At 36.1% G+C, this 72,089-nt stretch overlaps 1 protein-coding gene, 1 long non-coding RNA gene and 1 pseudogene across 8 annotated transcripts; all 3 read right to left on the bottom strand.

Annotated features, from left to right (window-relative positions):
* Positions 1-17,163: 17,163 nt before the first annotated feature.
* Positions 17,164-21,764, bottom strand: LOC111879906 (pentatricopeptide repeat-containing protein At1g71210, mitochondrial). Of its 6 annotated transcripts, none has more exons than XM_023876333.2 (5): positions 21,555-21,764; positions 21,301-21,375; positions 18,219-21,030; positions 17,780-17,969; positions 17,164-17,421 (listed from the first exon to the last, which is right to left on the bottom strand). In XM_023876333.2, exon 3 carries the CDS (start codon positions 20,936-20,938, stop codon positions 18,269-18,271), a length of 2,670 nt encoding a protein of 889 aa, XP_023732101.1. In that variant the 5' UTR covers positions 20,939-21,030; positions 21,301-21,375; positions 21,555-21,764; the 3' UTR covers positions 17,164-17,421; positions 17,780-17,969; positions 18,219-18,268. The 6 variants fall into 6 exon arrangements, with proteins under 6 accessions (XP_023732101.1, XP_023732106.1, XP_023732102.1 ...); XM_023876338.2 differs by having other exon boundaries at positions 21,601-21,764; XM_023876334.2 differs by lacking the exon at positions 21,301-21,375 and having other exon boundaries at positions 21,526-21,764.
* A 17,930-nt stretch (positions 21,765-39,694) lies between these two features.
* Positions 39,695-46,811, bottom strand: LOC111879913 (uncharacterized). Of its 2 annotated transcripts, XR_006190911.2 has the most exons (4): positions 46,392-46,811; positions 46,203-46,280; positions 45,268-45,439; positions 39,695-39,854 (listed from the first exon to the last, which is right to left on the bottom strand). It is a non-coding gene; the product is annotated as an uncharacterized LOC111879913 (long non-coding RNA). The 2 variants fall into 2 exon arrangements; XR_002846263.3 differs by lacking the exon at positions 39,695-39,854 and having other exon boundaries at positions 44,677-45,439; positions 46,392-46,809.
* A 482-nt stretch (positions 46,812-47,293) lies between these two features.
* Positions 47,294-48,746, bottom strand: LOC111879911 (CENP-B homolog protein 2-like; annotated as a pseudogene).
* Between the last annotated feature and the right edge of the window lie 23,343 nt (positions 48,747-72,089).

The following is a 72,089-nucleotide window of genomic DNA, read 5'->3' as shown; positions in this document are numbered from 1 at the left end:
GGCAAGGTCAGAGTTCGACAGAATCTTTTGAGAGCTACGATTGCCAGTCGGTTCTTGAAGTCATACGCAATAATAGTTTTAGACTTATCCAAGTGGGAGACTGTTGGATTAATGTCTAAGTCCATAACTATAATTGGTAAGACTTGACCTGACCCGACATGGTCCATTTGGGTTGCATGGCATCGGGACAATTGGATAGACAAGATGAGGAAAAAGGATACTAGTGATTTTATATTAATATATTATAAGTTCTAATATATTAATAGATAATCATATTATTTAATTAGTATTGATCAAGAATTAATTTATAATTAATAAAGTGATCAAAAGGAACTAATTAAATATGGACTCTTAGATATATATATATATATATATATATATATATATATATATATATATATGTGTGATGGGCCAAGTTCATTTAAGTTGGGCTAAGCTTCCATGGATAGTCCATGGAGTGTTTAACCCATGGATCATAAGAAATGAAAGGTCATGGGTATTAGGGTTTAACCCTAATCTCCACACTATATAAAGAGGTCCTTGGTTGGTGAAATAGACACTAGTGTGGGTACACTAAGAAGGGATAGCCGATTTCAGTAGAGAGAATCAAAGTATCCTTATTCTCAAGGTTATTCCAAGAGTTCATGGTGTTGTGTGAACTATTTGAGGTGTCACACTTGGGGCACTAGGCACTCAAGCTTCATGAAGACAAGCTACATCAAACAAAGGTATGTATTCTATCCATTTGATTACCCGAGTATCAAGTATTGTATGCTAGATAGGGTAATACCTTGGAAAGTTCATAATTGCATGTATAATAGAGAAAACATAGATCCAAGGTATTTAGGGTTGCATGTACACTTAGGAGTGTTAGAATGCTCAAAACCCAACAGAAACAACCCACGCCCTCTCTCAACGAATAGCAAACCAATCATAACCCTTCCAACTTTGATCATACAAAGGCCTGTCCCAATCTACTAAAACCATAATTAGGATAATCCTTCACACCCGGTGAAGAACGAATCCTCCATATTTGAATAAAACCTATTCCTATCTCGCCTAAGTTCCGAAACCCACAATCTGAATGGTCTGACTCCCTGTGAGACCTCTCACACCGAACCGACACCAAGCCAACCCCATAGAGTTTCATACCAAACGAAACGCTTCAATGGGAAACAAAATCACTGACCATAAACAGTTACAGAATACTTATACTCAACAGAAGGAAAATATAATCATTCAAGTAGAAGATTCATCCCTGCAATGGTTAGACTCAAACGAGAGCTGCACAACAGGGTTAAATCAATTACTTTGAGATTATTTAATCCGTTTTGAGTGACTTAGCATCATCCAAACACCTAGATACTTCTCATACACGTGAAAACCCAAATCACAAACACTGCTCGAAACACATAAACTATTGGAATAGTGTCCAAGGTCATTATCTATTGGTAATATTTCTAATAATAGAAGGGTCCTTTTGGGTTGCCCTCAAGACCCAAACTGGGTAGAATAAATAAAGGATAAATTGGTTTATTAATTATTATGGTTAATAATTAATTAGAAACTAATTGGAAATATATTTTTGAAATATATTTTGGGAATTAATTATCAGTTTAATTAATTAAAGGGTTTAATGTTCATTAATCGATAGTTGTTTAATAAAGAATGTTCCAGAACCCTTATGGGATTAGGGTTGGATGAAAATCACTCCATCCCACATGGGAAAGGAGTGAAATTTCATGGTTATGCCTCCATCCCACATGGGAAGGAGTACTAAACCTAAGGAGGCATCCAAGTCTATAAATAGGGCCTTAGGGATTTCATTCCTCCTTGCACCTTGGCTTGAAGTATTCGCCAACCCTTCTTCCTCCCCCTCTTAGGGACAATTTCTAACCCTTTTGGGTTTGTGAAATTGACCATTCTCCTAGTTATTTTATTCCACTCTTTGGTGTCATTGGGTGTGATACCATTAGAGGGATTCTGGTTTAGGTCCTTTCTGTTGGATTAATGTCTAACTCCATAACTATAATTGGTAAGACTTGACCAGACCCGGCATGGTCCATTTGGGTTGCATGGCATCATGCACTTGGATAGACTAAAAGAGAGAAATAAGACACTTATGGTTACTAATATATTATAAGCTCTTGTATATTAATGATAAGAATAATAAGATTATTTAATTAGTATTGATCAAGAATTAATCTAGGATTAATTAAGTGATCAAAAGAAGACTAATTAAATATATGGGTTGATTGTGCAAATCATCCATACTTATATAGTGGGCTAATGCTCCATGGATTATCTAGTTGGGCTAAAACCCATATGATGCTCCATGGATGCTCCATGGTGTATTTGTACCCATGGATCATGGAAATGAAAGGCCATGTCAATTAGGGTTTACATGGTGTAACCCTAACTATATATGCATCTTATTCTTGACCAAAATGGCCACTAGTGTGTGTAATAGGAGGGCTAGCCGATTTTCAAGAAGTGTAGAATTCTCTCAAGTTATTCCAAGTGTATTTGGTGTTGTGTGAACCATTTGAGGTATCATACTTGAGGCACTAGGCACTCAAGCTTCATGAAGACATTCTACATCAAAGAGGTATGTATTCTATCTTGTTATATTCATTGTTTTGTATACTAGAATAGGATAATACCTTGGATGCTCATAATTGCATGTATAATAGAGAAAACATAGATCCAAGGTATTTAGGGTTGCATGTACACTTAGGAGTGTTAGAATGCTCAAAACCCAACAGTTTCATCCAAGCAACTTCATGGAGGTTCAAGATCTCAAGCATGGAGATCAAGGGAAACATAAGAGGTATGTTGACATCGCAATTAATTAGAATTAATAATAGACAACTAAATTTAAATAGTTTTAAATTTACTGCTTGTATTTAAATATATTAGAATTGTGTTTATTATATGTATAAGAAAGTTACAACATGCGCCCTCGGGTGTTTAAATGTTGACATTGTCAGTCTTACCTCGACTAGGCTCATCTGTTCTAATGTAGGGGTTTAAGGAGGTCTCTTTGATTCCTAATGAGGTCGGTTTTCAATATGCTTCGTGCTTACTACCCTCACCGCCCTATTGCATTTTAAGAATGGAGCTACCGAAAGGGTTTGATAGTGATAATGGTCAATCTAAAAGTATTATAAATACAAGTATAAAACAAAATCCCATTTTATTAATAGAATGTGAGTTTATATTATCCATGAAAATTGCACATTCTCTTTATATTCTGTTGGTGGAGCTCGTGTGGTTAACCGACACATCAATCTAAAGTATAGTTGAGAATGATATGTAACTCGCGAATCTCAAGCATAACTTGAGACGGGGACCATGCGATTTTGTATGGTTAATTCTCAATCTATTCAATGTGAATCTTATGTTATCCATAAAAATTTCACATTCTCTTTATAAGTTGTTGATGGAGCTCGCGTGGTTAACCAACACGTCAATTTGAGAGTATAGGTTGAGAATGATGTGGAACTCGTGAATCTCAGGCGTAACTTGAGTCGGGGACCATGCGATTTTGTATGGTCGATTCACCATCTGTTTCGTGATCCGCAGCTACCCCGTCATTGAATTTGAGATGAACATAATCTGAGATTAACATGCCATTGATAGTAAGTGAATCTGAAAGTTCTAGGAATTTCGTGGTGATCGAAATTGGCAAAGGGATTTGCCTACCAAAATAACTTTATGGTGTGTTTACGGCATCCCTTTACACATCATGAAGCCAAATATGGATCCTAGCCTTCTAAAATAATTTAGGGTGATTATTTTCTAAGGATAAGTAAAACAAACTATAATGGAATCTTATTGAATGATGTCGAAAACCTTATCCACTAAAATCTACTGATATAAAACCTTTGAAAGGATTAGCTATGAGGGTGATCAATCTTGTCAATTTCGTAGTTTGGGAATAGTTCTCATAAACAAAAGGAAAGATCACGTCTTTGTTAAAGATCTTCCTAGGTTACTTCAAACATTGGATTATAAATTGTTAGAAAGATCAATTATCAAATGTACATTGTAAATTGACATATTGAAGTAAAATGGAATTTCCTTTAATTAGGAGTTGGCTATGGTTATTCGACTAGCTAACATGTACATATGATCAGTTCATTCTAATTTTGATGTGAACAACTTGGAATGTCCATTAAGGAGTTGGGTAGCATGTTGAGGTTTCCTTTTGGAACTAGCATGGCCAATCATAGAAACTCATACTTTAAAACACTCCCATATTTTACTATCATGAATAGAAGTGGAAAGAAGAAGAAAGCCAATTGCCCATGGTTTAAAAGGTGATTGGTATACCTAATCTAGGCCCAAATGCCTAAGACAAAGGAAGGATTATTCTGAGACATGTTCTAATAGCAATTCGTTTCCATAAAATGAAAAGGACTAAGAAAGAAAACTTGCCCAAATGTATATTTGAGGTGAAAGGACTGGAACATGAAGAAGTTAAATTTGATTGTGGATCACGAGCCCGTGCTACTTTCCAGAGGATCAAAAGATAACTAGTTTTCCCATGTCTGGTGTTCAATCAAATATATGGATTTATAATGCCATCAAAACATTACTTCTAAACCTTGAGTGTTTTGCTAAGGATTAGTGCTGACATTTTCAAGAATGTGTAGTCACTAAAATGAAGTAAGAAGACTAAAACATGGAGAAGATAACTTGATCATGAATACCAAACCCTTGCTACATTCATAGGATCAAAAGACAACTCTTTTCAAAATGTTTAGTCTATGGTATTATAATTGAAAGTCTTTATACTATGATTCATGAGATAATTCTGACTTATTTAAATGTGGAGCATTCTAACATGTTAAAAGAAAGTCATGAAATCTATGAAGCTAGTATAGTAGCAATAGTTCAAAATTGATTCGAACATTTGAATAAGTTGTATTATTGTGAATATCTGTTGATGTTAGTTCAACTAATGGATCGTTTAGATTGACCATAATAAGTACTTATTCAAATACATCCAAATGTTTGGATGAAATGTATTTTTGGAATCATAGTATTCGATACATAAATGAGAAATGCATTACCAAGTATCTAGCTGGAACAAATTTTGGATATCATTTTGGATATCATTTGACCTTGTGTATCAAGATAGATGTTGAATGCATCACTGGGTGATATGAGTATCTGTTGGAATTAGTTCACACTAATGGACTGTTCGGATTAACCACGATAAATATTGAGACCAACTTCGTATGAATGTGAGTCTGGAACCTCTCAGGTGTTCATAACTCTCATATAGCGAAGTTAAGAATCAACTAGGCAATAGGATGAGACACTCATAGTGACAATCTCAGTCCAAACTTTATCCATCATCTAAGTGATCGTGAAAGAGTTTCATGATCTATCTCTGCCCAGAACACTGCCACTAGGAAGCGTTTGTTGGTTAGAGAAACAAATCATTCATTGATTTTGTACTAGATGAGTCACACTGTGTTTGGTAACAATTCATGGATTGTACCATGAATAATGTTACAAGAAGTCCTTTGGTCTTGTGCCAACTAAGTAGGTTCTTGAAACACTCTATGGTATGTGAAGTGGGATTCTACCCTCACTGCCATATATGGAAGTCTACGATTATGAGGCTTACGCTTGTCGTGAAGCGCTCGACAATCTAGGACTTTGAATAGAGATGTGTTATCTCGTTGGTGAGCCCATCAAGAATTTTGGATAATTGTTTAACAATTCTTATGAGAACAAAGTGTATGTTGCTCGAAGGGCAGTCTTCCGAGAGAGAGAGAGAAAGAGAGAGAGAGAGAGATAGTTGATTTCCAAAAGGGCTAGTGGGAGCGACATTGATCTTGATAAGATTTGAGATTCAACCAAAAAAGAGCCTAAAGTTGGACATAGCATTCAATTTGGAATTGAACGAGCTATTAAGGAAACTGACATATTTCTACTTTTTCCTTATAGATCTGATAGAGGACGTCATACACCTTGTTATATAAGAGTTTATATTACTAAGGTATATGCGTCACTAGTAGGTTGCAATCATAGTATACCAACTATCGGAAGCTATGGTAGGCCCTAAAGGCTACAACATGGAAGGAAGACATGGAAAGCGAGATTCAGTCCATGTATGTTGAAACTTGGTAGACTAAGAACTTGACCTTATCCATTAGGTATAAGTGGATATTCAAGAAGAGACAAGCATGGGTAGGAACAGACAGGTTATTAAGGATGTGTAAGCTTAATAAGTTCATTTATGGACCAGAATAAGCATATCGCAAGTGGGATCAATATTTCAATGAGAAAGTTCAAGGAGTTTGAATTTCGAGAAATAAAGATAAGCCATATATATGTCGAAGCTAGTAGGAGTAATTGGAATCTTTTTTTCAATGAGAAAAGTTGAAGGAGTTTGAATTTTGAGAAACACAGATAAGCCATATATATGTCGGTGCTAATGGGAGCACTGTGGTCACCCTTGTATTGTACATAGACAATGTACGATTTATATGAAACTATATTCAAACTTAGTAGGTGTAAAAGCTTGGTTTGGTATGAGAACTGTTTCCTATGATATACATGGAAGATACAAGACACGTGCATAATAAGGATCTATGGAGATAGATCAAAGTGATTCATTTTGATTAAGCCAAAGTACATGGAATGTTGAGGAAACTCAAAAGGAGTTTAAGCTTATTACAATATGGCATGACATTGAGCAATGCTAATGTCTTAGTTCTACTATCGAGCTAAAGTAAATGATCTGTGTCCCACATGCTTCTGCTATGGGATCGATCATACATGCCATCACATGTACCACATCTAATGACTTGTATGCCTCGTGCAACACAAGTTGGATTAGTTCAATTTTGGAAAGAATCAACGAATCAAGATCAAGAACATTCTTAAGTGTCCTTGGAGGATAGAAGATATGATCTTGATAGTATGGAGGAGATCATTGTAAGAGTTACATTGATGCTAAGTTCCATACTAATAAAGACGTTTCCGTTTGCAGTTGGATTTCGTGCTTCTCTGAATAGTGAAGTTTTATCTTGGAAGAGTACCAAGTATTACACCATAGTGGATTTTGCAAACTTAGAGTATGTTGCGGTTGGCTAAATTGCAAAGAAGACAATGTGGCTGAAAGAGATTCATTAGTGACATCTTTGTTGAAATTCAATCATTGATGGTCCTTATGAAGTCTCTTTGTGACTTTAAGGGTGTACTTACCTCGAGTATGGATCCTAATTCACACAAGCTCACATGACATATACTCAGCATGTACCATCACATTTGATAGTGATTCAAGTGTAAAGACGTCATAGTCAATATGTCGTATCGAAACATAATCTTTTCGATCCATTCCAGATGCCAATGTCGTTGACCAAGTCTGATAGTCAGACAAAGTCGAGTGGCAATAGATTTGCAAGTGAATTGGTTTAAAAACTTTTAGTTTGGTTTGTTTTAAAACCCGAGAACTTTAAGCAGTATAAGTTTTAATTTGATTTGGCGATTATTTGGTGGTGATCTTAATATATGATGGAGTTCGATCATTTCAATTAGCCTATCACTGCGTTCTCACTTTTGCATGTTTGGATCCCACTTCTCGAGTATTAATTTACTCAAATGTCCACAGTCGGTCATACTATTGGAAGTAAGTAGTGATTCAAGACTGTCATGAGTATTAGTGGATTGTCCATATTGATTGGACATAGCATAGAGATTGCGCTAACACTCAGCTTTTATAAACTTTATGTAAATCATTATGCCTAGTGACTTATCCACATATAAGTTAGGACTGAGATCTATTCACATACCATAGTTAAGGTCTTTATAGTGAGACATTATTCATTAAATAAGTCTAAACACTTAGCATACCCGCACTAGTATAATCGTGAATCTTCAGAGTGAGATATGTATGTATAGATCTATATGGGGTTCACATCCTCACCTACGGTCTCTAGCTAAAACCTCGACCGATCAATCGAAGTGGGTGATAAGTATCTACTATTATTACTACAATGTACAATGAAGCATTGTAGGGGGTACATTCAGTGACATAGCTCGCTTATAGGACTAACTATAAACATTAACTATAATCTATCTCTCTCACTACAAACCACGGGCTTGGTTTCTCTCAAAACAATTTTAATTATAGATTTACTTATGAAAGACACCTTTTGGTTTTCAAAGTTTATTCAAAGACTCTTTACAAACACAATTTTAAGTACGGATTTACTTATGGTTTCTCTCGCTACAAAACAGTTTTAAGTATGGTTTTACTTATGGAATAATACCTTTTGATTTGAAAATTCTTTAAAGGTGCTTTACAAACTCATTTTCAAGAATGGTTTTACTTACAAACACAAATACTTTTTGATCATTTTAAAAGTATCACTGTTGTTAGCAGAAATTCTATGAATCTCACCAACCTTGTGTTGACCCTCAAACTACATGTATTCTCAGGGAATCAGTAATCAAACAATTTAAATGATAGTTTAATAATGGATTTCAGGCTATCTAGATTACTAGTTTTTGTTATGTCTACCTACCTTTTTAAGGTAACTTATATACTATACTATTATCTGTAAGAACCATGTATTCAAACATCAAGATGGAATACAAATGATGTTTTGTTTATTGTTGTACTTGTGCTATATATTTAGCTTACTTGTATTCCGTGAACTAAGTCGCACTGCCCGACATGTTAAACCGCCTCGGTCGGGGGTGCGACAAATTGGTATTAGAGCTAAATTGGCTATACAGAACTTGTATCCTCGAAAGAGGAATACAACTATAGCAACAATATATTAATAAAAGTATTATTATTAATTACCCTACTTCTTTACTATTTATGAGAGTGGTAACTGGTTTAAAGGGTCGTTTGGGTTGCTAGATTTCAAAACAACTATATGCTAAAATGATCTTGCCCTCCGATGCTTCTTGTCTAGCCCTCATCCACACTTGATAGTCTTGGAGTACAAAACAAAACTAATAATACTACAAACCTCGCCAATAATATATATCTATATATATATATATATATATATATATATATATATATATATATATATATATATATATATATATATATATATATATATATATATATATTCACTTTGACTCGCGATGAGAAAATTTAATAAAATTCTAACATACCTCTAACTAAAACTACCACCTCAACCCTTTACGTCAAACACCTCAACTAAGGTTAGTATCATACATAAACCATACCCCAAATAAACCTGTAACATACGCTTATGTTATTTATGGCCGTGCCGGTGCACAACCAACCTTGAGTAAAGAGTTTGACAAACTATAATGGTTGAAAGTTTTAGAGATTGAAGGATGTTCTCAAGGTTCATTGTAGAAACCTAGTACCTTAGAATCCTTATAAATAACACATACAATTTAAAAATCATAAAATACTTAAAAATTTAGGATAACGTTCAGATTTTCCTAGTTCTCCTAAACCCGAAGAAGAACAAAGAACCAATAACTCCGCTACCATCGTAGTAGAGAAACCCATAGTTCCCAATCGATCATTTAGTAATCTCCAAACTTCTCTCTCTATCATTTGAAATCAGTAGGATTTCAATTATCAATCTATAATTTAGAAATGTGTATCTGGAATCGATCACTCTCCATAATTTGGAAATTTGTAGGATTTCAGGAACTAGTTACACTAATACACTATCTTATACATACTTGTTTATGACTACATAGTGTAAAGTAACCTAGCGTATCCGTCTAAGCATATTAGGACGGTGCCTCTGCGAAAGAGTCCACAAGTTCATCCATGACCAACTCGCCGAGTCATTCCGAGAGCTGCACCACTGGTAATCCAAACTTTAGGAAAACTCAAATTCATGAGCAACTCCAGTTGGAACCATTGAAACCCCACCAATTATCAATGCCTCAAACCCAACATTTCAAATAGATCTCACATTAATGCAAACCCTACTCGCACAAGGGATTGCTAGAACCTTAGATGCATATGACGTTGCCCAGAATGAAAACTCCGAGAACAATAGAAATGGCGGCGGCACTCCAGTTATTAACCAAAAAAATTGTAGACCTTATACAAGTATATCATGGGTTGCAAATCCCAATCCTTCTTAGAAACGGAAGGAGATATTGGTCTATCCTACTGGATAGAGAAAATGGAGGCAGTATTCCACATCAGTTGTTGCCCCGGTGACTACTGAAACAGATGATGATCAAGGAGTATTGTCCTTAACAGGGAAGTCTAGTCTCTGGAGCAGGAGCTCTGGAATCTTACCATGAAAGGATTAAAGGTGACTACCTATACCTCTCGATTTAACGATCTTGCAAATCTTTTTTTTGGAATGGTGACCCCGAAAGATAAGAAGACTGAAAGATACATATGAGGACTAGCTTCATCAGTTCAAGATCTGCATACTACATCCAGACCCTCTAATTTTGACAGTGCTAAGCAATTGGCTTATCAATTGATTGAGTAGTGTATCTATCAGGGTACCATGAACCCACAAACAGAAAAGAACCATGTTGGAGTACAAAATTGAAGGTTCATGGAAATGGGAAGTCTAAGCATCGCAAACCCAATCTAGAACCTATGGTTATTTATGTTGCAATCGCACACACTCCCGCCCCATAAAAATCCCTACTCTGGAACTTTACCCCTCTATACCAAGTGCAATTTCCACCATGTCGGAAATTGCACGGTCTACATCATCTGTAACTTGAGAGGTCACATCTCTAAGTACTACAGAAAGACCCCAAACAAGGCAACCTCAACCCATGTTGTAGTAGGAAGCCGAAATTGCTTCGAATGCACTCAACCACGGCATTTGAAGAAGGACTGCCCGAAACTGAAGAATCATGGTGGCCAACGGAGAGCATTCATGATAGGTGTTGGAAATGCTCACCAGGAACCAACAGTGGTTACTGGTACGTTTCCTATCAATAATATTTATGTTTCCGTATTATTTGATACTGGTACCTATAGAAGCTTTATTTCTCATAAGTTTAGAAGCATGCTTAAACATAAACCATGCAAACTTAATGAAGCTTATATGGTAGAAGTAGAAAGCGGCCAGTTAGAAAACACATTAGAACTACTCACTAATTCCCTTCTCACCCTAAATAACCACGTATTTCATGTCTACCTAATACCTTCGGTCATTGGAAGTTTCGATGTAATCATCTAAATGGATTGGTTATTGCTACATCGAGCAGAGATCTTATGTTACGAAAAAGTTGTTCGACTACCTTTACCCAACAAAAAATCTCTTGTCATTTATGGAGATAAATCAAGAAAGAATCTAAGAGTCATCTCTTACATGAAGGCAAGAGAGTGTTTGCAGAAGAGATGCTTCGCTTTCTTGGCCCATGTGGTGGATATGCAAGGCAAGGGTAAGGAAATCAAAGACGTTTCGTAAGTGTGCGACTACCCAGACGTATTTCTACCTGGATTACCTCCAGTCAGACAGTTCGAATTTCGAATCGACATGATCCCGGGTGCAACACTAGTCGCAAGATCTCCTTATCATCTGGCTCCATCGGAAATGCAAGAACTTTCCAATCAGAATTAGTTAAAAATCCATTACCAACTTTTTTCACAAATGAGAATGTAAACAATACCTTTATGTGAAAATGATTTGTCGTGCCAACTATTTTCGAATAGTAACCATGTGTTTTAGACCACCCGAATTCAGACCAAATCCACCATCAACTTACTAAATAGCTTGAACAACCTTCACCCATAAGGCTATGAGGAGTGGTCTCAGCAACCACTCGAGATTTGCCTAGTTGGCATTTGGCACACCGCGTCATTGCCTCAACATGGCAAAAATAGTAAGTGTTTCAGCAATAAGCTACTGAGTATTCTCCTCCATTTTCTCTCATTTGACTTTTTTACCAACCAATCACAATTTTTTTATTTTATTTTTATTCAATTTTTAACATGGAAAAAATGGCAAACCACACTCACTAAATAACATAATTTTGAAGCAGTGTGGCAAATCCTAGGTGGCGTCTACGTGGACCGTGACAAACTTGGCACGACTCCTTCCATCCTAAGGGGCTTAAATACATATCAAATATACAATGTTATTTTTTCAATAAGCCATTATTACAAGCCAATAGATGTCCAAAATCAATACCACATTATCTTTTGAAGTAAACAATATTTCTGATGTTATCCAACAAATTTTTTTCCTCACCCCCTCTGTCCTCAGAAAAACCAACTCCTCAAGCTTTCCAAAAGTCTAATCACTTTGTTTGGGACTTTAAAAACATGCATATATAATAAATCCCCAAAACCACCCAATATAATCCTTAAATAGAGTAGTACAACCACCAATGGAAATCATATTTTCAATTAGAAAGCTTCTTCTTGAATCTATCCATAAAAACAACGATCCTTCACCCGTGTCATATTATTGTGAACTGAGAACCCAATATAACTAAAAGGAAATATGGTCAGGCAAGGACTTGTGACCTCATCCAGCAAGTCAACTTCGGTCAGATACTCCAATCAAAATTATTTTCAAACTCGGTGACATATAAAAAGCATTGCAAGACGTTTAACATATCCCTCACATTCTCTTGGGATCGCTTTCCATGAACCAACACATCATCTATGTAAATTTGAGAAATATAAAAATTATCATTACCAAGGGAAGCATATCAAAATCTACCTTAAACACCATGAGTAGTATTTTTTTTCTTCTTGTACTACTGCACCTTACCATTAAAGGACCCTCAAGAATCTAACGACCCTTGACAAAATTTTACTCCTTAATACTAAGAATGTTTTCAATAACCTTTTCTAGTTTGTCAGCCAAGATCTTAGATAAAAATTATGTTTCATGCCAATAAGACTAATAGTTACAAAGGCTTTCACGGATATATGATTAGGCACCTTCAGAATATGTGTAATAAAATAGGAATTACACCTATTCGAAATCACAAAAGAATCATAAAACCAAAAGAACACAATCAAGAATATTCTTCTCTATATGTTTATTAAATTGTTTCACAAAGCTAAAAGAGAAATCATATGGATATGGATCATTTTCACTAACTCAAGACCAAACTGCGTATTTGATTTCTTCAGTTGTGGACTTCGAATCAAGCATTTGGCAGTGATTTGAAGACTATAAATTGAACCGGTGCATCCTTTGTTTTAAATAAATACCATCAAACACTACAAAATTATATTCAAATAATGAAAAGAAAGTATTTTTAACCTAAGTATGATCATAATCCAATCTCCATCCACAATAACACCATGAATTTCCATTACCTTACGGTTCTTATTAAACATCCCATCGAAAAACTTCATGTTTACATCCCCTTCTACTCCACACTTTACCTTTACCTTTTGAGCAATGTCTAGTTCTTCCAAATACTCATGTCATCCAACTTTTTAAAAAAACTAAGACGATCTTAGATTTTTGAATCACTAGAAAATATCCAAAATATTTTAGTATCAATATCAATAATCTTCTTTTTAAGTGCCTTTTCACTGTCTCTATTTGAATCCACGTGTCTGAAAGCCAACGCTGAATTTTGTCTTTGATGACTTTAAGTAAGGGTGACAAATCGAACCATCGTATCGTGTTTTTGTCTGACACGACATACACGACAAGGTTTTAAGTAACACGAACACGACACGACACGATGTTGTGTTTTTTTTTAACTAACACGAAAACGAACCGATTAAAAAACGACAAATATGACATGACACTACAAAGATAAAATAAAATAAAAATTAGTTTATTTTATTAATACTTAAATCATATATAACACGACAAACACGAAAAACAGGAAATACACGACAGACAAAAATGCTAAATCATGTCAATTTCGTTTCGAATTTTGAACACGAACACAACACGACAAGACATCGTGTTTTTTACACTTGACACAAACACGAATTCGAATTTCAGTTTCGTCCCAATTTCGTTTCGTGTCGTGTATTTTTTCATGTCGTGTCATCAGTCGTCACCCCTAACTTTAAGGATGTTACTAAGAAAATCATATTGTCACCCAAGCTCACTTCCATATTTTTGGTTCAAGAATGGTGCACGAGATCTTCAAAACCTTCCATATTCATTCAAGAGTCAAACAATTTGAAATAAGTCGATCCATATTAATGTAACGAACCCTTTTTAATGATAATTGGACTATGATCCGACCATTTCCTTTCTAAAACTAAGGTGACAAAGTTGGGAAAAAAATCAACTACCTCTTATGAAACAAGGAACCGATCGAGTTTACTTATCTAAGTTCCTTGTTTTTATATCTAAGTAAACTACTGGCCTCTAATTGCATCATGAATAAAATAACTAAAAATAATCCAAAGAATCCTTGGAAAACACTAAACCAAACCTTCCAATTTATCAAAGATACCATTAAAGTCACCAAACTTAATACATTCACATTGTCTCTAATCGATAAAAGAATCAATAGACCACCAAAGGTCACTAACTGCATTTTGCAATGAGAAGTGATACTTCAACTTAATAATTTGATCTATCCACATAAGGTACAACACAATTGCACTTATCGTACAAATTAATAAAACATATATTTCAAGTAGATGAATCAATTTATTAAGTTTACAAGTTAATTTAAAAAAAAAAAAAAAAAAAACATAGAATTGCAATTAACCATTCTTTTCTACCCCTACATAATTTTGAACACATGACACTTTTATTTGCAAAACCCATCGGACCCCAAAATGAAATAATACCACCCCGAACTCCCCCTTGCACTACTTCATGAGAAATCAATCACATTGAAAACTATCCCACAACGAATTGATTTTAATTAACTCTTATACTTGCGATCAAATATTATTAACTACACAAACATTTACCCCATTTGTATCACATAAATGTTTTATCCATCCCTTCTTTCGATTACTACCAACACCACAAGAATTTAAAGACATAATATTCATCAATTAACTTCAATTTCACCGATCATATTCATCAAAAACTTCAAGTCTTTTCTACACCAACTCATACCATACCCCACAACTTTTCCAATCTCAACTAAAAAGGTATTCTATTAACTAAAATAAAAAAAAACATTATTCTCTTTAATTTTATATTTGGAAGAACTTTTATTGCACCTTTTAGTTCTATTACTTATGCCCTTGCCACCTTATTTAAATACGCATACATATTCAAATAGCCTTAATGTACAACTTATTGCAAAAAGCATGATCCATGCGACTTTTGTTACAAACCAAGCCTTACATTCACGAGGACATTTAAACATTGTGATTTTAATTCCCTACACGGCTAATATAATTATTATATTATAACTACAGTATTAAAAGTTTTTTTTTTATGTCATACTTGTTTATCAAATTATATTAAATATTGACATTATGAGTTGTTTTTTATGTGTGTAGAATGTGATTAGAATGCCATCACTTTAAATAGCAATAATTAACTTCTTTTCGAATGTCATTTTAAAATTGAAGCTTATAAGATTTGAATATAAGACAACTCTTTTTATAATTAATTTAAATGTATGAATAATTTATACATATTTTCTAATTAATTGATGTAAAATAATCATAGTCTCCATGATAGGAGGTAGAGCATAAATGGTGGTCTTGAGTTCTTAACTTGCGACATACTGATTTGATTATTAGTGCTCTGTGATTTAATTCTATCAACACGGGTATGATGTGAGATTTTATACAACTTCTTTTACCTTTAAATGATCTTACTTAAAAAAAAGTAGGAAACTAGTTGGTTACTGAAATTTGTGGTTTGGAAAATCAAAATTTTCATTGCAACCAAAGAAAATTGCAATTTGAGTGTTAAAACTGTTTTTTAAAGACAAAATATTTATAAAATAAAAACTACAAAAAGTTTGTATATTTGAACCGAGATAACTTGTACACCAACTAACTAAAGCCAATTTGACACAAAATAGAAAACACCACAAAAAGTTCCTCTTCACAAGCAACATCAACAAAATGAAATGAAACTTGAAAACCCAAAAACAAATTTCACGGAGAAGAGCATTAAAAGATGTTTGAATAACCTATATGTTAACCTTGGGTACTATTTGATAGACCTGACAATAGGGCGGGTTTGGATCAAACACATTTTGCGTAAATCTCAAAATAACATTTATTAAATAAAACAAATGTTATTTAAATAACACATTACGTACTCGAGGACTTTCGAATGAAATTAAAATCATTTTTGTAGTAACTTCATATTGGTTTTTGACCGTCGATTGCATTGATAGAGAATAACAACTGCAAACTTTCTTCTGATTGATAAATGACTATTTGGTTGATGAAATATAAATGAAATGACATCATGTTTCTTGGTAGAATACTGAAAGTCTAGAAGTCGAGTCATCGATCCTATGTAAAAACAGTTTAGTCTTTGGCTTTTTTTCTTTGGACTTTTGATTAGAATTAGAAGTAAACTTTAGGTTGTATAAATATAAATTTATAATTCTAAAATTTATATGGGATGAGTTATAAACGGAACGGATCGGTGATGATTCATACCTGACCATTTTAATAAAAGGGTTAGCAGGTACAAGTTGTTAACGGATAAACGGATCAAAAATTATGCTCCAAACTCATAAAATTATTAAGGGTTTGGATCGGATGAGGGTCAAAAACCGCTCCATTGTCAAACTTACTATTTGATGATGTTGTACTACCTTTTACCCTCACATAACTAAATTCTAGTGAAAAAAAATGAAACATGTTACAGTATTAAACTAAAAATCGAAACTTCAAGATATGATGATAGAACATGGTTATTATTTTAACAGAACTATTACAAAACTGGAATATAAAATGACATAAAAAGTAGGCTGAATGGGACACTAGCTAAGACGAATAGGTGAAGTGGTGTACTGGATGTGCTTTTTAATCTCAACCACTACGAGATCCTTTCCAAATTTCAAGCCCTATATTTATTGAGAATGCATGTACATGGTAACAATATTTTTGTATCCATGTGTAACATAAATAAATAAAATAATTAAAAGTAAACTATTAGCAAAATGTTGTAATAATATACTCGTAGATCAAGATTTATTGTTTTGTGTGAATGTTTAACTTTCCAATTAGAAATTACTCGAAGTGTTTGAGATAATACTACTATTTTATAGTGTTTTTACATGATGTTTTAAACCATAAACTTCAAAACTCGTTTTTATTAAAATGATGTTCCAAAACATAAAGCATTAGAACAAATTATAATAATTACATAGCAACATTAGCAAAGCCGAAGATTAGTATTTGAATATTGAAATTTAACAACACTTTCTTTTGAGATTATATCACAACCTAAATACATGATGCCACAAAAGGCTTCCATCAAAATTTATGAGATCCACTCAATTTGGTATCTTTGGGTTGAACTTTAAGCCCAACAACAGCAACTGCAATCATTACAGATAAATCAACTAATAAATTTCATTATCCAAACAAACTCAGAAGTAAGTACATAGTGTCATTAATAATTTTGTAAGGTTAAGAGGGTATTTGAGATTTCATTTTGATCCTTAAAAGAACTTTTTATAAAAATGACTTATTGACTTATGGTGGTAGGAAAAAAAGTTTTCAAAAAAAGTGTTTTGATTAGTTTTTGTGGTGGGAAAAAGTCAAATAAGTCAATAAGTTGTTTTTAAAAAAAACAATGTTTGCCTTGGGTATTTTAAACTAATACCGACTTTTACAACTCAAAAAAAAAAAAAAAAAATTAAAACAAGAGTTTAAAATGAGTTGCAATCCATGTACCTTGTTCAAATTTGTGGCTATCTTGACTCTTGAGTAATGAAATCAAAGAAAATGGAGAAGATAGAAGATGAAGAGTGATGTCATTCAAATTTGTGGCTGAGTTTTCAATCAATGCTCATGAAATCCAAAAAACCACCAAACAATACTGCAAGTCTGCAACACCCTTGTCTAACTTTCCACCCTCTCCTATCTGATGTGAATAAATCAAAGGTGCCAAATTTCAGATAAATCAATTATTTTATAGTCTCTTTGTGTAAAATTTAGTAAATGATTGAAACATCAGACTTTTCCATACAAAAAAACTAAAAACAGTAGGACTAAATGCAACAGAAAGCAACCTACTTTCATTTCTTCCTCTTATAACAAATAAACCAATGATCATATATTGCTATTTCTAGCATTTAACCCTAAATACTACAAAAGCTGATAGTTTACATACCTTTGATATATTTCACATGTTTTTGGAAGTATGCAAGTTTATGAAAATCTTTAAAGCAAAACTGTTGTAGCCTCACTTGGAGTAAACCCTAACTTCTGCATCTCCTCCAGCCATACTTTACCTTCAGCCGCCCTACCATGTCTGTAAAACCCATGCACCAAAGTCTCATAAGTCCACTGATTCGGCTTATACCCTTTCTCACAAATCTTCCGGAACAATCTAGAAGCATCGTCCACCTGTTTCTTTATTAGTTTCCTCAAAAGCATGTTGTATGTGTATATATCAAGTGGAAAACACTTCCCCACTACTTCCTCCAACTCATTAATATCTATATCGTCTCTAAACCGATCAGAAAACAACCCGACCAACTCGCCGAGTTTCCACATAGGTGACGACTGAGTCGACTCGGTTGACTCAGTGGGTAGTGAGTCAACCCAAGTGCTGTATAGGTTTTGATCTTTTAAAGAATATAGAAGCAAACTGTTACCGATAAAAGACGATAAAGGACACCCAACTTGAATCATGTCATTGATAACATCCATGACTTTGTCATATCTTTTGTATTTGCATAAAACGTAAATTAACTCTTCGTAACATTCGATACTTGGTTTGACCATTTTACCCTTCTCTCTAATTTCCAAAAATATACTCAACGCAACATCCGGTTTATTTGCTTTGCATAGACCAACAACCATCGTGTTACATATTTTTCTCCCGATTTTTCGTCTTTTCAAAATATCGTAAAATAACATCAACGCATCCGATGTTTTCCCACTTTTTAAATAACTTTTCAACATTAAAACATCCGAACCCAAATTCGGAGAAATCCCACTTCTTTTCATCATTTCATACACTTCTTTTGCTAAATCAGGTCTTTTAGCAAGACCAGCTCCTTCTATAAAATAATTAAAAAACGTACAATTGGGTTCATGTAAAGACAATTGCATTTCCAACAATTTTTCAAATTGTTTTTCAGGATTTTCCATTTCACATACACTTTGAACCACACCTCGAAACAATTCCCTCCCAGGAGTACGACCTTTTTCTTTCATTTCTATCAATAATCTTGTTGCAATATCGCCTCTATTGTGTTTTATAAACCCGTTTATCAAAGTATTGTAAGCACATCCGGTTGTTACTTTATCAAGAAGGGTGAGTTCCCCATGTATGATATACCCGTCTTCTAACTTTCCCTTACTACAAAGGGCGTTTATGTACTTTTCGTAAAACTTATTGCTTAACAAAATCCCATGCTCTAATGCTACATGAAAAAACTCCTTCATCATCTCGAGATTTTCCACATTGCATAAAGCATCTGCCAAGATAGAAAACGGGATTTTTCCCGGGAAATACCCTTGGTCGATTGAGTTGTTTAAAATACGATATGCATCAATGACGCTTCCGTCCCTACAAAGGGTATTCATTAAATAATTAACAGCCATTGAACTCAAAGATAATCCAATCTCTGTTCTTGAATCGTATAATCTTAAAGCAACATCCACCATTCCTGCTTTACAAAAGAAGCATAGAACAATGTTCATTGTTAACTCATCTGGAGGGATATTGTTTTTCATCATTTCAATCACTAAATCACATACTTCTTCGAGTCTGTTTTCTCTTAGAAGTCTTAAAATCAAGGAGTTGTAACGGAAAACATCCGGAACATAAACAGCCGTCTTTTGGTTCCTAGTTTTTTGCAAAAACTCCATAGCTCCATCCAGCTTTCTAGCACGAACGAGTTCCCGAATCCATATATCATAAACATGAAATTCCCCAAATTCATCGACTAATTTCCCAGCTTTTTCAAATTCATCATTCTTACATAATGCATCAACAAGAGCACCAACTATATAACCACTACTCTTTATTTTAATCCCACTATTAATCACCCCACGAAGATAACTTTCTGCTTTATCAAACTCCCTTTTTCTACAAAAACCCTTGACCAAAATTGAATGAGTGATTTCTGATTCAAACCCACGAATCTTGATCTGTCTAGCAACTGATTCAACTTCATCAAAATAACCCTCTTCCACTAAAGCATTTAAAAGCACATGATAAGCAAAATCGTCTAAATCAATACCTTGGTATCGCATTCGGCCGAATAATTGAAGGGCAATTTCGGGTTTTCCTGCAACAGCATAACCCATGACCAAAATGTTGTGAAAATTAGGCATGTGACCTCCTCGATGTTTGTTATACCTTTCTAATAAATCAAACATTTTTGACATCAGTTTTGCTCTTGAAAGAATCTTGAAAATTGCATTGAATGTGGCACGTGTATGGTGAAACCCTTGTTGTCTCCCGGCCCAATCAAAGAACTTTGTGCAAGATAAAACGTCTTTTACGTATGACAAAACATCAAGAACAAGTGACTCTGTGAGGCGTAGATTTAGAGAAGATAAAGCTGCATCTATGGCTTCATGTTGCACTACAAAATCCTCATTTTCACTGATGCTGCCATTAGAAGATAGGATTTGATGTATTTGGTCAAGAAAAGGGTTCCCACTTGACTTGAACCATTCGCGAAATGTTAGAGCCAAATCTTCTGCTTGTAATTTATGCAGGGGTGATGAATAAGATGGAAATAATGGGTTTAAACTGAGAGCGTTCGATGTGGTGGATGATGTTATTGTTGAATAGTTGAAGGGATTGTTGTTATTGAGAGGAGAAATGAGGGATCTGATGGAATTTTGCTTTAGGTATCTTAGTCTCACCATAATTTGTGAAGTGGATTTGTTGTAAGCTACTGCATTAACACTGCCTTAGGGGCAAACTTTTATTTCTTGATGTCTGCATCCCACCTATGAACCTATAAATCAACCAAAAACAAATACATTAATTAATATTCAGGAAATTAACTCAAGTGGACATGAAATTGCTATCCAAGTTCAATTGGGATTTGGGAATGGTCATGCATTCATCCGAATAGTGTAAACGTCTTAAAGAATCATATTTAATCCAAAACTCATCTCAACAGCTGTGATTGGGCATAAACCATGGTATCAAGCAAGTAATTATGCAACAATCAGAAATTCAATAGCATATAGATCTTATAAGAGTTTGATTGAAGCTAGTTAACCTCGCTTATCCACCAAGCTATGTAAAGTTAACGTCTTGGTATTACTTGAAGTCTACATTGGCATTGAACATAGAACTGGGTAAACACAAATAAAATCCATGGATTAGAAATAGAGATGCCCTAAGTTCGTACAGTTTTTCTACTAGTTATCAGACAGTATATCTTTTTTATGATATGCAGTGCTTCATTTCTAAATCCTAGATAAGCGAAAAGATATTAAACGACCTAAATCAGTAGTTCCTTTATATACATACTAGCTTCATTCAATTGGAATCGGAAGCAAAACGCTGAATCAAATACATTTACTGGTAATGTCGTAAAGCAGGATGGAGCAGCAATCCGGCGATGGGAGAAGCAGCATGCCGGAGATGAAAGGAGACGGCGACTGTCGGGGGGCTGACGTCAAGGCGAGGAGAGATGGGACGAGAGAGAAGAAAACGCTACCCAAACTACCAATCGTTTGATTTACTTTCTTTTCAGGGAAAATAATATAATTAAAATAAAAGATACTCCCTCCTTCCCAATATTATAGTCCATCTTTCCTTTTTGGTTTGTCCCAAAATAATAGTCCACTTCTAAAAATAAATAACATTTTTACCAAAATACCTCCTCATTATTACTTAACCAACTAAACATTTAATTGAACATTAAATGCAAAGTAAGAACAAAACTGTCATTTTATTATATAAAGTTAGTGGTAATTAATGCTTTTCTTAATCTGTGTGTTTTTTGTCCGTGGACAATAATATTGGGACGAAGGGAGTATATCCTAATATTTTGGTTAGTTTACGTTTTAGTTACAAATTAAATTTTGTTTGAAAAAAAATATATTAAAGGCTAAATCTTCGAAATAACCCTAGGCAGCTGGTTTCACAGATTTAAACGGTATCTAGTCTTTTTTTGTTAATTGATCCAAATTTTGGTGGTTTTTTTTCATTAATTTATCAAAATTTTGGTGTTTTTTCATTATTTTTTACCAATAACCAAAATATTTGGATTTTAAAGGAACTGATATTTCCACTTAAAAAATTAATACATCCACATAAGATACAATATCATTGTAGTTATCATACAAATCAGTAAAGCATACATTTTGTGGATGAATAAATGCCTTAAGTCCAAATATCACTTCCCTTAACAAATGTATCTTATATGATCTAAGTTACTATGTACCATTCTTCGTCTTCTTTTATTACACTCTTTTTTAGGCTCACCGTGTGTTTTCATCGTCGTAGTCGAACCCAACAACAAAAAGGTCACTCACAATCATCGTTAACTCCATCGATTTTCCAAAATAATCAATTCATAACTTTGTGATCATCTTTCAATCTCCAAATGAAGAAAGGAGAAAGTCGTTGTTGATCACGTGAATGTCCTTATTACCTAACCATGACTTGAACCATGGTTCAAACACTCTGATGTTCTTATTACCTATCCATGACTCGAACCATGGTTCAAACTCATACACTAATGGCGTTAGCCATAGTGTTGTTAACAAAAGAAGAAAAATCATACATGGTTCCACCACTGATATCTTGACTCAAGTCTTACTTGACCCTCATTATTGTAATGTCCTGAATATAGTAGTAAATTTTTCATTTTCAAAACAATAAATCCGTACAACTATTTTCTTAAAATCTAATCAGAGACAATGTATTTTTCAAACATCAAAGTAATACAATAATATTATGTGCGGAAAAAGTATGGGTGAGAATTTGGACCGGACCGGACCAAACCGAACCGGACGGGCTCTTAAACTGAATCGGTTTCGGAGAATATTGTTGATTGTGGACCGGACTGGATGAGACTTATAAGGTCCAGGTCCAGGTACGGGTTTTCCGGTTCTTGGACTCGTTTGGACCGATATAACTTTATATGCATACAGTACAACTTGTTAAAATGCGTTTTTGGGGTTTGATACAAATCGTTAAAATTAATATGTTGTTGGGTTTGATACATTACAACTCGTTAAAGTGAATATTTTTTTGGGTTTGATATGGTACAACTCGTAAAAATGGATATGTTTCCGTTTCTTGTGCCCTTTGGACGAGTTAAACTTTGTTTGTTTATACTTTATACTATTTGTTTGAAAAATTGTAACTTATTGAATGTAACACCAAAACAACAAAATTATAGTCTAAAACCATCTAAAAACTCTAAATTACATGTTGGAAAAAACCGAAAGTAAATCCGACTTAGAACAAATGAGATATGCTTGTTTAAAGAATTTTACAGAATACAAAGGTTTAAATTCCTTGTTGAAAAGTTGAAATATTCCAGTTTTGATATCTCGTCTTTGAATGATTGTAACTCATTGCATATAATACCAAAAACAACAAAATTATTGTTTAAAATCATCTATAAACTCTAAATTACACGTTGGTAAAAAGTGCATGTCAATCCAACTTAAAACGAATGAGATGTGTTTGTTTAAAGAATTTCACAGAATACAAAAGTTTAAATTTTTTGTTGAAAAACAGAAATATTCGAGTTTTGATATCTCATCTTTGAATGATTGTAACTCATTGAATATAACACGAAAAACACAAAATTATAGTCTAAAATCATCTAAAAGCTCTAAATTACATGTTGGAGAAACACATTGTAAATCCGACCTAAATGAATGAGATATACTTGTTTAAAGAATTTAATAGAATACAAAAGTTTAATTTTTTTGCTAAAAGCTGAAATATTTCAGCTTTGATATCTCATCTTTGAAGGATTGTAACGCATTGAATATAACACCAAAAATAATAAAATTATAGTCTAAAAACATCTACAAACTCTAAATTACACGTTGAAAAAAGTTGCACGTTAATCCGAATTAAAACGAATGAGCTATTCTTTTTAAAGAATTTCACAAAATATAATTTTTTTTAAAAAAAAATAAGCCAATCCAAAACCGGTTTTTACCTAGAAGCGGTCGGACCGATTTTTCTCAAATCCTAAAACCAAGGACCAGCCTAGGGGTCCAAAAAAAAAACAGTCTGATCCGGTCCGGTCCGGTCTACGGGTTCTGTCACACCCCCAAACCAGACGGCGGAAACGTCCGGGGGCTGTTGTGACTCAATTGAATACCATAACATTGTATATATATGAAACGTAACAACATTCGTCACCATGCATTAATATAGTACAACCAGTAAAGTTTACATGAAATACATTGTTTACACGTTACATTCCCAAAATAAATTGTTCGATTCGTACATAAATAAACTGCAAGCCATCACTGAATATGATTCCTTTGATTCACTGGTTCCCTGAGAATACAAGTATTTTGAAAAACGTCAACATATGAAATGTTGGTGAGTTCATAAGTAGTGTTTGAAATCCAATGTTTTGTATTGTTTGAAAACCACCAGAAAATCCGATATTTTCTGAAAATAGTATAGTCAAAAAGGTGTGAAGATCCATAGGTATGCTTGTTTGTTTCTATACTTGTAAAACAATTGTTCGTTAAAGTTGTATGTATTTCGAATCTGTATGTATTGAAAAACCCTAGGAAAACCCGATGTTTTCCTAATTCTTTGAATTCCATGAATTTACATTGAAACCATTGCAACGCGTGAAGTTATCAATACCAGGCGACATTGGATTATTTTTTAGCATGATTATTTGCTACAAACACGCGTTACACAAACGACTAGTCTATAGCTATACTAACGATCCCGTAGGCGTCGTCCGTACTAATCACGTTATCCAACCGCCCTGACTACGTGTAGTCCCACATCCGAAGAGAAAGAGGACACGAAGGCCTCGATGACTCCATTAACCGGTTGGGGATAAAAAGGTACGAGGGGTCCCCGACCCGCCTCGCATAAAAAAAGGTAGACTCTACTAGCAATACCAAAGGACCCTTGGGGACCAGTAGTATACAAGCCATTGAAAGTCCATTTACGTTGTGTCAGATCGGTAAAACCCAACACTTCGTAAGATAGAGGTCTTCGGGCCTTAAGATCAGGTCATTGGGCTAGCTAGGCTCAACAAACAAGATTTTACACTTTTGGGGCCCAAAGATGGTGCGTAGACGTCTGTGCACACTCGCATGTATATTGAATTCCCAAACGTTATTCGTATGAATCGCAGTGTCGTCGTGTTAGTAGTTTCGGATTTTCATTGGTTCGAGACCGAACCAATTCGTTTCACAACGATTTTTGGTATTGTAGTGTATTGTATTTCGTCGATAGTCGCGGTGCCATTGTTTGATCAAATTGCATGTATTGAATTAGCCTTGAAAGTTTTCTGTTTTCAGCCCCTCATTGTTTGTAAAATTTACTTTTTCAACCCTTTAATTAAATACTTTCCGGTTTGGTCCTTAAATCAATTTTCTTGACATTTTAACACCAAAAATTATTGAAATTGATATTTTTCAGCATATTTTTCAATGAAAACAGTTTAAGTCCCTGAAATTTCAGTTTTCTCGGTTATAACCCTTCTTTTCGCAACTTTGACAATTTTGGCCCAAATTGTAAAATTTTTGCAACTTTGGTCCTTTTTAAATTCAAAAAGCATTTTAAACCTTTGAAAAGGACTTGGAACACTTATAGTCCACTGTTTTACAGAAAAACACAGTTTTGGCCCTCCAAAACAGAAAATTCTCGCATAATGGGCCTCATTGGGCCGAAAATGTCATTTTTAGCCCATTAAGCTTGAAATTTATGTTTTTAATCCTCTAAATGAGTATATTTCCAGAAATTGTTTTATTGAAACTGTTTTGACACACCTCATCCATCAGAATTCGTGATATGTCAATTTGGGCCCTTAATTTTGTATTTTTCACATTTTAGGTCCAAAAATTTGTGTTTTTAGCCCAAAGAAATTGTTACTAAACCACTTAGCTATTTTTCTAGAAACACTTTGTATGTAGAAATATATTTGATGTTAAAATCATTTAACATAAGGTATATCTCGGTTTTGAGGGGTTTTATGGCTAGATCCAACATTATAACACACAAAAGCATACATATAAGCATGGAAATCATACAAAGCATACAAACACATATAGATATACACTTTCACTTGTATTCCCCCCCCCCCCACAAAACTCATAAAAACAGAAAATAGGGGGTATGAAGCTCACCTTGGTGTGTGATTTCGGTTTTTGAAGAAAAGATGGAAGAAAACTTGGTGATTTTTGGCCTTAGCACTCTTTCCTTGAAGATCTCGAGTTTGGTATGCTTCTAAGATGTAAGATCACGATTTTTGTATGGATTAGGAAAATATTTTGATGTCAAGAAGAATCTAAGTCATAGATCCAAACATAATCTTACCTTAGATGAAGAATTTGTGGGAATTTCCTCTTGAATGCTCCCTAAATTTCGTGATCTTTAAGTGGAGAGGGAGGGGTGTTCTTGAGAGAGTTTGAGAGATTTTTGTGAGTGTGTGTGTGTGAGTATGGCCGAGAGTGAGAGAGAGGAGAGGATAGAAGTGATTTTGAAGTGATGTTGCATGGAAGAATGGGATATAATGCATGGATATCCAATGAATAAAAATGAGGTGGCATGGTAAAGTCAACTCTCCTCTTGGGCTTGATTTGGGCCGAAAACATGGAGGAAAAAAAAAAGAAATTTGGGCCTTTTGCTCCTAAGCCCAATATTTGAGTTAGCCTTGGGTATGTTTTAAGTCTAAAAGAATGTGGTAGGATTTTTATATTTTTATTGGACTAGTTTAGGTTATTTATGGTTCATAGTTATTAATTTATTTCATTCTAGGCCCAACATGGCCCAAAATGTTGAAATAAATTAGTGTGGGTCCAATTAGAGCCCAATTAGGGTTCTAAGCCCATGATAGTCTAATTGGAAGCTTATTGGTCCATTTGGATCCAATAAGGGAGTCCTAGTCCAAAAGGGACTTAAACAAGGACTTCTAGGGTCTCCAATTGTTTGATGACTATTTGTAGTACTTGTATGATGTATTGGATTGAAGTTTTTGATGTTATAATAGTAGGTGTCAATCATGTTCATTAGCTTGAATGTATAGATTACATGACACAAAATTTCCGGTTGTGACAGGTTCAAATGCTCACCCCTATGGAAAAGCCATCAGGGGATGTTGTGTAGTCAAGTTGGGTCTTTCCCCATGGAACTGGAAGTACCTTAAAAAATGTTTTAACCATAAACTGTAAGCACAAAGCTTAGTGAGTTCCTTAAAATACCATATAACATACATATCAATGGGCACATCCTATACATTTGGCCCAACCCATTATATCGGGCTCATCCCTTCAAACCAATGGGACCACCCTAACATGTATACTAATAGGCCCAACCCAACACACTATGCAAGAGTCACAAAGACAGCTAGCATCCTACACAATATAGTAGGAAGACTCACCTGACTCACGAATCAGCTAACCCACAGCTCAATGCCCCGCAACAGATGTTACAATACTCTTATCGAAACATACAAGGTCCAACCTTAGTCTACACACTAAATCCATAAATCTTGATCAAAAGTCAACCCAAGTCAACAAGTCAACGGTTAAGGTCAAAGTCAACAGCCAAAAACATCAACCATTGAGCCTCACGTCGTGACTAACCCTTAGTCACGTCATGAGAGCACACTCGGCCTGATTCCAACTTGAATCGCTCCAACTCAGCCAAATCGGTCACTGATAACCCACTCAACAAACATCACAATGTGAACCCTCCTTGGTCACGTCGTAAGCATAAACAGGACAAGATGGTTGTGGATTCCATCGTCGTCATGTCGTGACACCCTCATGGCTACAACGTGACCATTGGCTAAAGCAACATCTTAATGATTTGAGTCCTTAATCTAATAAGTCTTAACTCCAACTTTTCTAAAATCTTAAGGGTACTCTAGAGGTCCATAAAACGACAACTTTATGGACATGCATGCTCCATGCATGTCCTTTATCCAATCTAGGGCAAAGGCCAAGAAAATGACTCCAAACTCATGTAATGATTCCACACAACCAATCCCATATATGAACCAAATAATACTCAGAAGGTTTCAAGGATCCATTAAGTTACCAACTTTATGGAATTCCATCACTTCAAATTACTTAAAGTTGAAGATAAAGGGGCAAGGACTTAAATCTAGCAACCTAGAAACATAAATGTTGAATCTTGGAAACTTATAAAGGTCCAAAATGAGCACAAGATGTTGATGATAAGGTTTCTTTACTGGAACAACACTCTAGAACTCTTCTTCTTGAAGCTATCAAAGCACCAAAATGAGCAAAGAACCACAAAGAGGGATTATGATTAGGATTTTTGAGATTTGATGGTGATAGAGGCTGATAAGGAACCCTAAAATCCAACTAATATGGTTTAAATATGAAGGAAACGCTTAAAGATCATAGGCTTGGGCTACAGGCGCCTTCATGTCGTGACTGCCTATGTGTCACATTGTGACCACAGTCCAAATATGTGTTCCTCATTTTGCTTGTCACATCATGACCAACCTATAGTCATGTCGTGACACCCGATTTTTCCCAAAAACCAAACCTTTGGGTCTTTAATGTACTAAGTCGAACCATTTTGGAAAACGGATGTCATAGTTTCCCTACAAAAGGGCTTAAAAACCACGAAGAATGGACCATCAAGCTTAAAAAAACAACATGGGTAAAAATAAAATTCAACTTGGTATCATGTACTGAAAACCATGAAGAGTGTTAAATCTAGTTGTAAAAAAAGTCAACAGGTTATCCATTATAAACTATTAAACTATTAATTTGGTATATCTACGAGTTATCTATCAAGAAGATTGTGTTCTGATCTTTATCAAGAAGTTCATCATTTATCGGTTTTCTTCTTGCCAAAAACTAAAGCATTCCGGAAGCCCCAAATAGACTAAAACATAATAATGACAACCGCCTGCAAATATTTCCTTGGCGCATTATTAATATTCATTGACGTACTGTAGTATACGATGGGAAATCAACCCCCACCAATAACCAACCTATTGCTAAATGGAAGAAATCGAGTTACACTCATAATCAATGAACATGTTCAATAGAATCTGGTTGCATATTATAAATCAGACACAAAAATGTGTTGACATCAATTGTAATTTTGCCACAACCACTAGGAAATGGATTTTGAGGTGGTGTGGTATCCCAATTGGGCAGTTTGCTAGAGTTACGGATTTCATTGACTACGATGCAAAGTGGGGCAATTGCTTGGGAAAATGCAAGATCATTACATCCGTCTTATACTGTCTACTTTAGTGTATATGGATGGCGAGAAATAACAAAGTGTTTAACTAGAGTTTCGCATCCCTTATGAAGATTGTTGATAATGTCATGTCTTTATCATTTTAATGATGTAATCATAGAGTTAACTTAACACCTACTAATTGGGTTTATTAGTGTTGTCTGCCCCTTTCTTTTCTAGACTTGTAATTGTACCTTTTATCCCTCCCATGTTTTTAGCTCCTTACTAGTCATGGTGAGTGGTTTCTAATTTATTTGTCGTTTTCAAAAAAACCAAACCACATCTCATTCCAAAAACTAGTCAAAGTACCATCCCTACCTTTTCTTGAAAAGGAATCTAAGTTTGAAGATAGAAAGATGATCACAAAGTTGTAAGTACATGATTTTTGAAAATCGATGGAGTTAACGATGCTTATGAGTGAGTTTTTTGTTGTTAGGTTCGACAACGACGATGAAAACATGCAATGAGCCTAGAAAAAGTGCAAGAAAGAAGACGGTAAATAGTACACATTAACTTAGATCATATATTATACATTAGTTTAAAGGTAATCTTCGGAAAAATCCAAATATTTTGGTTATTGGTAAAGAAAATAATGAAAGTGCCCTAAAAGTTTGATTAATTAATTAAAAAACCTCAAAATTTGGATCAATTAACGAAAAAAAGATGAGATACTGGCTAAATCTATGAAACCGACCATAAAGGGTTATTCCGAAGTTTTAGCCGGTAATCTGTCTTTTTTTGTAGATAAAATTTAATTTGGGACTAAACCGTAAAATGACCCAAAATATTATGACTATATTGGAGATTTCCTTCAAAATGACCATAATCAAATTTTAAAACTTTTACAATATAATGGCAGAAAGAATCAAAAAATTTTAAATTAATCATTTCGTCACCTTTTTACAGGTCAAAGAAAATTTTAAATTAATCACTTGCGAAGGTAATGTTATGATAATTCTTTCTTTTCGCAGGTCATTTGTAAAATAAATTTTAAAATTAATCACTTGCGAAAGGTAACATTATGATAACTCTTTTATAAGCACTATGTATTAACCTTTTCTCTTTTTTTGTTTTTTGCAAATTTTGAACGTCATAAAGGATGCTACTAATTATAATCGCTATCATTAGTAGTACGCTTTAAAACATAAATGATACTACCATTAATAAAAAACAAAATTGATAATACTAATCATAATCCATATCATTAGCAGTAGACTTTAAATGCAACTGGTATTGTTAAAGGTTACAAGTCGTAAACAATTATAGCCGCGAATATAACCCTATTACAAACCAAATATATCTTCAACCTCTTATTTTGAGTTTCAAGATGTGTTACCGACCTAAACAACTGATCATTTATCAACGAATTGTTATGACCTTTTTCATCATCAACCCAACAAATAAATCTACATCGTAGTCCCTATGAAATTAATAAATTCTAGATTAGGGTTAACTAGTGACTACTTGATATCTCTAGAAATATAAATAAAGGGGAGACCGAAAACATGCTACTATTTTTTTGGACAAGCATAAAATTGTCTCGAGGTCCTTATAACCACTTTACTTCCACAATTACGACATGTCATTTGGTACATTTAATCAAAGATACTCCACAATCATGGTAAGCTTCTTAAAGACAATTTATGAAGTATATATAGATGGTTAGCGGAGTATGCCACCATTCAATTGCCATTTCACTAGTTAATTGTCATTTAACTAGTGAATTGCCATATATATCACTTTAACTACAAAAATGTTCACATTGACTACGAAAAGTACACTTTGTCATACAACTAGTAAATTGTCATTTGAGTAGTGAATTGTCATGTCACTTTGACTATGAAAATATACATATTGACTATGAAAAAAATACATTATGTCATACAACAAGTAGACTGTCATTTGTATAGTTATTTGTCATATCACTTCGACTACGAAAATGTACACATTAACTATGAAAAAAATATACTTTGTCATACAACAAGTGACTTGCTATTTCATCAATGAATTATCATGTCACCATGAATTTTAATATTTTATAGCTACCTTCTATGTGTAACTTTTTATATGGGTGTAATGAAATAAGTATTATCACCTTTAATTTAGAAAATTCTAAAAACAACACAATTATCCTATTTACGAGCTTAAAAAGCATGACTTTATAACCTCCAAAATTAGAGTGTGATATGTCAATGGATAGTCCTGCTGAGGATTATTAGCCACAAGCACACATCAAAAGGTAACGAAAACAATCAAAAGATTTACCTAAGTGTGCATGTATCCTAGAATTTGGGGTTTACTGGTTTTAGCAATGTATTTAAAAAACAACAACTACTACTAACCTCTTTATTGCTTATTTGTGATCTCGTAACTACTAGTTCTTTGTTATTGGTTGTCACACCCCGAAATCGATGGCGGAAACGTTCCGGGGCGGAGGACGTCATGTAAAGTATCACAACCAATGTACATAGCAAGCATAGTAAACACAACCATTACATTACATCGGAATATTTCCATTTGTTTGGAAGCAAAGTAATACATGTTTATATATACATCAGTATAACAAAAGTATAGACGAGACTTCTATATGCATCGCCTTCTCCAAAAGTAAGCGGGATAGTTGTCTAACGTGAACCTGAGAATACAAGCAGTTTTAGAAATATCAGCATAAAGCTGGTGAGTTCATAAGCGGTTGGTTTCTGGTGAAAGAAAATGTTCCTTTGAGTTTACGAAAAGTTGTTTCCCAAGAAAATCTCATATTTTCTTATAAAAGAAGTTTGGTTATCCATATGTTAAACAACTTGTTTATGAAAAGTTACGTTATCCCAGGAAAAACCCTTATTTTCCTTAAAAGTTGGTGGTTGGTTATTGATCCGGAATGAAGTGTACAAGTATCTACCATACTTATATCGTTAAGTGAAGTTTCCCTGAAAGTTTAGTTATCCTTGAAAAGTACATTAGTTTTAACACGTATATCAAACTAATCAGTAGGTTGTGAACAAATACCTAAGGGTATTACTAATACCCTCTAGTAATCAAAACAATTATTACTTTGAGGTTAGTTCACTAGGTTCTTTATTACTTAAAAGTAAATCTCCATTATCTAAGTTGCGAGTTCTATGACCATACAATAAACTGGATACGGCTCGTAACGGGGGCCAATATCATTTTATGACTTTGTCACTTGTAGACCTGTCGGTCCCACTGTAGCTAGCAGCAAGGTGCAGGATAGTCAGTCCCGTATAGATCTATACACACAAGTCACGTTCTCCCTCCAGGAGATTCTGGTTACAGGGTTAGTCCTACACTCTCGATTCCGGGGAAGTGTTACCAAGGACATTCTCCAATCTTAAGAATAACGAATTTCCAAGTAATAATATGGAAAGTCCCGTTTTATGATTGGCATAAATCCTTTGTAAAATATAAAATATAACATTTTATAATGAGTTTCACAAATTTCCTTGTTTTAGTTTGAAAACTAACTCTACAAGTTAATCTCTAAATCAGTTGGTAAAAACGGTTTTCTGTGTTAAAAGCATACAGAACATATAAGTATTTCATACGAAATAATAGGTTTTGTGTACAAGTTCCCTTGTACTTTTGCTTGTATTCCCCCCTGAAAACATGAAAAACTCGGAAAAAGGTAGGGGTATGAACTCACCAGACAAGGATGTGTCGGGTAGGACGCTAGGTGTCAATTTAGGACTTGAACGCATGCGAGGGTCCTATGTAAAATGAAGTGTTACATAATTGTATCTAATTAGACATTGAACCACTAATTAAGTGAGATAATACACTCTGATGCGTGAGAACACCTTATTTCAAGTGTTAGGAATGATACGGGTTGCATCTAAGGAGTTTATGGCCTCAATAAGGAGTTTACTCTTCAAGAGTAAGCCCTTATGGGTGTTTACGGCCCAAAGACCATATCCCCCATGAGCTTATGACCGTAAACTTATGGGTGGGGTGTTTTTGGGTGTTCAAAGGTCTCATATTGCATAAGGGAAGGTTCTAAGGTTGATTCAAGGGCTATGGAAGTGATCGGGACTTGAAATGACCTTGGAAATGGGGTTTATGGTTCTTGAAGGACCCTTGGTGAGTTTACTGCCGTAAACACATGAGTTTACGACCGTAAACTCATGCTTGGCCCATTCTTGCATGATTTGGTGCTTCAAATGAAGGGGTACAAGGTTCTAGACATTAATCCAAGCCATAAGAGGTGTTTAAGGGCTATTTAACACCATGAAAAGGTGTTTACGGTCCATGAATGTTCATGGGCCTTAAAATCATGTTTACCCCCTTAAAGACATGTTTTTGGGGTTCTAAGCTCACTCATGCAAGTCCCTAAGTCATAGCTAAGCATTAGAAGTGGTTTGGAAGGGTTTTGGGGCTTCAAAACCCCCTTATGGGAGTTTACGGTTTTTGAGGGTGTTCCTCAACCGTAAACTCATGGTTTTGAGGCTTTTGGATGATTCAATCACGAATTTGCATGGATACTAAGCTAAACAACAAGCTAGTAAGGATTACTTACGGTTTTGGAGCTTGAATAGGGTGTTTTTCGATCAAAACCCGAGTTGTAGAGAGAGAGTAGAGAGAGAGCTATAAGGGTGGGAAAAGCTCAAATGGTGACTACTCAATCCCTTATATAGGTTTTTAGTTTGTGGCCAGGTAGGGGTCCACCCAATACCGACGTTAAACGGGGTTTATGGTCGTACCCGATTAAATGGTCGTAACCCGACTTGGTCGTAACTAAAACTTTTCAAAGGATATCGAGGGTGTTTCACGTGTTTTTATTTCATTCCAACATTTATGAAATTATAATAAAAGTCTCAATTAATTTGTCTAACCCAAAATGTTAACGGAAAAATTCAATAAAAATAAATTTTATTAACGGAAATGGGTTACAGTGACAGAATAAATTTCGGGTTGTCACATCATCCCCCCGTTAGAGGAAATTTCGTCCCGAAATTTTGAATTAAGATACAAATCATGGATTTGGGAAGAGATGTGAATATTTCTATTTCATTGAATCTTTGCGCTCTCAAATGAATTCGGGTCCCCGCTTGGCATTCCAGCGAACCTTCACTATTGAGATGCGGCTCTATTTCGTACGTTTGATCTCTCGATCCATGATTTCGATTGATTCCTCCACAAAGGTCAGACTTCCATTGATCTCGATCTCGTCAAGAGGGATCACAAGGGTTTCATTGGATAGACACTTTTTAAGATTAGAGACGTGGAATACAGGATGGATGTTGCTAAGCTCTTGGGGTAATCGGAGTTTGTAGGCTACGGGACCGATCCTGGCGAGGATCTCGAAAGGTCCTATGTACCTCGGGTTAAGTTTCCCATGCTTTCCAAAATGTATCATGCCTTTCCAAGGCGAGACCTTCAACAGGACACGATCTCCAACCTGGAATTCCAAGGGCTTTCGTCGTTTATCGGTGTAACTCTTTTGTCTGTCTCGTGAAGCTTTTAGTCATTCTCGGATTTGGATGATCTTTCCGGTGGTTTCACGGATGATTTCAGGACCTGTGAGAGCACTATCGGGGACTCGACCCTTAGCTAGATGCATGTCCCCTACCTCGGCCCAACACAGAGGGGATCTGCACTTTCGACCGTAGAGGGATTCGAACGGGGCAACCTTGATACTGGTGTGGTAACTGTTGTTATACGAGAACTCGATCAAGGGTAAATGAGTGTCCCACGACTTTCCAAAATCGATGACACATGCTCTCAACATGTCTTCCAAGGTCTAAATTGTTCTCTCACTCTGTCCATCAATCTGAGGATGATAAGTTGTACTCATATCCAACATAGTTTCAAGAGCTTTCTGAAGGGACTGCCAAAATCTTGAGGTAAACCTGCTATCTCGATCGGAGATAATGGACACAGGTACACCATGCAGTCAGACTATCTCTTGAATGTAGATTCGCGTGGGGCTTTCCATCTTGAATGTTTCTTTAATCGGTAGGAAATGAGCGGATTTTGTCAATCGGTCAACAATTACCCAAATGGTATCGTACCCACTCGGAGATTTGGGTAACTTGGTGATGAAATCCATAGTAATCATCTCCCATTTCCACTCCGGTATCTCTGGTTGCTGGAGCAGACCCGAGGGTTTCTGATATTCGACCTTCACCTTGGCGCAAGTCAGACACTTACCCACGAAGGTAGCGATTTCGGCCTTCATGTTTGGCCACCAGTATAGCTTCTTGAGATCCAGGTACATCTTATCCGAACCCGGGTGCACAGAATATCTAGTCTTGTGAGCTTTGTTCATGACAACCTCTCTGAAACCTCCGAACTTAGGGGTCCAGATCCGACTCATGAAACAATAAACTCCGTCACCTCTGATCTCAAGATTCTTATCAATTCCTCTCAAAGTTTCGTTCGCCACGTTCTCTGGTTTTATAGCTTCCAACTGAGCCTCTCGGATCTGTGCGGATAGGTGGGAATGGATGGTCATTGTCAGTGTTTTCGCTTTGTTGCATGAGCTTTCCTTTCGGCTAAGGGCATCTGCCACCACAATGGCCTTGCCGGGATGGTAGCGGATTTCGCACTCATAGTCGCTGAGCAGCTTTACCCATCACCGTTGCCTCATGTTTAAGTTTTTCTGATCGAAGATATGTTGCAGACTTTTATGGTCAGTGAAGATCGTACACTTAGTTCCTTAGAGATAATGTCTCCAAATCTTCAGTGCGAAGACCACTACTCCTAACTCTAGGTCGTGAGTTGTGTAGTTGACTTCGTGTGCCTTCAGCTGTCTCGAGGCATAAGCAATAACTTTTCCTCTCTGCATAAGTACACAACCTAAGCCCTGATTGGACGCATCGCAATAGACAACGAAATTCTCTGTCCTTTCGGGCAGGGACATGATAGGTGCACTGCACAAGGTTCACTTCAACGTTTGGAATGCAGTGTCTTGTTTTTCACTCCAACAAAAGAGTACACCTTTCTGTGTCAGAGTGGTTAAGGGTTTGGCGATTCTGGAAAAATTCTGAATAAATCTACGATAATAGCCGGCGAGACCCAAGAATTGACGGATTTCTGTGGGTGTCTTCGGTGCCGACCAATTTTCTATCGCCTTGATTTTGGAGGGGTCCACGTATATGCCTTCCTTGGTTACCACGTGACCAATGAAAGTTACCTTCCGAATCCAGAATTCGCACTTGCAGAATTTCGCGCACAGCTTCTCCGTCCTTAGGGTGTCTAACACTAACCTCAAGTGTTGTTTGTGATCTTCTTCGCTTCTGGAATAGACAAGTATGTCTTCAATGAACACGATAACGAATTTGTCCAGAAAGGGGCGACACACCCGGTTCATCAGGTCCATGAACACTGCCGGTGCGTTGGTTAGACCGAAGGGCATCACTACGAACTCGTAGTGACCATATCGAGTCCTGAATGCTGTCTTGGAAACATCACTCTCATGAACTCGAAGATGATGGTACCCTGATCTAAGGTATATTTTCGAGAAGTAACTGGCTCCCTGATGTTGATTGAAAAGGTTGTCTATTCGAGGAAGAGGATAACGGTTTTTGACGGTTAGCTTGTTCTATTCACGGTAGTCTATACACATCCGAAAGGATCCATCTTTCTTCTTCACAAATAATACCGGGGCTCCCCAGGGTGAGGAACTCGGTCCGATGAACCCTTTGTTGAGTAGCTCATTGAGCTGACTGGATAACTCCTGCATTTCTGCTGGTGGTAAGCGATATGGAGACTTGGCTACGGGGGTAGCTCCGGGAATTAGATCGATGTGAAACTCAACTTGACGTTCGGGAGGAATTCCTGGGAGCTCTTTGGGAAAAACATTGGGAAAGTTGCAGACTTCGGGGATGCTCTCGAGGTCTTTAACTTCCTATTTCTTGTTTATCACATGGGCTAGGAATGTATAGCACTCCTTTCGTAGAAGCTTTTGAGCTTTGATGCATGAAATGATGCGAAGATTGGAACCAAGTTTATCGCCGTAAATCATGAGGATTTGACCAGAAGGAAGATTGAGGCGGATAACTTTTTCGTAACAAAAGATATCAGCATGATTGGGGCTCAACCAATCCATGCCAATGATAACATCAAAGCTCTTTATGGAAACCGGCATAAGGTCGATGGGAAAGGAATGATCGTTTAGGGTAAGGGTGCAGCCTAAGAATATATTGTTAGCGTTCTCTTTCTCACCGTTAGCCATCTCGACGGTAAATGTTTCGGTTAATGGTTGAGGACTATGTCTAAGAAGATGTTTGAATGAATGGCTAACAAAACTTCGTTCCACACCAGAATCGAAAAGGATGCATGCATAAGAGTTGTCGAGAAGGAACGTACCTGTGACAACTGTGGGATCGGCGACTGCCTCCTCTTGTCCCATCGTTAGAACTCTCCCGGTGTTGTTGGTTGTTGTTGCTTTGGGGCAATTTCGCTTGTAATGCCCGACCTCACCACAACCGTAACAAGCTTGACCGACACCTGCTCCGGAAGCTTGATTGGTTGGTTGGGCTGGTGTTTTGCAGTTTCGAGCAGTGTGGCCCTTTTTGCCACAGTTGTTGTAGAGCATCTCACGGCATGGGCCGGAAGTGAGATGATGGTGGTTGCACTTGTCGCACCGAGGGAGGGTACCATCATATCTACTGGTAGGTGCTTGAGTGGCAAGAGTAGCAACAGGAGTAGTAGCAGCGTGGACTGCCACAGTTTGCTGCTTCTTTGAGGGCTCCTACGAAGACTGACCCTTCTTCTGTTTCCAGAATTTTCTTTTCTCACCACTCCTTTTTGCCGGTTCAGGAGTGGTGGTCACTTCATCGAGATCGACTCCATGATCGATCAGAGTCTGCGCCAGACACTTAGTGCTGTCAAAGGTGTTTGTCCTAGCCGCCAAGACATTTCCTTTAGTTAGCTAGGTCAGCTCCCAGATGAATCTTTCAATCTTTTTGCTTTCCGAGGTGACCATTCCCAGACAGAGGAGCACTAGGTCTTCAAACCTAGAAGTGTATGTGGAAACATCGGAACCCTTCATCTTTAGGTTCCAAAGTTCGTGCTCCAGTTTCTACAATTCGCCCCGAGAGCAGTACTCAGCAAGTAGGAGCTTCTTCGAGCTCTCCCAACCCATAGCGTTTGCCACTGGTAGGGTTAGAGATTTGACCCGACCATTCCACCAGGTCAGTGCCCTGTTGGCGAAAGTGCAAGTGGTGAATTTTACTTTGTTGGCTTCGGAACAGGAACAGATTTCGAAAATGGACTCAATTTTCTCAATCCATTGAGCCAGGGCAATAACACCTCCAGTGTCGTCGAAGGATGTGGGTTTTGCATTCATGAAGTCCTTATAGGAACACTCCTTCTAGTGTCCCTGACCACCTTCCTGGTTTTGGGGCTGAGTACCACCTCCTGGCCCGCCAGGACCGCCGGGGTTCATTTGTGACATAGCAGCAGCCACAACAGCAGTAACGACTGCTTGGAACATGGCGGGATCAAATGGAGAGGGAGGTGGTGGAGGAAGATTGTTGTTCTTTGAGTTGGGTCTTTTCTTTGGAGGCATCTTGATCTAAATGATCAGGAAAGAGAGGATGATAAGTCCTCTGGATAGAATCAAGAGATATGAAACAAGAGATATCTCAATATGGTAGTTAGGGTATTCTACTAAGCGATAGAACAGAAAAAAGTCACTAAAGCAAGTAAACTATCGCTAAGGAAAGAATGAGTAGCAACACTTGGAATGAATTTCTACAACTTATTCGGCTTCGGCTAAAATACTCCTATAGTATTTTATGGTTTGTTGCGACGATGACTAGTTGTTTGGATATTTGGTAAGTTTTAGGCCTGCTGTACACCACAGTCACTCCCAAGCACATGTTGGTCGTGTCTCGAATGAATATAGTTGATCAGGATATATTGACCCTAGACACGACTACATAACTGCCCAGGTTTAACGGTAGTGCCCAACATCCAATTACTTATGTTTTGTTCTACTCATGGTTATGGTTTCTGGCGTTTAGGTATTCTTGTATACTATTTGAAAAATACTTGTATTTTAAAATATACTTTTAGTTTAGAGCGCTTCGGCCCCTTAGTGTTTATAGTTATATACCATGTAAGGTTCGATATACTTAGTTCGCTATAAAAAAGGGCTCTGATAACAATCTGTCACACCCCGAAACCGATGGCGGAAACGTTCTGGGGAGCAGGACGTCATGTAAAGTATCACAACCAATGTACATAGCAAGCATAGTAAACACAACCATTACATTACATCGGAATATTTACATTTGTTTGGAAGCAAAGTAATACATGTTTATATATACATCAGTATAACAAAAGTATAGACGAGACTTCTATATGCACCGTCTTCTCCAAAAGTAAGCGGGATACCTGTCTAACGTGAACCTGAGAATACAAGCAGTTTTAGAAATATCAACATAAAGCTGGTGAGTTCATAAGCGGTTGGTTTCTGGTGAAAGAAAATGTTCCTTTGAGTTTACGAAAAGTTGTTTCCCAAGAAAATCCCATATTTTCTTATAAAAGAAGTTTGGTTATCCATATGTTAAACAACCTGTTTATGAAAAGTTACGTTATCCCAGGAAAAACCCTTATTTTCCTTAAAAGTTGGTGGTTGGTTATTGATCCGGAATGAAGTGTACAAGTATCTACCATACTTATATCGTTAAGTGAAGTTTCCCTGAAAGTTTAGTTATCCTTGAAAAGTACATTAGTTTTAACACGTATATCAAACTAATCAGTAGGTTGTGAACAAATACCTAAGGGTATTACTAATACCCTCTAGTAATCAAAACAATTATTACTTTGAGGTTAGTTCACTAGGTTCTTTATTACTTAAAAGTAAATCTCCATTATCTAAGTTGCGAGTTCTATGACCATACAATAAACTGGATACGGCTCGTAACGGGGGCCAATATCATTTTATGACTTTGTCACTTGTAGACCTGTCGGTCCCACTGTAGCTAGCAGCAAGGTGCAGGATAGTCAGTCCCGTATAGATCTATACACACAAGTCACGTTCTCCCTCCAGGAGATTCTGGTTACAGGGTTAGTCCTACACTCTCGATTCCGGGGAAGTGTTACCAAGGACATTCTCCAATCTTAAGAATAACGAATTTCCAAGTAATAATATGGAAAGTCCCGTTTTATGATTGGCATAAATCCTTTGCAAAATATAAAATATAACATTTTATAATGAGTTTCACAAATTTCCTTGTTTTAGTTTGAAAACTAACTCTACAAGTTAATCTCTAAATCAGTTGGTAAAAACGGTTTTCTGTGTTAAAAGCTTAAAAGCATACAGAACATATAAGTATTTCATACGAAATAATAGGTTTTGTGTACAAGTTCCCTTGTACTTTTGCTTGTATTCCCCCCTGAAAACATGAAAAACTCGGAAAAAGGTAGGGGTATGAACTCACCAGACAAGGATGTGCTGGGTAGGACGCTAGGTGTCAATTTAGGACTTGAACGCATGCGAGGGTCCTATGTAAAATGAAGTGTTACATAATTGTATCTAATTAGACATTGAACCACTAATTAAGTGAGATAATACACTCTGATGTGTGAGAACACCTTATTTCAAGTGTTAGGAATGATACGGGTTGCATCTAAGGAGTTTATGGCCTCGATAAGGAGTTTACTCTTCAAGAGTAAGCCCTTAGGGGTGTTTACGGCCCAAAGACCATATCCCCCATGAGCTTATGACCGTAAACTTATGGGTGGGGTGTTTTTGGGTGTTCAAAGGTCTCATATTGCATAAGGGAAGGTTCTAGGGTTGATTCAAGGGTTATGGAAGTGATCGGGACTTGAAATGACCTTGGAAATGGGGTTTACGGTTCTTGAAGGACCCTTGGTGAGTTTACTGCTGTAAACACATGATTGTACGACCGTAAACTCATGCTTGGCCCATTCTTGCATGATTTGGTACTTCAAATGAAGGGGTACAGGGTTCTAGACATTAATCCAAGCCATAAGAGGTGTTTAAGGGCTATTTAACACCATGAAAAGGTGTTTACGGTCCATGAATGTTCATGGGCCGTAAACTCATGTTTACCCCCCTTAAAGACATGTTTTTGGGGTTCTAAGCTCACTCATGCAAGTCCCTAAGTCATAGCTAAGCATTAGACGCGGTTTGGAAGGGTTTTGGGGCTTCAAAACCCCCTTATGGGAGTTTACGGTTTTTGAGGGTGTTCCTCAACCGTAAACTCATGGTTTTGAGGCTTTTGGACGATTTAATCACGAATTTGCATGGATACTAAGCTAAACAACAAGCTAGGAAGGATTACTTACGATTTTGGAGCTTGAATAGGGTATTTTTCGATCAAAACCTGAGTTGTAGAGAGAGAGAGAGAGAGTAGAGAGAGAGCTACAAGGGTGGGAAAAGCTCAAATGGTGACTACTCAATCCCTTATATAGGTTTTTAGTTTGTGGCCAGGTGGGGGTCCACCCAATACCGACGTTAAACGGGGTCTATGATCGTACCCGATTAAATGGTCGTAACCCGACTTGGTCGTAACTAAAACTTTTCAAAGGATATCGAGGGTGTTTCACGTGTTTGTATTTCGTTTCAACAATTATGAAATTATAATACAAGTCTCAATTAATTTGTCTAACCCAAAATGTTAACGGAAGAATTCAATAAAAAATAAATTTTATTAACGGAAATGGGTTACAGTGACAGAATAAATTTCGGGTTGTCACATTGGTGAAGGATCCAATATAGCACCCTCTAATGGAATCAAACCCACCACACCAAAAGCAAAATGATGAAAGTCAAACTAGGGTTTATGCGAAATTCTCCAACTCTTAAGAGAGAGATTGAGAATTTTATTATGGAGAGAGGGAGAGAGAAGGCAGAGTATGGATGATTTTAGTAAGGGGATAAATTAGCTCCAAGGTTTACCCCTAGCAGTTTATTTATAGGCAGTAGATAGAATCCTAAAAGGATTCAAACTTTAGAGTTAATCCTTAGCTGTTTCAAACCTACATTATCCCTATCTAGGGATCTATCAAAACTGTCTCATATAGGCTTTCCAGGAGCTTCTAAAGTATTCCAATTAATCTCTATGGTTAATTAATATTCAAGCCCTTTAATTAATTAAAACCTTTTAATTAATTACCAAAATAATTTCCAATTAATTTTTTATTTCCTTAATTAATTAACAACTTATTTATCTCCATTTCCTCATGTTATTTGGCTCATGAGGCCAACCCAAAACAATTAATAATCTTGGATACTATTTTCTATAGTCTCCCACTTGGATAAGTCATTAACTTTGAGGATCAAAATAGTTCACTAACAAACAACAAAGAGTAGTTATCCAATGCAACTGCCAGACTCTGATTAGAATCAAAATTCGTTCCTTATACAAGTGATCAACTTATTCCTTTGTTCTATATATCTTTATGAACATGAGCCATAGATATGGGTCAATCTTAGTGTTTAACATTCTGTTTCCGATTAATGATTTCTGTCATTACATCTGACTACTAAATAAAACACATCAATTTAGTTGGAGCTCAGCCAAGCACTTTAATTGTCAACACCAAATCATCGAGGGGCCCATAGATATTGCTTCCCAGTTACGAGAAGGAACAAATATGTCACACCCCCTGCCGACGACGGAAGCGTCGGGGAAGCAACAAAATCGTTGGATCATGGTTAACATACATACAATGAATAGTGAAAAGACTTAAATAATATTACATAATTCTCTTAATCTGGTACGAAGATTTCATTGTTCAAATATTCGACCTTTTGATAGTACAAAACAAGTTCAGCTAGATGTAAATCGAAATGAAACAAAAGGGCCTATCAGATTGGCCAACCATCAAAGCAAGACAATAGGTTTCCATGTTATGCAACACGTGTATTCCAGTTTTTAAGTCTACGAAGATACATACATTTAAAATATGTCAACAAAAATTGTTGATGAGTTCCACATGTTTTGACTCTATGTACTTTTATGACCAAAGTGTAGTTTACACAAATGTATTTGAATATCAAGTCATATAAAATATAAAGTACTCTTTCAAAGAAAAAGTATAAAAAATTTAAATTCTTACACACTTGTAATCACATACAAGTAGAACATTTGTTTATGTAAATAACCTAATAAATATAAGTTTATAAACAACAAAAATCGTGTCATAAGGTTATTTAAGTATTATTTTAAATAAGACATTAACTGACACTTATCCGTTTGAGCAAAACATTCATACTTCATACAGTCTTACTTCAACTCATATGAGTATCCAAGTTATGTATAAATACTATTTCAATTTTATACGTGTGTTTTAAAGTAAACTTTGGGTCTATAACGAGCCTATAATCGAACTATGGACACACAAATCTTTGAAAAACAATGCAAAGGAGGCGTGCTGAAAACATCACCGATGTTTCATCAACATCGTGAAATAATAAGAGACTGAATATGTATGCATGTTCCGGCTCGTTAGTCGTAGGTTGTAGCTAGCAACCGCACGTAGGATAATCAACATGTATAGATATATACAAAAAAAAAATTGTTCCTTACGGATTAACGGTTATAAAACAGATGGTTTTACTAAGTTTTGTGTTTTTAGTTGATGAAGAGTACACCTTATATAAGGATTCTCGTGTTCAACCAATCTAACAGTGTGTGTGCATGCATTTCAGTCGTAAACTAATCTCGTGTTCAACTAATCTAATAGTGTGTGTGCATGCATTTCAGTCGTAAACTAATCTCGTGTTCAACTAATCTAATAGTGTGTGCATGTATTTCAGCCGTAAACTTTGGTTAAAAGTTTATTAGACTATTATTCTTTCAAATCATTCCAAAAATTGTAATCCAAGTCATAAAAATTAAGTTATAAAGTTTACTAGACTTGCTAATTATAATTATATACAATTTTCCTGACAAATCGAGCAGCATAATGACTGCATTTTGATCAAGATTTCAACCAATGTGAAATTAACCAAAAGAGGGATATTAAACATATACACATAAAGCAAATATTATACCATTAGTACATGTAAAATTTCTCTTTACGATGCTTTGTTCCAACCCAACATATAACCAATTTTCTTTGACGTATAGTTTATGTAGTTAGTCTAATTCATATTTTTATTATAATTGTGACTTAATATATAATATAAACTAGTAAAGAGGCCTATGCTCTGCATGGGTTGGAAGACTTATTTACAAAAATACAAAAGCCATTGTACTTTGTTTTTTGTTTTTTGTTTTTTTTTGGTTTCACTACCCAAATTTTTTTTTTTTTTTGGTTTAATCAATGAGAGTTTGTTTATCTACAAAAACAACACTAAATAAACCTTTGAATCTTATAAAAACCGCACACAAAGAAAAAGAAAAATACCAACATAAAATATATTTTTTGGAGTTTAATAGCTAAGGAATCAAAAATGTAAAGACCTATCTTTACCTTTTCATTATTTTGGCAGTTGCAATAAACCGCACACAAAGATAAACATTAGCCATACAAGTTCTAACCTATCAGATCAAAATTGGAAAATTGCACTCCATTTTAAAACTAACTCGTACCCATGTGTTAGGTAAATGACATCAATTTCTTTATAATTTCTTGTATTTCCCAAAATACCCTTTTCAACGTAGAATTTAAGATCATCAAGAATAAAATTTAGAATCGTTTGCCAGCATATATACCATTATATGAGAAAGTGACAGCAGTTTACTCAATCAAATATAAACATACATACATTAGAGTATGTATCCATCTAGGAAAAGGTAAAAAGAAGGAAATTAAATAAACCCAAAACTTAATAATTATGCAATACCTGGTGGTTACTTATGCCATAATTACACTTCTCAAGTGGCCACCAATCCATAGTAGCACAAATAAAGTCGCTGTCAATCTTTGCAATTGAACTTTTCCCATTAATGACAAGAATACCCTCAACAACATCAGTTACAGCTTCAGTTTGCGAATCCACAAGATTGCAACTGAAACTGATCAAAAGAACCTTTAGGTTTAAAGCCACATTCAGGTAAACCAAATTTGTGATTAGCCCATTTTTAGTCACTGTTTTTTTTTTTTTTCAATTACTTAGGACCTTTAGGCGCTTAAGTGGCATACAACTGTCAAGATGGCGTCTATGTGGCTAAGGTGGTTCATGTCAAAATATATTGCATTCTCTGTTTTACTTTAATAAAAAAAGTATAGGGTTAATGCCACGTAGTAGCATCATATTGTCACTTTTGTACTTGTTTTTTTTTTTTATTTATTTATTAAACTTCATTTTTAGTGCATTTATAACCATTTAGAGGAAAATGAAGGGGGCAACCGGTTGTGGAATTTGCCCATCACTTTGAGTAATTTTTAAAACATTAATTTTTGCGATATATTAATTAGAACGAAATAGGTACACCTTTAGCCGAATGGATTTATAGTTCCATAACAGTAATTATACCTTAATTGTATTTATGAATGATCTCACAACTAACTATTTCTAGGAAATCCCTTATAGCAGTCTAACGTTTTTAGGGATAATGAAAGCCTGATGTCGGGCTTAACCAAATTGGGTCCAAACAGAGTTTGGTCGAAACCATATAGCTGAGCATATATTGACAATTGAACTCTTTAAATATTAAAGTAGAACCACAAAAAAAAACTGTCAAAATTTTGAAAGGTTCTTGTTTCCCTCACTGAGGCATTTCATCGAATAGGTTAAGTGCAAGTTTGAACAATATAATAAACTTGTGGAAAACATACCGTTAGTAAGTATGAGGCTTCCTTCACCTCCATTTGGTTCACCTTCCCCACCACCAAAACATATTCACATATCAAAACCTGGAAATAGAGAGATGTGTGAAGTTAAAATGCATAAATATTTAATTAAACAATAATACATATGCCGAAAATGGCAAGAAATGTATCAGTATATCTTGCTGTCAAACTTACTATGGTATTTGGTGGTGTAACCTGGTTAGAAAATGAGTGTGAGGAATTTTTCAGCAAAACGAAGGTCGTGAAGACCGGCAGAAGGGCGTTTGGAGCTTCGACGGTTCCACGGTGGTGACCGATTCTGGAGCTTGAGAATGAGATGAATATGCTCCAGTTCCGACTGGGTGGGCATAATATCAGTAAGAAGGAAGGCGTGGATGTGGAGAAGGAGGGTCGGTAAATTGAATGAGATGGGTGGACATCAGAAGTAGATAATGCGGTGGGTGGACATCTATCGGAAGATGAAGTAGCGGTGACTCTAAATCCAAAATGGATCCAACCGGACACGTTCCATAAAGGTGGGAGAGTGGTGGAGGATGGAGATGAAGTCGGTGGTAGATATCTGTAAGTTTTTTATTGTACAAAAAAAAAAAAGGTGGAATCAAGAGAGACAGAAACACGTAGAAAGAAAATACAAACAGGATGGGTCCAATGAACAGGAGGTACTGTTCAATTGGAAACCTTCTTTTATATAATTATATAATAACATAACAGTAAAGTTATAAAACATCAATATATAAGTTTTAACTAAATATATAATATAATTAATATAACGGTAAAGTTATAAAACATCAATATATAGTAGAACCTTTATAATTTAATATTCGATAAATTAATAATCTCCATAAAATTAATAATTTGTCCGGTTCCAACTTAGGACCGGTACAAAAATTGGACCCCAATCGATAGAATAATAAAATAATAATTTTTTTTTGAAATCCCAATGTAAATATATTGGTCCCATTGAAACTATAAATTAATAATTACTTAAATATTCCAAAATGCTAGAATTGTCTAGTAAATATGAATCTATAGTCACTTGTTTTTTTGTGAGCTTCAAATCTATATTGAGTTCATCTTTAAATCTCCCAATTGCACTTTAGAGTTGAGACACTGTCATATTGCAACAAAAAGTTGTGAAGAGTTGTTGCTGCTTGCAATGCTTCTTTCCGAGTGACTGGTTCCAAAGGTACTGAAGCATCATCAACCAAATTTTGAACGGTATCCACGATAATTTCTTCAACGCTTTGAACCTCGTAACATTCATTATTTTCACCTGGATAATCCAACAACTCATTCACATCCATTCTGTGTCGATAATGCATTCCCGTAATCTAGTTCTCAAGCTCGCGAATGTCTTCTCTAGAATTTAGATCGTTTAAATCATTTGAGTCGGTTGGATTAGCAGAACAATTTCTCCAAGCTGAGACGACCAAGTTGATGACATCTAAAATATTAATATTTTTTGGGGAAGAAATATCCAACTCATAACCTTCCAAAATCTTACGATATAACCTTTTACGGTAGTACATTTTAAAGGCTCTAATTATCCCAACATCACATGATTGAATTTTTGAAGTCATGTTTGGCGGTAGAAAAAACAACTCGATGTTTTGCAACCCTTGAATATATTTTGAATGGGCTGGACAATTATCCACTACCAAGAGAAATTTTCAACCGTGAATTTGATCATGTAGCAACAAACATATTCTTTGAAAAGCAACCCAGGCATCCATGCTCTTTTGTTGGCACGATATTCACAATCTAGGCTATTCATGTTGACATTCTTAAAACAACGTGGATTTGCATACTTATCAATGATCCATAGAGGAATTTTTTCCGAGCCATCCACATTGCAACAGATACAATTGTAAGTCTTTCCTTTTCTTGTTTCCTACCTTCAAGTTGTTTTGTTGCAAGTGAATGGTCAGCTTGTACCTTGTAAAACAAACCAGTTTCATCCATATTAAAAACATCTTTAATTGGAAATTGATTAAAATTTTCCCTTATAGACTCCAATTTACTTTCCATGTCATGTGTGTCGACTGAGCCACTTTCACCGAATCGGCGATACGATTTGATACCATGCCTTAACTTGAATTTCTCAAGCCAACCCTGTGAAAGATTATGCTCAAAAGAATCCCGTGGAAACAAAAGCTTCAACGTCTCAACTGCCTTCTCTATGATTAACTCTCCTGTTATATTCACACGCTCTTGATGTTGGAGAAACCATTCATAAACAACTTTCTCCATGTCCGAATACTTGGCTGCTTTGTGACGCTTGGAAGATACATCTTTGTCAAAGTTAGCCGATAGGAACTCTGATGATCTCTTAAGAGTGTTTTGATATTGTTCCTCGATTAACTTTCAAATCGAAAGTTTTTTCAACCCATTTCACCAAATCTTGTTGAGTGCATCCTTGGTGATCTCTTAACTACTCGCATAATAGTTTCGTTGTTGATTGGTCACTGTTGATTTTTTAACACCTTTTAGTTTAGAAGCCATAGTTGATGTGATTTTAAAATTTATCATTAGACATTTTATAGTGATCAATCTAGATCTATGTACATTGAACTTGACAAATTCATTAATGTGTGAATGTACATGAGAATTTTGATGGTCATTGTTTCTGTTTTATTCAAATAGGTAAAGTGAACGGACATCAAAATTTTGAAGGTGGATGTGTTAATTTGAGAGTTTCTCATGAAGATAAGCATATTAATTTATCGATATAATAATATCTTGCTAAATTAATAAAATATCTCAGTCCCAACATTATTAATTTATAAAGGTTTTATTGTACGTATATATTTATATAACATTTATGCATAACAAATATATATATATATATATATATATATATATATATATATATATATATTATAATCTTCTTGTATAGTAAAATAACATAAAATGATATAGTTGTATGTATTTATATAACGTGATCAAACTTATCAATGTTAATAATATATACATATGAACATAAAATGAACGTAAATAATGTAACATAAAAGGGAATGTAAATATGTAAATAATAACGTAAACATAAACGAGAATGTAAATACGTAAATACAACATAAATGTAAATGAGAATATAAATATGTAAGTGTAATGTAAACGTAAACGAGAATGTAAATAACATAAATGTAAGTAACGAGAAAATAAATATGTAAATGTAAATAAAACGTAAAATGCATGTATCATACCCCGAAAGCTTCCAAAGTATAAAAGGGAGCGTAGAACTTACCCTAGTTGTGTGCAATGTAATAGGTTCGGAAATCGGGACCTGACTCGCGATTTCTCGACTTTTGATCAGGGAGCTTCTTAGACAAATGGACACATGAGGCTTACTAATCTTCTCATAAGGAACCAGGAAAACACCTTTTTAGAGTCAACGGATCATTGGAGCTACTCGTCAGAGAATGAATGCCCAGCGGGCCATGAGGGCGTGTGGCTGGCCAGTGTTAGACTTCTTGGTTGATTCTCAGTTGGGTGGCTTTCGTCAACTGGAAAGGCTTTTTCGGAGTAGTAGGCAACTAGAGCAGGCAGGTAGTGGCCCGATGGTGGTTGGAATTACAAAGGAAGGGGTAGTTGCTAGTTTTTCTGTGAGCCATCTTTGTATTCTCTCTCATCGTCAAGGGGCTATGATCAACGAGGGGAGGTGGTAGTAGAGCAATCATGTGGTAGGGGTGTTTGGGAGAGAGAGAGATAGAGAGAGGGAGGGAGAAAGAGAGAGAGATAAAGAGAGAGTATAGAGAGAAGTATGGGAGTGAGTGTAAGGAACGAGGAATGAGTTGTCGATTTTAGAACGATTTCCTACACCCTCTCATGTACTTGCATTATGTCATAGTGCTAACATCATCATGATGTCATCACCCACTTTTGTCTTGATTTTCGTTCCACTCGATTCGATCTCGTAAAAATATTCCAAAAGTGGCTTTTGATTGACTCAAGTATGGTGATTTCAAAAGTACAAACGAAATCCAAATATGATATACAAAACAAGGTGAAAACGTTGTTTAAAGTTTCGTGTTTATAAAGCTCCAGTCCGACAATTTATGTGAATTTGTCTAACTTTAGGTTAAAAATATCAAAAAAATGAAATCAAATATTAGACCTAAGCCTAAGTTAAAAAACATGCTAAAAAACAATTTATGAGATGTGTAGCTATTCTAACAAAGCGGTACAGTGTTCATTTCCGAGAGAATCAATTAAATATTGATTTTACAACCATAAAAGGGAATAACTTCTTCGTATGATCTCCGATTTCGACGTTCTCTATATCCATGTAGTCATGAGAACATATTGTTGGCTTTTATTCAAAATAGTCTAATTTTAAATACACAATTAGACGTAAATAGCAACAGAAAACTTTGATTTTGAACAAAACAAAACTAGTTCTATACCCAAAAGGATCATTTTGCAAGAAATTAGAAAGATTAAACAAAACCAAAGAAGAAGAAAGTGATACAAACTTTGCCATAAAGTTCAATGTTTCTAAAAAAGATATAGGAATTTCATTTAAAACAAAATTCGTTATGAATTTCGTTTTTTGATGGTGAAATTGGTAAATCGTCATTTACCTACCTTTATATGATTTACAATTATATTACGCCATCCCTTTTCTAATTTGTAAATTATTTAGTTGGATCCTAGCCTTGATATTTCATTTTGAGTATTATATTGAGGATTATTATTATCTAACTAAAACTATCTTTCTTCTCTTTCAAAATTCTACTCCAACTCTTTCAGATGTCTACTCCAACTGATGCTTCTGGTTCCTCATCCTCAAACAACAACAACAATTTCTCTCAGTCGAACATCTGTTCGAAGGTGCAATTAGATGGCACCAACTACAACGATTGGTTGCACAACATCAAAATGGCCCTTCGTTTTGAGGACAAGGAGTATATCCTCGAGAAACCATTGAATGAAATTGAAGAAGAGAAGGCCACTCCTAATGAATTGGTCACCTACAAGAAACACTATAATGATGCCAAAAAAGTTGTGTGCATCATGGTGGCGACAATGAATCTAGAATTGCAAAGGCACTATGAGGATTATTGGTCGTACGAGATAAACAAGGAACTTATGGAGAAATACCATAAGCGAGCTCGTCAGGAAAATTACGATGTGGTAAAGTCCCTCATTGCTAGAAAGATGAAGGAGGGTGAGTCTGTTAGTAGCCACATTTAGAGAATGCAACGATACGTATACAGGCTAATCAAGCTTAACATGAATTTTGACGAAGAGTTGGCAATCGACATAGTGTTGAACTCTCTGCCAAGTTGTTATGATTAGTTCATATTAACCTATAATTTGAACAACAATGAAACCACTTTGACACAAGTGAACAACCTCCTGCGAACAGCTGAAGAAGGAATGAAAGGAAAAGGTATTGCCTCCACTCCGACTAGTATACCTATTCTGGCCATAGGGCAAGGGAAATGGAAAAAGAGGAAAGGTCCTCCAAAGCAAAACTGGAAGGGAAAGACCCAAGTTGGGTCGTCAAGTACAAGACCCAAAGGAAAATCCAGTTCTGATGCTCCCCCAGTTTCTGACCCCAACGAGGCCACTTGCTTCAATTGCAATGACAAGGGGCATTAGAAATGAAGTTGCCCAAAATACTTGCAGGATATCAAGGATGGCAAGGTGAAGCCAACATTGGGAGGTATATACACTATCTTATCTAATAAATCATCATATTCTCGTTCTTGGGTCCTTGATATAGGATGTGGGTTTCACATTTGTTCTGATTTGCAGGGGCTACAAAGAAGTGAGGATGTGGAGCATGGAAGGATGAACTTGATCATGGGGAATATGCGATCTTCACCTGTCACCAAGATTGGAGTTTATGGCTTAGTTTTTAGTAGTGGGTTAGGTTTAGATTTAATAAATTGTTGCTACTCGTCAGAGATGACACGAAACATCATTTCATTTCATGCTTTATTTAAACAAGGTTGTAGATATTCTTTTAATGATGAGAATAGTTCTATTTTTGCTTATAAAAATGGTGTTTTTTATTTTAAAGATTTACCTTGTGTTGGTGTGTATGAAACTATGATGATTGTAGACAATTTAGGAAATAATGTTTTTCAAATTGATTCTTCATGGTATAGACAAAGCGTGCTTGTGGCATTATTGTCTTGGACACATAAATAAGAAATGCATTGCCCAACTCCAAAAGGTTGGAGTGTTGTATTCATTTAACTTAAGGTCAGCTGATACATGCGAGTCTGATTTATTGGGAAAGATGACAAAATCACCTTTCACTGGTTCTTGTGAAAGAGGTGAAGGATTGTTGGATCTCATACACATAGATGTGTGTAGGCCATTCAGATCTACCACAAAGGATACAAATCGATTCTATGAGACTTTTCTAGATGATTATAATATATATGGATATATCTACGTAATCAAGCTTAATTCAGAAACCTTTGAAAAGTTCAAAGAGTTTAAACATGAATTCGAAAATCAATTGGGTAGGAAGATAAAGATGCTTAGATTCGATAAAGGCGGTGAGTATCTTAGTATCGAGTTCCACGTCTTCCTCAAGGAATATGGAATAGTTTCGCAATTGACACCTCCTAGGACACCACAACTTAGCGGTGTGGCTGAGAGGCGTAATCAGACCTTGTTAGACATGGTTCCTTCCATTATGAGTCAAGCTTCACTTCCAATCTGTTTTTGGGGGTATTCCTTAGAGACTTCCACCCATATTCCTAATCTTGTCCCAACAAAGAAAGTTTTCATAACACCTCATGAGATGTGGACAATGAAAGTACCCTCGTTAGCACATACAAAGGTTTAGGGTTGTGAAGCTTTTGTGAGATGATAGAATCATGACAATCTTGAACCTCAAAATGAGAGATGTATTTTCATCGGCTACCCATAGAAGTCCTTTAGATATTTGTTCTACAGACCTAGTGAGAACATGGTATTCATAGCCTGAAGGGGAGTCTTTCGAGAGAGAGAGATATCTCATATAAAAAGAGGACAATGGTAGTATCATTGATCTTGAAGAAATTCAAGAGTCAAAAGATGAAGGAACTTCTGAAAATGCTAGGGCTCAACTTGAGGAAGAAATTCCAGTTGAACCAATTGACGAGTCATTACCTCTTAGGCATTCCAGTAGACTTAGAATGCCACTTGAGTTTTATGGTTTCCATATTACTACAGATGGTGATATGTTTATCAATGATAGTACACTGGTAAATTTGGATGAACCAGCTAACTACAAGGAAGCCATGGCAGGCCCTGAGTCAGCCAAGTGGAAAGAGGAAAGGGATAGCGTGTTCATGTCCATGTGTGACAATCACGTTTGGAATTTGGTTGACAATGTAACAGGTCGTAAGACAGTTGGGTGCAAATGGATCTTCAAGAAGAAGACCGACATGGATGGTGATGAGTTGAAAAACTCTTTAGATCATTTTATATCTTCAACAGGTTAATAGAAAACGACTAATCAAACAATGTAAACACGATTTGAATCAAAATAGAGCTTAATGATTCCAATATAGTCACACCTCAGCAGAGCTCGATCAAGAACTTCCACTATAGAGGTGAGCTAGGGTTTTACAATATAATTAATAAAATAATAATGAAAGTGTTAATGATAAGATTGCATGCATGCAACTTATATACAAAACCCTAAAACAAAACACACAGCTGGACAAGCCCAAACCGGTGACAAAACTGGACTAATAACCGAGCCCAAGATGCAACACAATAGACCCAACAATCTCCCCCTTTGCATCAATTGGGGCGAGACTTCACTTCGGTGGAGGTTGAGGAGTTCGCTTCACAACCTTGAACAACCTTGGTATGATGGCAAGTAGAGTCTGTCTGAAAACCATATACCACCGAAGCATATCTAAAAACAGCTTCTTGTCTGCCTCACTATTTTGATCACACCCATGGATAATCTTATAAATGTGCTCCAAGTAGGAATTAGAGAATAGGTGTTTATCAGCAAGAACAAATAGACACCTTTGACCCTCACGTATAAGAAACATAACAGTCTAAAACTATGGGTCTATTTCACCCTTCACCATCAGCTTAATGTCACCTGCCTTCCCTATTGGCTTGATTGAGGGCTTCTTTCGTATAGCAGTGGTAATCTCCTGATCCATCTTTGCTACTTCATGAATGTAACACACCACCATACGCTTGATGTGACCTATAATTGGCTCATACTCCTTTGGGTTGGAAAGCAAGATGTTGTTCAGGAGAATCTAATCATGTGGATTCAGATTCGGTAAATCAGCAAGAGAGATCGTATGAACCGAACCATCTGATCCTCAGGTCACTTTGAGCTTGATATTAATGAACGTCCCTACTGGAGTAGGTTTCAGTACTTTAACTATTGTGATCTTCTTGCTACTCCAAGTCAGGTACTGTGGTTGAGAGAACTCATGATAGTACTCGAGCAAGTCTTGATCAACCTTCGGGTCAGGAGAAGGAATCGCCACTGTAGACTTAAAGAAATGAAAGATGAAAGATGAGAGTGATTGGCATATCGAATTGAGAATCTTTAGAATTCTCAACATCGAATAAAAGAACAGGCTCTAGCCAATGTGAGATTGGAGCTTCAATTACCTCCTTTCGAAGCCTTTCCAATGACCACAGAGGAAACTTCAATTTCCTTTGTTTAAACAGATTTGCTTCTCTCCCTTCAATCTCCTGATTAATCGCTTCGTTAACTCTTTCTTTAATATCTTGAACGGTGGGCTTGACTTTGTGAGAGCTTGATTTAGGAGCCGTTTCTTCTATAATACCAACATCGTCCTCATCATCATCATCATAAACAATGCCTTTTCCTTTATCTTGTATACCAGAACCCGAAGCTTCTTTCCCCTTCAGTTCAGTAACCACCTTCTGTTGTTGTGGTTTCGGTGGTTGAGATGAAGGCTTCTTTTCTTCTCCCTCTTGTTGCGGAGGGACAACGGACTCCGGAACACCCTCAATTCGACTTAGAATGTCAAGAGCAGGCCTCAACTTCTCAGCCAAATGACGTCGAAACGAGATCTTAAGAACTGAATCGTGAGCTTCGAGAAGATGAAAAAGAATCGAGTGTACATCACCAACTGAGCTTTTTACCACAAACCGCTCTGAACGCAATGCTTCTAGTTCCTTGTTCACTTGATTGAGCTTCAGAGTTTGGATTTTGAGTTGAGTGGTTTTTAGAGCAAGGTCATCCATCACTCTGTTTTCCAAGGCAAGATCTGCCTGAAGTTTATCCAAACGCCCAAAGACAGATACTTGATGCTTGATGTGATCAGAGGTTAGGTTCTTTCAAAACGCCTCAAAATGCTCTTTCTCTTGTTGAAGAGATTGAGTTAGGGTCTAAAATGCGGCATTGACTTGGTTGGCATTTTGCTTTGTAGCACCATGTAAAGACTCAAGAAAAAGATTATCATTTTGAATTAGTTTATCGATTTTTTCGGTCGCATCGGTGCAGACTTTGGTTGAAGCATCAATAGTTGAGATGGACTTGGTGATTGAAGCTTCGTGTTCCTTAACCCAGGTGGCCATCATGCCTTTCATAGCACACTCAGAAAAATAATCCCGAGTAGATGAGGAGGCCATAAGCTTGTCTAGCTTTTCATTCAGCTCCTTGAGATGCCGCTTGGTGACAGGGGCATCATCATCATGATCGCTTTGCACCCTATAGGGACTATAATAGAAAGAGTCAAATTCGACTTCCTCACCCCCAAAAACTATGGCGGTTTCTGTTGATGGTGTAGGAGAAAGAGGTTTTGAGATAACAGGGTTTTCAACTACTGAGGTACGAACCCCCGTATCAGATACGTTGGCATGAACCTTAGGTTCGGTAGTGTGGGTAGCAGTGACAGTGGTTGCGTCAGAGAATATTGTAGTAGGAATAGGAATAGTTGTTGTAGGTTGGGAGGTGATAATAGGTGGGATTGTAATTATGGATATTGGGATTGAGATAGGTGGAGGTGAAGGTGGGTTGGAGTGAACTGGTACCTCATGCGTAGGCGAAGTTGGAGGTGTATTACCACAGACCGAACCTTCATCGTCTGAGTCAGAAATTTTGCTTTTGCTTGGTGCAGTGTTCGGTTGCTGATATGAGGGAGTGTAGTCTGAATCACTGGTAGAAACACGTCGTGGTTTCTTGGCTATTTTCTTAACCTTTTTCTTCTTCGGTTGTAAGGGAGCTGCCTTCTCAGACTTTTGCTTCTTTGGAGTAGTCACCTTGGACACTTGACCCTCCTTCTCCTTCTTTTTCAAATCAGGATTTTTGCCCCTTTTGCTGGTTTATCAGCTTCCTCTAAGGACTTGATCATCTCCGGAGTTAAATCCCTTGGCCCGGAAGATGGAAGGTTCTTGTATTCTTGGAACAGTCTGCTTGCATCAGGAACACAAGCATACATAGAGGCTGGAATAGACCCGTTGAAGGGAAACTTGAAAGCATCGGTGACTATGACATTAGTCGTATGAAAAGTAGCGATCAAAGAAAGTAATGAGTCTGCGATAATAGGGACGTGAAACCTTTCCATATCCTAGTGAGTATCGGTAGTCCAAAACCTTCCACATGAGATTTCGGAATGACGCAAAGCAGATGAGAGACTTTGCACCAAATGAATCCAAAGAATAGATCCATAATCCATGTTGATTCCAGTGTAAAGACCATATAGAGGGGTCATGAAAACCTTGCTAGCCCCATCTAAAGCAGCAACCCTCTTAGAAAGGCCTTTGAACAACAAAGTGAAGAGGCTATTCCATTATGGAGGAAGGAAAGACTTATTGACTTTAGTCACTGTCGTGAGGAGTTCTGTTTACCCCATATTGTAGAGCACTGAAAAGATCTGAGTAGCGGTGATGGAGTCAGGGTTGACCATGGAGGCTTCGTAAGAAAGCCCTAGCAGTGAACAAAACCGATTCTTGGAAATCAATGTCTTTTGATCGAGAATGTCAAAGAAAACCCTCTCCTTTGTCTTGTCGTATGTTGCAGTAGACTACACCTGAGAGAGAAAAGACATTGGGACTGATTCAACCATCGTCAATGCGATAACGAGTGAAGAGTACTTGAGACATTCCACCACATTAAGTATATATATGGATCATATGCAAATAGTGTGAGATCAATCAAAAGGTTCTGATTCGCCTTGATAGGAGAAGAGTCGATCGAGCAGAAGTTTCTTGGACTGAAGAAGATTCTACCATTATTGAAGCTCGATGAAGAAGATGATGAACAATAGAGGAAGAATCGTCGGTATTCGTCTTTGAAAAGTATGAGAGCAGTAAAAAGAGTAAAGGTAATTCGGTAAAACCCTTTATGTTGTCAATCAGGAGAGAGAAACAAATCGCAATCATATCACAGGCGAAAATATCTCAATTGACGCCTAGAAAATCGTGATTGGACAACTGTTACACCCAAAAAGGCAGAGACAGGCGTGATATCAGCTAACGTTTCAAATTCACTCGCCTTTATGTTAGGTTCATTTTTACGTATCATTTTAGTACATTTTGTTAATTATTTTCACGATATAGTGTATATTCAGTATGCATTTCATGTGTTTCATTGTGTCATTAGTTTGGGACAATTTTACTCGTTTAAGTTTAATTTGTGCAGATTTATGTAAGCGGGTCATGATATTTTTGAGCACCAATATAAGTCACATGGAAGGCCTTGAAACCGCGATCGATGTCTTCGAACAAAATCCATAATATAGCAATAAATCGAAACGATTTAATGATTTTTTGGAAACTTGGCAGCAATGCGCGGTCTTCGTGAAGTGACTGGATCGAGAGGTAAACGTGGTCCGATTGAGATGAAATTTTACCAGTGTCTTCCTAACTCATTAATCTAAAATATGAATGGTGAATATTGGATTTTGAGATCGTTTGATGCTATTTTTGGACCCCGTGAACAGCAACACGAAATCTGTCAAACATCATAAAATGACGGCCCATTATGATTTTAGCTTAAACTAAAATCTAATTATTTAATTCCATTTGGCCGCCCATCTTGGAAATTCATAGCAGCCCAAATAATGAAATAAATTGTAGTATCATATTATAAGTTTAGCCAACCCATGAATTCAAGAAAGGTCACGTGAGATACAAAGCAAAAAAGGGAGCATGGATCGGATATACATACATTCAAGCACGCAACATTTTTGGGACATCTCCAGATGCACGACAAAAAAAGGAAAGGAGAGTTGAGTGGGGACGCACGGAAAGAAAAAAGAACAAAACGAGAATGTGACTGGAGGGATTTCTTTAGGTTTCAAGCATCAAAATATTCTTAATTTCTTGTAGTAAGTTTTATTTTTCATTGATTGAATTGTAGTTTCTGGGGTTTAGCCGTCTTAAACGGCTAAACCAACGGGTTTGATGTTTGAATTAGTTTAATTATTTAGACTCGTTTTAGATCGTTGTGTGAGATTGTTATATAGATTTAATACACTCCTATCCATATGATTTTTGATTTTCATTAATTTCGTTGTTACCATTTGGCCGCCCCGTGCTGTCCCCCTGATTCGAGTTAGTATTCCTGGATCCAGAACCGCCGGAACCATTTGTACCTATTTGCGACATTGCTGCCGCCGCGGCTGCTGTTACTGCAGCCTGAAACATCACAGGATCAAACTCCGGAGGTGGTGGCGGAGGGGGCGGTGCTGTGCTGCCGGAGGGTCTGGACTTTTTCTTTGGCGGCATAGTCCTGTCATAAGTTGGTAGAGACGAACAGACGATAAGTTTCTAATAGTAGTGACAAGTCAGATGTTATCATGCCAGACTTGTCTGTATTATGTTCTGACTTAAAAGTATTTTGTATGTAATTCATAACAAAGCCCCTATGAATGAATTTAGTGGTAGTGACTCAAATGCAACTTGTGATTTGTTTCGTGCCTGATCCCCTCCTAAAATCACTTGGTATATATACCAGTCGTGTATAATTAAGGTCCAATAGGCCTTCGAACTTAATGAGTCTGCCCTAGGCCCACAACCAAACGAGGAACAGGACCTAAGGCGGACTCACCATTTCTAAGTCGATTATCCCTTAACTACACCCGACCTGGAGGTATACATTAAGAATTTCTTGGAGTTACCATATGTAAATTGTTTGTAATACAGGGTTATAAAATACGTGGAAAGTTCCCAATGAATTTTAATGCGAGCCAATTTATTTAATATAATTTAGTGTATAGGGTTCGAGGAAAATAGGTCTACATCTCATTAACGTAAGGAAAATTTTTGGACAATGCTACGGTTCCCTTGAATAGTGTAGTCTCTGGATTTTGAAGGATTCAAATGTCTCCATTAAACAACCTAGGTTGGTCTTGCTCTTCGCTCCAGGTTTCCAAGCACTCTACCCAAGGAGGCGTCGGGCCTTGAAAAACCGGACGATGGTTAGGATTCGGAACAAGGGTCATCGGGGGTAGGTTCTCCACTTCAGGTTCGGAGTCGGAACCGTCAGCAAAGCCTTCAGCTTGGTGACCATCCACAGGGATTGGGTAATCATTCTCTGGCTCCTTTCCGGACCATCCAGCTTTGTCGTGGTTGGGGTAGTACGGGTCATCGTGGGGATGAAATCCAGCCATGATATCTTTGCGAGAAATGGAAATATAAGGAATAACTAAGTAGACGTACTAATTAGATAATTATAAGATGATCTTTATCAGGTACTTCAATACCTTGTTTAGTGCATACTAGTCATATGTATTTGGGACATGATAGACCTTCGAATAAGTGATCCTAACTCTAAATCCCTAATCCAACGAGAACGGGAAGTAAAGCAAAGATCCACAGATTCTAAGTCTATGACGTCCTGGACACATATAATTTTAATGTATCCACTAGGCAATTATTGACCTATTGATAAAAATCTATTTAGTTCTCAAATAAGTAATTATAATAACACCAAATACCCCTATGATATTTCATTGTGGTAGTGTTGGTAAGTTTTTAGACTTGTTGCAACACCTACGACCATTCCTGGGCATATGCTAATCACTTTTGGGTCAGACATAGTTGATCAGGCTATGTCATTCCCAGACCTGACTATACATCCCCAAGCCTACTCGTATTGTTCAACAATCGCCACTTTTGTCCCATCCCACCATGATACTGACCCAAGTGTGTGTGCACGTGCTCATACCTTTACCGAGAAAATATTTGTTTTAAAAGTGTAGTTATTTGGAAAATGTTAAATCAGAGACTTTCAGTCCCAATTTATTTATAGTTTATATATCTTATATGGTTCGATATACTTAGTTCACTATAAACAATGCTCTGATACCAATCTGTCACACCCCGAAACCAGATCGGTGGAAACGTTCGAGGGTGGATGACTTCATGTATAGTATCATAACAACAAATGTAATAGTGAAGAAAGCAAACACAACCATCATCAATATAATTGAAAGAGTTACATCATAGAGTAAGTTTACATGTTTCAAAATCAATTACATCATGATGACAAAATAAGTTTGAGTTTATCGCTTTAGCGTCCCGTCCTCGAAAGCAGTTGATTTACCTGTTTAGTAATTTCCTGAGAATACAAGTCGTTTTGAAAAAGTGTCAACACAAAGGTGGGTGAGTTCATAAGAGTTTTGAATTGAGAAATAAACTGTTTTCCTTGTAAAAGCGATAGAGTATGTATCGAGAAAATCTGATATTTTCCTCAAAATGTGAAATATAAGTTTCTATGTTATGAAATAGTGCATCCTGGAATTCCCTATAGATTCCTTCTATAATTTCCTTGTGCACATAAGTTATATAAAATTAAAGTTAGATAAAACGTCGAATGTAATGGGTCTGCCCTAGGCCCACAACCAAACGAGGAACAGGAAATAAGGCGGAACCACCAATTCTAAGCCAATCACGACTAGGTTCTATATAACTCTAGCATATACACTTAGAAATTATAACTGAAAACAAACAATGCGAAATTGAATGTGGATTTAAATCCAAAAACTAGAACCAAACCCTAGTGTAGTGTACGGAATAGTAATAGTGGATGTGAACATAAACTACACATATCATAGTTCATCGGATAGTGATAGTGACTAGTGAACATGAACTATGCATATTACAGCTTACCAAAAGTGGTGGTGATGGTGAATATAAACTATACATATCATAGTTCATCAAATAGCGATAGTGGTAGTGAACATGAACTATGCATATTATAGCTTATCAAAAGTGGTGGTGATGGTGAATTCCTTTCTTGTAATTAAGTTCGTAGTGTGGATGAAACATAAACTATACCTATTATAGTTTATCACTTTGTTTGTAATATATATATGCCATAACTATACCGATTATAACTAGCGTGTTCGTTTGTGGGGGTATAATGGGCTTAACTATACTTATTATAGTTTATCATAATTATTCATAGTGGTAATAACCCTTTTGTATGTGTAATACCTTTAATAATGTGTTTGTTATGTAAAAGAACCCTAAACTATACCTATTATAGTTTATTAAATATTTGTTTGGGTAGTGAGCATAAGCCATACTTGTCATAGTTTACCAATGTTTGTATTTTAATGGATATAGCCTTGTAATACCATTTATATATTTACCATACTTATGACGGTAAGAATCAATTTGTTTTCTGATGTATGTCTATATAATAAGCCAAGATGACATATATGGTAATAACATATCATCACATGAAGGTACACACCTTGCTCAACAAGTTACAAGGTGTAAATGAAATTGAAAACATTTTTCTAGTATTGCCATTTCTATTCTGTTTTTAGAAAATTCATAGAAAAATAATTAAAGGTGCAAATCAGAATCCGTAAATTCTGAGAGTTTGGAAAATGAGTCTAGTTTGTTAATGATTTTTATTATAAATTTTAATCACCTCTAACTTGTGTGAAAAAGTCCATAATCACAGACTGGTCCGGATTGATGTTTGAAATGATAGGCAGTTTTGTAAAAATCACCAAAAATTGTAGAAAAATAGTATGGAGATGTGCAAGTAGTCATTTTACAGCTAAGAACTGGATCTACTTGCACCTAAAACAGTTTTGAAAAATAAAATGTTTAAGTTGTCCAAAACAGTACGTGAATGGAGTTGAACTTTTCTGATGAAGGCTGTTAGAGAAGTTTAGTTATGTTCTTGGTGTTTTAACTTGTATTCCCCCCCCCCCCCCCCCCTAAAAACTTGAGAAAACATGAAAATGTAGGGGTATGAACTCACCTTGAGTGATTTCAGGGGATTGATGTTGAAGGAGAGAAGTGTTCAACTCAAGAACACTTGAAGGATCTCTTTGAAGATTCAAGGATCTAGCACAATTTATGATGGATTTGTGCAAACAATCAATGATTTGTGTAAAATGAAGTGTAATAGTCATAATAAGGGTGATGAAACTTACCAATAATGTGAGAAAGTTTGAAGATCAGCCCTTAAATCTCGAAATTTGAGTGAGGGAATTTGAGAGCAAAGTGATGTTTGATACTTGGAGAAAATGGGGAAAAATGTGTGAAGTGTAGAGTGAAGGAAGGTTCTCCAGCTCTTTTGGACGTGAGTTGTTGGGCAAAATGAGTGGAGTAAGGCCTTGAGGTGACTAGGAGTGGGGAGGAGTACAAGAATTGGTCGAAGGGATGGGTATGGGGTGGTGGTTGTGTCAAATATTATGGCAAGATTCACACTCCACCCCAAGATCGCACTTAAAAGATTTTATTCTCAAATAAATATTTTTATGAAAATATGCCCAAATTATGATTATTTAGGGTCTTATATGATAAAAGATGATTTCTAGAGAAAATCCTGCGTTAAAATAATTAAAAACAGGTTTAAAATGGAGAATTAATCAAAAACCGGGTGAAAAGGGTGAAATCCGGAGCCTAGGACCGGAGTCTCGGTCATCAGCAGTCAAGACCGGAGCGCTTGCATCGCCTGGGTGCGGTCCGAGGAGAAGGAGGTGCGAATGCGGAGGTCAAAGAAGGAAGGCGCTGCGGTCCGAAACCAGGGGAATCAGAAGCGAACCTCGGATGCGACTGCTCCATGCGGTTGTGGTCGGTGGTTGCGGCTTGCTGGCTGCGGCTGCGGCTAGGTGACAGCGGACTCGGCTTAAGTGACCTCGGATCCAAGAGGGCTTGGCCCCTATAGAGAGGCTTCGGCCCAAAGGAACTATTTTCCAAACTATCTCCCCTCTTTGAGTGGTTTCTCATCAAACTAAGTACCGGGATGCCCTCAAATGATAAAAATAAATCAAAAGGGGTTTTGAGAGAGATTTCTCATATGGAGAGAGATCTGGGAGAGATTTTACAATCTTGGAGAGATTTCTCATACAAAGAGAGATTTGGGAGAGATTTTACAATCTTGGAGAGATTTCTCATACAAAGAGAGATTTGGGAGAGATTTTACAATCTTGGAGAGATTTGGGAGAGAATTCACATTCTTGGAGAGATTTGGGAGAGATTTTCGATAAGAAGAGATAGAGTGAAAACGATTGAGAGCGGTTTCGTTTGTGACCTTTTTGAGTGTCCGGCTTCGAAATGCAAGGTCCGTAAACCCTATTAAGCCTTGTTTAAGGATCTTACACACTCCCGATGAGTGTGCAACATTGTTTTATCGGTTTGGCTCGACACTTACCACCGTTTTAGGTTAAGGAGTTCTAGATGTACGTACTTTTCGATTTATGATCTCTCATTAGAATAGCGAGTTGTTTAGTAAATACATAACGTAAGCCCTAGTACACAAGGGTTAGTTGGGTTGACCGGTTTGACTTGTTGACTTTATTTGACTTTGTTTTGCTTCAAATTATTGAATCTAATTGCTTTAGTGGAAATTTTGGAGCATGCATGTTGTACTGTTTTGTCATTTGTCACTAGGTTTTGCTTGGTTCGACATGAGTTAACTATGGTTGACCTTGCCAAGTTTTAATTATGTTGACTTATATCCATGTCTATGTGTGCATTCGACTTTTGGATTCATGTTTGATTATGTCATACATTTGCCATCACCTTTAGTGGGACATCCCTATGTCCAGTCTGTCTATGTTACGACCCGTACGAGTAGTTTCAAGTCCCACTCCTTCCCAAGCATTGAGCACGATGCTACATCTTAAGCTTGGGGAGGGTATGTATTGCATTTGCATTTTTTTAGTTTGCATCTTCATTTTAGGGGTAAATTTTTTTATTTTTTTTATTTTTCAAAAAACCACGAAAATATTTTTGTTTTAGTTCACTATGCAACTTCTATTAAAAAAAGTACAAAAAGATTTTCCATTCTCATTTCTGTTTTTGATCCAACCATTACCCAAACCTTTGAAAAATAGTCCAAAATCAATAAACGAGCCACATGCCTTGAGATTAGACTTGCTCATGTTATTGAAAATCTCAAAGAAAGCTAATCGCACACAAACACACCTCCCAAAGCTACTCGTGCAAAATAGAAAATGAGAAGATTGTTAACATTGGAGCATAACAGCAGGTATGAGTCAATTCTTTGGGACGCATGACTTGTCTTATGAGTAGTAAATGCTCAATAGAACTAAAAATGCCAAATTCAAAAAATTCATAAAAAGAATACAAAATTTCAATGTCCCAAGCCTTCCAGCGCTTTGAAAAGTCATTTCTACTCATTCCCTTTTATATACCCTGCTTGGGGACACAGGTTCCAACTATACCTACGGGTCTTTGCATGTTGACTTCAGTCATCCGAAAAATGTCTAGAAGCCCCTCACGGTAATAGACCGTGAGATGTCCCACAACAGAAAAGTCAAGGACGGAAATATAATGTAATAGGCCTAGCAAATGAATTAATAAGAGTGTTATGTGTGATCTTAAAAAAATATATTATTAAAAATTAAAAAAAAATAACAAAAATAAATAAATTATTATTAAGTTAATCTGTGACCTTTGGGATTCGAATAAGTAAACTCCGAGGAGCGTTTTACACCTAATCGCCTAAAGCTGAATAGTTTGGGACTGATTGTGTTGAAAGTTGGATACACGAGTTCCGTAGAAAGTCATGAACTTAATAATAACAAATAAAGCTAATATATGGCCTTTGAGGTTCGGGCAAGTAAACCCGAGGGATTTTTTTAAATCTAACACACTAAGGTCATTTGATCTGGATGTGTTGGTTGGAAGCCCGTTATACGAATTTCAAAGAAAGCCATGAGCTTTATTTGTAAAAAAAATTATAATTAGGAAGTTTGTATATATTTGAGTTTATATCTTTATTGAATAATATATCTAGGAAAAATATGTGGCCGCCAAAAGATTTTTTTGGACTTGGACTTGAACTTATGATGTTGGGACTGATTGTTAATTACTCTGGCCGGAGTAAGTGGTTTGAAATTTGTAACCAATCTGGATAAATTTTAGTGAATTCTTAGAAATGATTTTTTAGAAAAAGATTGTTGTTAATCAACAAATAGCTGGAGTCGGTCATTGTTTTATTTTGTAAGACTAAGATGATTGAGCATGTTTTTGTCACATATGTTTTCACGAGAGTAAGATCATGATTTGTTCCATGAATTGACTTGATGCTATTAAAAGTGAATAAGTGTTGTAATCTTCGATTCTATTGAGTTGTATTAAGGAGTGGCTAAAAGTATTGTTTTTAAGGAATATGTGATTATGGGGTCAAAGCCAAGTTAGCTCAAGGCACGACAGATATATTCTCAACTACTTGGAAAAAACAAGGTCAATTGAGTTGGATAATTTTTGTTTTGTTTGATTCATTGTATTGTACTCCACATTTAGGATCTAGATTTTTGTCTTCTTCTTTTTTTCTTCGGTTTATGTCTAACTTTTGTTTTTTCTTGAGGACAAGAAAGGTTTAAGCTTGGAGAGATTTGTTAGGTTCATTTTTACGTATCAATTTAGTACATTTTGTTAATTATTTTCACGATATATTGTGTATATTTAGTATGCATTTCATATGTTTCATTGTGTCGTTAGTTTGGGACAATTTTACTCGTTTAAGTTTAATTTGTGCAGATTTATGTAAGCGGGTCATGACATTTTTGAGCACCAATATAAGTCACATGGAAGGTCTTGAAACCGCGATCGATGACTGGGAACAAAATCCACAATATAGCAATAAATCGAAACGATTTAAGGATTTTTTGGGAACTTGGCAGCAATGCGTGGTCTTCGTGAAGTGACTGGATCGAGAGGTAAACGTGGTCTGATGGAGATGAAAATTTACCGGCGTTTTCCTAACTCATTAATCTAAAATATGAACGGTGGAGATTGGATTTTGAGATCGTTTGATGCTATTTTTGGACCCCATGAAGAGCAACACAAAATCTGTCCAACATCATAAAATGACGGCCCATTATGATTTTAGCTTAGCCCAAAATCTAATTTTTTAATTCCATTTGGCCGCCCATCTTGGAAATTCATAGCAGCCCAAATAATGAAATAAATTGTAGTCCCATATTATAAGTTTAGCCCACCCATGAATTCAAGAAAGGTCACGTGAGATACAAAGCAAAAAAGGGAGCATGGATCGGATATACATACATTCATGCACGCAACATTTTTGGGACATCTCCAGACGCACGACAAAAAAGGAAAGGAGAGTTGAGTGGGGACGCATGGAAAGAAAAAAAGAACAAAACGAGAATGTGACTGGAGGGATTTCTTTAGGTTTCAAGCATCAAAACAATCTTAATTTCTTGTAATAAGTTTTATTTTTCATTGATTGAATTGTAGTTTCCGGGGTTTAGCCGTCTTAAACGGCTAAACCAACGGGTTTGATGTTTGAATTAGTTTAATTATTTAGACTCGTTTTAGATCGTTGTGTGAGATTGTTATATAGATTTAATACACTACTATCCATATGATTTTTGATTTTTATTAATTTCGTTGTTACAATTTTAGTTGGGCTTGAGCAACCCGATTAGGGTTTTAACGATGAATTGCTAATTAATTAATCGAATCCGTAATTGTTATTTTAATTGATCTAAGTAGTAAATAATACACTTGTATTATGGAATTATATTGGTACAATGTAAATTCTCCGAGCTTAAGTGAGGGTTCATTGTGTTTGGTGTTTCGTTTGTGCTTTAATGCGACTTTCACCTAATTACAAATTGCTCGTTTGATAATTTTGTAGTGAGTTAGTTCTAATTGAAATTTCATTATAGTTAGATAAGTTTGCAGCTTGGTTAAAGAGCTTGTTTTAATCGAGTGTCTGGCGAAACGGGTTATCAGGGCTTGTTGACAGCCGCAGCCAAACTAGGAATTGTATAAAAAATCATTGCACGTAACAATCCATGATCACACGTCTAAATCAGTCTTTTGGTGCTAATTCAATCATCAACTAGTTAGTACTTTGTAGTATTTACTTATCGTATTTTAGTTAACATATCCGGTTTTGTAGTTTGAATTTCCTTTTTATGTAGTTGATCATATGATTTGATGTTGAATTTGTATTCTATCTAGTGAATTTGATTTCGTTTCAACTGAATGTTTGATTTTAATTTTAGTTATTATTGGCCATTTCAATTAGGGTTGGATCTTTCAAGTTATCTATTTTACAAAATCCGTAACTGTTTTGTGAAATAGTGCAAGTAACAAGCACTAAATTGAATTCTTTTGAATAAATCTAATGTAAATCATATTCACACATTCTTATGCTCCCGAGCTTATGAGGAGTATTGAATGTTTTTGGGAACATTCACATAAAGTTTAATGCAAACTTTGAATCTAATTTTATGAGCTTATTTAGATTGGGTTAGTAAGGTTAGGTTTAATTCAAAGAGCTTGTTTTGGTTAAACAACTTGGTGAATGAGAAGTGTTAAAGCTTGTTAATGCTTCCAAGTACCAACTTAGATTAGAATTTAATTTGACATCAATTTATCATCAACTTGCATCATTAGGTAAGTATAACTTGAAAACGGGTTTTTTTTTTTTTATTTTTGTTTATAGTATTTCTTTTATTGTATTTCATTTTAGTTTACTCGTTTGCAAAAATCATCTCTTGCATTTACTTTTTATGAATAGGAATAAAAACATGACTCTTTTGGTGTATTTATGGATTAAAACCGAGTCCATGAGGATCGACCCTGTTTGCCACTATTACTAATATTTTTAAACCATATAAGTGCAAATAGGATTTATTTGTTTGATGGATTCGACACCTACCAAAATGGCGTCGTTACCGGGGACTCGGTGTATTTATTCTATTTATATACCAAGATTATCATGTATTTTTTGATTGAGTGATGCTTCTTAAGTCTTTATCACACCCACTAGAAAATGAGAAAGTTTCTTACACCCCCAAACCAGATCGGCGGAAACGTTCGAGGGTGGATGACTTCATGTATAGTATCATAACAACAAATGTAATAGTGAAGAAAGCAAACACAACCATCATCAATATAATTGAAAGAGTTACATCATAGAGTAAGTTTACATGTTTCAAAATCAATTACATCATGATGACAAAATAAGTTTGAGTTTATCGCTTTAGCGTCCCGTCCTCGAAAGCAGTTGATTTACCTGTTTAGTAATTTCCTGAGAATACAAGTCGTTTTGAAAAAGTGTCAACACAAAGGTGGGTGAGTTCATAAGAGTTTTGAATTGAGAAATAAACTGTTTTCCTTGTAAAAGCGATAGAGTATGTATCGAGAAAATCTGATATTTTCCTCAAAATGTGAAATATAAGTTTCTATGTTATGAAATAGTGCATCCTGGAATTCCCTATAGATTCCTTCTATAATTTCCTTGTGCACATAAGTTATATAAAATTAAAGTTAGATAAAACGTCGAATGTAATGGGTCTGCCCTAGGCCCACAACCAAACGAGGAACAGGAAATAAGGCGGAACCACCAATTCTAAGCCAATCACGACTAGGTTCTATATACCTCTAGCATATACACTTAGAAATTATAACTGAAAACTAACAATGCGAAATTGAATGTGGACTTAAATCCAAAAACTGGAACCAAACCCTAGTGTAGTGTACGGAATAGTAATAGTGGATGTGAACATAAACTACACATATCATAGTTCATCGGATAGTGATAGTGACTAGTGAACATGAACTATGCATATTATAGCTTACCAAAAGTGGTGGTGATGGTGAATATAAACTATACATATCATGGTCCATCAAATAGCGATAGTGGTAGTGAACATGAACTATGCATATTATAGCTTATCAAAAGTGGTGGTGATGGTGAATTCCTTTCTTGTAATTAAGTTCGTAGTGTAGATGAAACATAAACTATACCTATTATAGTTTATCACTTTGTTTGTAATATATATATATATAAGCCATAACTATACCGATTATAACTAGCGTGTTCGTTTGTGGGGGTATAATGGGCTTAACTATACTTATTATAGTTTATCATAATTATTCATAGTGGTAATAACCCTTTTGTATGTGTAATACCTTTAATAATGTGTTTGTTATGTAAAAGAACCCTAAACTATACCTATTATAGTTTATTAAATATTTGTTTGGGTAGTGAGCATAAGCCATACTTGTCATAGTTTACCAATGTTTGTATTTTAATGAATATAGCCTTGTAATACCATTTATATATTTACCATACTTATGACGGTAAGAATCAATTTGTTTTCTGATGTATGTCTATATAATAAGCCAAGATGACATATATGGTAATAACATATCATCACATGAAGGTACACACCTTGCTCAACAAGTTACAAGGTGTAAATGAAATTGAAAACATTTTTCTAGTATTGCCATTTCTATTCTGTTTTTAGAAAATTCATAGAAAAATAATTAAAGGTGCAAATCAGAATCCGTAAATTCTGAGAGTTTGGAAAATGAGTCTAGTTTGTTAATGATTTTTATTATAAATTTTAATCACCTCTAACTTGTGTGAAAAAGTCCATAATCACAGACTGGTCCGGATTGATGTTTGAAATGATAGGCAGTTTTGTAAAAATCACCAAAAATTGTAGAAAAATAGTATGGAGATGTGCAAGTAGTCATTTTACAGCTAAGAACTGGATCTACTTGCACCTAAAACAGTTTTGAAAAATAAAATGTTTAAGTTGTCCAAAACAGTACGTGAATGGAGTTGAACTTTTCTGATGAAGGCTGTTAGAGAAGTTTAGTTATGTTCTTGGTGTTTTAACTTGTATTCCCCCCCTAAAAACTTGAGAAAACATGAAAATGTAGGGGTATGAACTCACCTTGAGTGATTTCAGGGGATTGATGTTGAAGGAGAGAAGTGTTCAACTCAAGAACACTTGAAGGATCTCTTTGAAGATTCAAGGATCTAGCACAATTTATGATGGATTTGTGCAAACAATCAATGATTTGTGTAAAATGAAGTGTAATAGTCATAATAAGGGTGATGAAACTTACCAATAATGTGAGAAAGTTTGAAGATCAGCCCTTAAATCTCGAAATTTGAGTGAGGGAATTTGAGAGAAAAGTGATGTTTGATACTTGGAGAAAATGGGGAAAATGTGTGAAGTGAAGAGTGAAGGAAGGTTCTCCAGCGCTTTTGGACGTGAGTTGTTAGGAAAATGAGTGGAGTAAGGCCTTGAGGTGACTAGGAGTGGGGAGGAGTACAAGAATTGGTCAAAGGGATGGGTATGGGGTGGTGGTTGTGTCAAATATTATGGCAAGATTCACACTCCACCCCAAGATCGCACTTAAAAGATTTTATTCTCAAATAAATATTTTTATGAAAATATGCCCAAATTATGATTATTTAGGGTCTTATATGATAAAAGATGATTTCTGGAGAAAATCATGCGTTAAAATAATTAAAAACACGTTTAAAATGGAGAATTAATCAAAAACCGGGTGAAAAAGGGTGAAATCCGGAGCCTAGGACCGGAGTCTCGGTCATCAGCAGTCAAGACCGGAGCGCTTACGTCGCCTGGGTGCGGTCCGAGGAGAAGGAGGTGCGGATGCGGAGGTCAAGAAGGAAGGCGCTGCGGTCCGAAACCAGGGGAATCAGAAGCGAACCTCGGATGCGACTGCTCCATGCGGCTGCGGTCGGTGGCTGCGGCTTGCTGGCTGCGGCTGCGGCTAGGTGACAGCGGACTCGGCTTAAGTGACCTCGGATCCAAGAGGGCTTGGCCCCTATGGAGAGGCTTCGGCCCAAAGGAACTATTTTCCAAACTATCTCCTCTCTTTGAGTGGTTTCTCATCAAACTAAGTACCGGGATGCCCTCAAATGATAAAAATAAATCAAAAGGGGTTTTGAGAGAGATTTCTCATATGGAGAGAGATCTGGGAGAGATTTTACAATCTTGGAGAGATTTCTCATACAAAGAGAGATTTGGGAGAGATTTTACAATCTTGGAGAGATTTCTCATACAAAGAGAGATTTGGGAGAGATTTTACAATCTTGGAGAGATTTGGGAGAGAATTCACATTCTTGGAGAGATTTGGGAGAGATTTTCGATAAGAAGAGATAGAGTGAAAACGATTGAGAGCGGTTTCGTTTGTGACCTTTTTGAGTGTCCGGCTTTGAAATGCAAGGTCCGTAAACCCTGTTAAGCCTTGTTTAAGGATCTTACACACTCCCGATGAGTATGCAACATTGTTTTATCGGTTTGGCTCGACACTTACCACAATTTTAGGTTAAGGAGATCTAGATGTACGTACTTTTCGATTTATGATCTCTCATTAGAATAGCGAGTTTTTTAGTAAATACATAACGTAAGCCCTAGTACACAAGGGTTAGTTGGGTTGACCGGTTTGACTTGTTGACTTTATTTGACTTTGAATTGACCAGAATTTGACGGTTGTCACAAAGTTGAATGGTGTTTTCTTATGAAACTCGACAAAGCCTTGTCACCATAGTCAGTTTTGCAGGATATTGACATACATGAAGCATTTTTATGGCTGCAAACATTGATTGATGGGATTCAAGGGATTCAAAGACTACATATTCAAGTCCAAGCAAAAGCAATAATCCTCAATTCC

This window comes from Lactuca sativa, chromosome 4, assembly GCF_002870075.4.
Source record: "Lactuca sativa cultivar Salinas chromosome 4, Lsat_Salinas_v11, whole genome shotgun sequence".
Taxonomy (NCBI): Eukaryota; Viridiplantae; Streptophyta; class Magnoliopsida; order Asterales; family Asteraceae; genus Lactuca; species Lactuca sativa.
This window is presented reverse-complemented; position numbering and strand designations above follow the sequence as displayed.

Coding starts and splice junctions, on each gene's coding strand:
- LOC111879906 (XM_023876334.2), bottom strand. CDS start 20,938: ATGGTGAGACTAAGATACCTAAAGCAAAATTCCATCAGATCCCTCATT.